We start from the raw sequence: 72,089 nt of genomic DNA on the forward strand, positions 1-72,089 counted from the left end.
ACCTCACATTCATGTCTTGATCTGCTTACATAGATAGATTGAGCATAAAAGGGATCACTCAGGTGTAAGGCCGAATGGCCAATCTCATTGCCATCAATATCCCTCTGGTGATATTGTCCTTCAGGAATGGATGGGGATTGGACAAAAATGCGGGGAATTTCCAGATAGATTGGCAGATGAAGGTTTCCAGGGGTACTAGCGTCACCTTTAGCAGCTGCTGATAATTCTACGCTGGTTGAGTTATCGCAGGAATGGACATTGTCGCTGTTTGTGGATTGGTCAACGGTGCATGGAATTTCCTGATAGATTGACAATTGAAGATTGCTATCACCTTTAGCAGCTCCTAGGTCTTCGAGGGTTGGGATATTGCAGGATGGGACATCGTCGCTGTCAAAAGCTTTCATCGTAGCTTGTCTTGCTTGAGGTTGACATCTCGTAACTTCGGGCAGATTGACATTGGGAAGCATGTAGCCATGTTCATCTGTGTCCTCTTCATCTGTACTGGTATCCCTGGACTGAACAAATGTAACGCTCATCCGCTTCTTCACGGCACCTGACATGTCCATATAAGGTTCTTTCTTGTTAGCTGCTTTTTCACAAATGCCTTTATCATCTTGGTTTATGATGTCATTGAAAGATCGTGATCTAGTGTTCGCTGAACTTGCAGCATCTCTCTCGCCGCTCGCCACCGTTTCATAACCATGGCTCTTTAAAGATAAAATTAAGAATTAAAGAAAGATTTGTAAAAGTCCAGAGTTGATAAACTTCATAAAGACACGAGTATCTCTGGAAACGTACAGCGACAAAGAATAAGGAATAACCATCTATAATAGGTTTGGCGATTTTTCACCTGGTATTACCTAGTATGTCTTGATCATATAGCCATGTTTCATCTTGTATTATACATGTTTCTTGTAACAGTGCAATGATATTTTTTTTTGTTCTTTTTATTTGGATTTTTCTGCTGTATGTTCAAATGCATTGGAGCAATATATGTGTATATATATATATATATATATATATATATATATATATTATGAAGAGTTTGTTCGTAAAAACCGATAAGTCCATTTTTGAAGTTATGTTCAAAAGAAGCAAAAATTTCCTTATCATTCTCTTTATTTTTCTTGACCTTTAATCGCAAATATCTCCATTGGTAAATATGGACTTTAAGGGTTTTTGCGAACAAACTCTTCATATATATATATGTATATATGAAGAGTTTGTTTGCAAAAACCGATAAGTCCATATTTGTCAAATGGAGATATTTGCGATTAAAGGTCAAGAAAAATAAAGGGAATAATAAGAAAACTTTTGCTTCTTTCGACCATAACTTTAGAAATATACCTTTATATGTAGTGACCAATATATCATTTAAAAGGTATTATTTTGTACTTCATGACAGAGACCGTACTTCAAAATCTTCAAAAATGGACTTATCGGTTTTTGCAAACAAACTCTTCATATATATATATACGTATATGTATATATAATATATGGCAATATTAGATGGCTTAGACAGTTTCTGGTATGTGATTGGTCGAGAGCTCGTCACATGATACTGTTTGCGAGGATCGCAAATGTTATATTTTCCCAGCTCGTTATATTTCACCAACTGGTCAAATGAATATATTTTTCCATGTGTGTCGCTCTCTTACGGTTGAAATAGAGCAATTACACCAATATAAGGGTGTGGGACCACGTCGGTAACTGGGCCGAGCAAACGATTACTATCGACAACTGCAGTCTGGATCGATATAATCTGTTCCCACCACCATCAACCCCCCCCCCCCCCCCCCATACGTGTGACAGAGTAGACGGCACGGCGCGGCGCGGCGAGTAGCGTCACGCGCTAGGCCTGCCTGGCTGGAAATCGGAAAGCTAAAGTTACACAGTGTAATACTAAGTAACGTATGTACCGTACCCAATGGAATGTACCGTTTACGTATGCACGTATCATTCGGCCCGCGAAGTTTGGATTCACAGTTCAAAATGGAACCCCATTTCGTCTATAATAAACGACGACGAGCTCGATAAGATTTTGGAGGATAAGGATTCTAACTCCCCTAAACATGTCCTAAAACAAGCGAGTTAATAGTCTAGAGATATTTTGTTCAGTTCATCTTCATTGTACGCGCCTACATTGACGTAGGCTAACTTAGACTAACGTTAGATCTAACGTTACATCGAACAAGTGGAGGACTACGAAACCGAGCAGACTAGTTTGTAAATCACTGTGTTTGTGAATAGTGTCTACAATTTTCATCTCTGCAACAGAGGAAAAACAAGACTGATTTTGAAATTGCTGCAGATTCCTGATGACAGAACTCAAGGTACAATACGTCTAACGTTAAGCCTATACCTGTCCTGGCACAAGACAAATGACTAAAAATCACAGGGTAGAAAAAGTATGATGCACTAGGGAGCCAATTTGGACGCATGCGATGTAGACACTAACACCAGACCTACACGCTAGACTTACGTAACGTTAGACCGTGTAGATTCTAGAAACTAGATCTAGACACTCTAGTTTAGGCCTAACATTAAAATCTGGATCTAGTCCTAACAATTAGGCCTACTGTACTTTACGAAACAAATGTCAAATGATGAAAATTGCCCAGTAGGCCATAACGTTAGGCCTAAGTAAGTGTAAAGTTAGAATTGTTTTGTGAGCAGACCCTAGAACGTCTGCTGATCTTTTGGACCTGAGCCTAATTTAACTATAAAGCGTCGTTACTGGACTTGAGCCTAACGTTAGTAGGGCCAAAGGCCTACGTAACTGTCGTTAGAGCTATGGAGGACATGAGCCTTACTACACAGCCCAGTCGCTGTGTGTACAAAATCGCGACAGCGCGCACACACAGCGTCTGGTCGGGCTAACATGAGCGTGAAAACGGTTATGCGCCGTTAGTAGTGTGTAGCGTAGGCTCTTCTGTAAACCGTAATCAAGTTCAAGGCCATCTAATATAACAGATATCGACTGGTAGGGGGTGGAATGTAACATTCTTTGGAACGCCAGGGAGTTGTATTTTCCCTCGTGATCATATTTTCCCTCAGCGCTGCGCGCTTCGGGAAAATATAATCCCTTGGGAAAATATAACTCCCTGGCGGTCCAAAGAATGTTATATTCCACCCCGTACCAGTCAATATCTGTATAATATATATATAAATATCATATATACATATATAGCAATATATATAAATGTCATATATACATATATACCAATATATATGGGCCGTGACGCGAGAAAAGGGCCCTTAGGGCAATAAATACTGAAATTGAGTTTTCACCTCCGCATTGTAGAAGGAACTCTGACGTATTTCGATATGCAAACCTTTTTCTTAAATTCCACTCCTAAATGCCCCAATTACGGCATTCAAAAAAAAAAACATGTTTTGTCCAAATCCTGTCACTTTTTGATGCGTCTATATGCATGTGCGCGCAATTAGCTGGCTGATCTTTTTTGCGCGTATTGCTTTGTCAAACTTCCGCGCCGTTTTGTGGCGTTTGCGCGCAGCGGCGCTAAGGGCCCTTTTCTCGCGTCACGGCCCATATAAATATCATATATATATATATATATATATATATACATACATACATATACATATTTCTTGATGGGGAATAAGTTATTGATGGATACTGAACTGTATATAACTCTGCATGTTTGATATAACTCAGTTCGGGGGGAAGAGAAATCTGTAATAAGCCTTTATTAATATTTATGAGTACGTTTTTAGTGTTGACTGGGGGTTGGGAGGTGTCCCGGGGGTCACAGCTCGTTATTCCGAAGGTTCGTTATTCCGAAGGCTCTTTAGTCCGAAGATTCGTTATTCCGAAGGTTTGTTGTTCCGAATTTCATGTTCGGATTAACGAATTTCTGGAATAACGAACCTTCGCAATAACGCCACAAATGTTCGGATTAACGAACCCTTTTTCATTTTCGGATTAACGAACCTCTAGGTATAGGAAATTTGTGTGTTTCGGATTAAGGAACCTTCGGAATAATGAACCTTCGGAATAGCCAACCTTCGGAATAACGAACAGCACCTGTCCCGGGGAGGGTATCTGTAGACACTATTAGTTTACTTTGAATACTTTACAACTCTTCTACACTCGAAGACTCTTTGATTAGAAATCCTTTCTCAGTTTAAAACTTACTATATAAACACTATTCAAAGTTCGAAAAAAAAGGTCATCAATCAACAGCTTTCATGTTAAATTTCTTGATGATGTGATATGCTTCGAATATTCCTTTATAATTGTATAAAGTCCTTTCACTCTTTACATTTTAGGATTCCAAGCGCAATTAGCAGCTTGCAGAGGAAACTAACTCAACTGTATCTTAATTATGTGAAAAGCAATAGCGAAATATTGGCATTATTTATACATTTACGAAACTTGAGAAGAATTGAGTTGTATGTTTTAAACTTGGCAAGTGTTGAAACTCTGGAATCTTAAAGGCATTTCACCACTACCTGTGATGTGCTCTGAAAGATGTGACTCGCGTATTCTGGTGAGGTTATGACGTCGCCAGATTCGTTGCCCGGAGCTTGAGGCAAAGAACGACCCACTGTATTGGGATCAGTACCGGTGTCTTGTGACGTCACAGGGTCTCTTGTGTCAGGTATGAAGCTGGTTAAATTTTTTGCAGGACACTGTTGCAACTGCCCTCTATCGGATTCAACATTCGACCGACTTGAAGTTTTCACATACCAAAATCTATTACAGCAGAAATGGGGAAAAGGACAGAAAATTAAAACATGTCCAGTTTATTTTGAAATATATATTATTGTACATCAACCTACACAGTAATGATAGGTAGAACAGCGTCTAAAGAGTAAACATTGAATGAAAACGTGTCCTTCTGCATATCATAACGTCGAAATAAAGCAACGAAATAACAGCTGGTGTGTATTAAAAGTGTCACTTATAAAAATTCAACATTTTGTGAGTTTCACTTTCCAATTTCTGATATAAGATATGAGTATTTCAAATACTTATAACATATGTTTTAATACAGTTGGAGAAAACCTCCCTCAAGAAATTCCCAATATACTGATAAACATTTTTCTGACTTATTTAATCAGTATAATTATTTTGTTTTTCTAAATCTTTTACTCTTACCACTTATGATGTCATTGATATTGAATTTTGGTTTGAAAAATAAAAGAAACTGCGGGATATGGTGATATAAAAGTAATTTCATTTAAATAGGTGTCGTATTTTCTATTGCGGATTGTTTGATGCATGTTTTCAATTCGTCAATGTTAAATGGTCTGCATCCGGAACAAATGACAATACATCAAGTTATACACTGCTATTTCTAAGAGTGAAGATATGTTAGATATTTAATAGCAATTACAGGTTTATGTTTCTTGTATCAGGTCTTGGAGGAAATCATATATATAAGAAAGGGGGATATTGAAAGAATGTGTTCTTAAAGACTCCCAGTTTTGGTTTTCTAGAAAAGCATAGCACCTGGTAACACGTCTATTGAATTTGATGATAAAGTTGCACCCGTTTAGATCACACCCGGATTTGATTGGTATCTTCCTGGACTTCTCAGAGGTCTTCGACACTAAAAATCATAATAATGCCCCGTTACGGTATATGTGAGAAGGCCTTGGAGTGGTTCAGTAGTTACCTAACTGATCGTTAACAATAACTATTTTTTTTCTTTTTGTTTTTTTTTTTCTTCTAACTGGAGTCTCGTAATTATGAGAGACAGAGCCACATAGTAGCTCATTGGACACGCTGTTGTTTACTGCCTATATATATTATAGATTTTGTGCTTCCTCTAATGTGTTATGATTCATACTTTTTGCCAACGATTCAATGCACTTTCCCCTTTTTTAATACAAATAAGCAACTACACAGTTAACGCTTTTCAGTAACACCCTAGATAATTTAGATAAAGATATTTGTTTGGGTGCCAATGTCCTCAAAGTGTTTCACGTCTTACTTTTTTTATTGCAGAAAATAAAAATGTCTTATTAATTATGCTTGTAAAATTATCTGTATTTCACATCGTAGAGGTGTTGTTAATAGACTTTTCTTATTTATAGAATTATCCATTCCTCAATATTCGTTATGTATACTCTATTCGTCCTTGATGTTATTACCTTTAATTATTAGTATGAGGAAAAACGCATGAAACATAATTTGATACCGTTTTACTGTTACAAGAAATCTCTTCGAATCGTAATGCCTCTTCACGTTCGCCTACAGCTTCTTTGTTTCTTTTTTTATATGATAAGATTTTGAAAATAAGAGATTGACTTTATTTCAGTTACAGCAATTTACGTACAGTTATGCTAAAAACTACATACCGTCTATTTTAAACTCTATGTTTTTTTTACATGTAATTTTGACGTATCCTAAAAATCTAACTAAAAAGTCAAATTAATTTTATTTACCCTTGCTAAGCAGGCATTTATTCAAACAGATCCAAGATTCTGGATCTCCCTTATTATGGAAATGGAAATGCACCTTCAATGACTCCGTTAAAAAAAGATTGATACTGTTTCTTTTGAAGTCTTATACACGGTGATGTAACAGAAAGAAATCGATTTTGTTCTCATGTTTCCTCTAAGCAAGCCCTGCTGGAAAGAACACAATGTCCCATAGTGTGAGAATTACAGTGTGAAATCATCTCCACACTGTTAAATTCGAACGTCTTCACATAGTCGACTGAGTGACCACACTGTGACACACTGTGACACACTGTGTTCTTTCCAGTAGGGCGGCATTGTTTCTTCCTAGGCTTTGTCCAGTTCCAAGTCCCATCTTCATTTTATTGCCTACACTATACATGCCTTCACTGAGTAGAAGGTCAGCTCCGCTGCTAGCAGTTCCCTATCCACTTTCGTCGTCGCTTTTTTACGTCACACTGTCCTGAAATGACTCATCGTCTCTGTGGGCTTTGACCATCGATATATAATATGCATCGGTGTAGCCTTTTTTGTTTTAACTGTCTCATCTGTTTCCTCCTTATTTTTCGTTCCAGCATTTCCCCATTTCTTTGTGTTCCTTTTTTTTTTTTGTTCACTCTTTCCTCATTTTCCCGCAATCTTTGTATTATATAGCTGTAGGCTCTTTTACCCTTCCCTCTGAGGTATACCCACATAAAATAAGTATACAGTCTTTTGCGTAGTAACCTCCAATTTTTCGCAGATTTATGTTTGTATATGTCTCTTCTCGTAATGGTATATATATATATATATATATATATATATATATACATCATGTTGTTATCCTTCGGTTTATGTGTACCAGTCGATAAAATACAAGTCAAATTTGACACAGAACTTTGTATATTCCGTTAAAAAAAAAATATTAAAAAAAAATGAATTTTAATTATCTTGTGCATGTATATTTGTCAGCTGCGTAGGAGTGTCTAAACTTAACACTGTTTAAAGGGGAAGGCTAGTAACTGATCAGTGGGAATCAGTGGAAATGCTGGGAGATGATTGTTCCAATCCTCATGGGATTCATTCAAGAGTTCATTGTATATCTATTGTTGTGTGAAAATGATTTGCTTCAGAACGGTCTCATATTCAAGTAATGTGCAGATTAATGCTCCGTCACTGACCAGGGACGCTAACCTCGAAACATTAAACTGCACATTACTTGAATATGAGACCATTCTGAAGCAAATCATTTTCACACAACAATAGATATACAATGAACTCTTGAATGAATCCCATAAGGATTGGAACAATCATCTCCAAGCATTTCCACTGATTCCCACTGATCAGTTACTAGCTTTCTCCTTTAAGATAGTGTGTATGTTATAGAGAGATTCTCCTTATAAAGACGCACTGTTTCTTGCTAATACATATAAAGATATTGATTAAAAAACAGATAAAAGACAAATATGGTATTTTTTTAAAGGCTCACCTTTTCCAGGCAATGAGCAAAACGACAGGGAGTATGATGACAAAACCAACTACGATCCACATTGTTACGTCATTCAGGTTTATCAAGGGATCTTTTTGACGAAGAAAGATAAAATATTTATAATGAAATTGAGTTAAGACAGCAGAAATTCAAGAAGACTATTTTTCTTTCGAAATGCCGTGGCAGCAAGCATAACTTCACCCTCCCCACCCAATGATACCCCAGTATAGACGCAAACCAGGCATGAGCTCTGGCTGTGTATGGACAATGAAAATGATGTCAGTGAGAAAGAAATGCACGTAACATGCTGAAAGTCATTCATCTGCTTCATCTACCTGAAAGAGCGCCCTTTCCATCTCCTACAAAGAAAATGATTAAACAGAAAGAATTATGAAAATTTAAGGATTTTAGACGAAAGATGTGTTGAGTTAACCTCTGCACAAGAATGTAGGGGAAAGAAATAAACAACAACAACAACAACAAAACAGTGCACTCCCGTTATACCGAAGTCCTTGGGACCGACAATTTTCTTTCGATATAACGAAATTACGCTACATCTGAACAAATGTGACATGCTACAACAAAAGGATCCTAAAGTCGCTGTTGGGTGAGCCGAGAAAATCGAGTTTGAAGTGAGATCATCAAAATCTGTCAAAACATTCGGATTTCTGTTTTATACATAATTTCATAGTCTAATGTATCTTCTATCATCTGCCGAAAGTTCGAAGCTAAATGATCAATGTAAAGGGAAGAAAATAGCATTTTTCTGGGACACGATTTTCCGACTTTCAACGGAACAGAAACGAGGAAGTGATCTAATTGGTCAATACTTGGCATTTTGGTTACTGATTGGTCGTGCGTAGATCGCTGGCGCTAGTGTGGGATTTCACGGAGCACGCGAACGATTTGCGAAGGACGCGAATGGCAAAATCCAGCATTCGTATTTTAGTCTGCAAAAGATCGCCAAACGAACGTGAGGGTTCGGAAGCGTCGTCAATTGTTCGCGAATGTCGTTTTTACTTCGGCGAGGATTTCAAAAAAGTTTGAATTTTTTTTCGAACCTTTTCCGCACGCTTGGTCGTGATTTGCTCGTGAATTGTTCTCGAAAGTGTCTTTAAAGCCTCGTCATATGCGCAAGACCTTCGCAAGACACGCGCGATGTTCGCAAAATGTTCGTGAAACCCCAAACAGACTCCAAAACTTTGGAGAATGTCTCGCGTATGTTACGCGAAATCTACGAAGTTTTTCCGATCATTTTACGACGTAATCGCAAACTGTTCGCGTACCTTTTGAGACATTCTCGCGAACGATTAGCGCACATTTGGGGGATTTATTTATTTATTTATTTATTTATTTATTTATTTATTTATTTATAATCTTTTGTCAGGGTAGTCCATTCACCAATAGATAGTGGTCTTCCATGGAGCCCTGAATAATATTGATGAACATATGTACATTAAATAGCAAAACGTACATACAGAAGATGACATAATACAGTGTAGATACATACCAGCATACTGTACATTGCAAAGTAACATAAAAAGTACATGCCACAGCAAGAGTTCACCAGAATGCCGAAATAGCAATTAAAAACGCTATTATACAGGAATGATAAAGCCCAGAATGAATTTCGTGTGTTACTTACAAATAGCAATTTTGCTTAAACAATCTCTTAAATGAATATATGGAAGAAGCTGATCTAATTGAATGATCTAGCCTGTTCCATTCAAGTACAGAGGATACGATTGGGCTGCACTTGTGACAATCAGAGCGAAATCTTGGCACACATAGATTTCCACTGTCTATTAGCCTTGTATGATGTTCATGTACATCACTAGGCTTAACTAAGTGCACCTGAAGGTACGAAGGTGCTAAGTTATGGACGCATTTATTATCATCATAACGCGGCTGAAATCAAAACGTTTGTCTAGTGTCATCCATTTAAGACTTTTGAATAAATCAGCCGACGGTGTGTCATATGTTTTGTCCAAAATTATTCTTGCTGCCCTCTTTTGAATTTTTTCTAGCTTAGTTGTATGGTATTGAAATCTGTTTGACCAAACAACAGAACAGTAATCAAATTGTGGTAACACTAGACTATTATAAAGTAATTTTAGGGATTGTTGGGGCAAAAAGGCCTTCGCTGTCTTTATCATGCAGACACTTTTTTGGGTACGTTTACATACATTTTCGATTTGTTTAGACCATTTCAGTTCTTCATCTATCAAAACACCTAAACATTTAGTGAACTGAACTCTTTTAATCCGACTACCATCTAATGAAATACTGAAATTTTCAATTTTCCCGAGATTAGCACCGGAGCCGATAATCATGACAGAAGTTTTGTCAGTGTTAAGGACGAGCCGATTTTTCTTAATCCACCCCATTACTTTATTTAGTGCAACAGTTATCTTTTCTTCTAAAACTGTTGCGTCATTAGCACTGACAGTGAGGGTCGTATCGTCAGCGTACATATCTATAACACCTTCTGAAGTACACTCGGGTAGACTGTTGACATATATCGAAAATAAAAGGGGACCAAGAATTGACCCTTGAGGTACACCCAATTTAATAGTTGAAGGGTGGGACTTGGCTCCTTTGAATTTCGTTACTTGCTGTCTGTCACTCAAATAGGATCTACAGTCGTCTTGCTACACCCTATACACTTTAATTTATGTAAAAGTAGGTCATGATCTACAGTGTCAAATGCCTTCCGAAGATCTATGAAGGCAACTCCAAAAAATTGATTATTATCTATATTCAAAGACCACTGATTCACAAGTTTTGCAAGAGCAGTTGATGTGGAATGAAATGGTCTAAAACCAGATTGATTAGGGTGTAGTAAATCATTCGCATTCATGAATTCGCTCAGTTGTTGATGTACGGCCCTTTCGATAATTTTACTCACTGTTGGTAAGATTGAGATGGGGCGGTAATTATTCAACGAAGAAATATCTCCTGCTTTAAATATCGGTACTACCCGACCCTTTTTCCATTCACGTGGAACAACTCCCGTAGACAGGGATTTGTTGATAATATCGCAAAGAGATTCTGCAATAACATTCTTTGTCATCTTTAAAAGTTTGCAGCCGATGTGATCTTCTCCTGTTGCTTTATCTATGCCAAGAAGCTCGATCTGTCTCAATACAAAATCTCTCGTTATCATACTTAAATTAAATTGAGGATGAGATGGAACAAAGCCTTTGTCAAATATCATTTGCGAAGTATTCCTCTGCAGGTCTTTTGTAATTTTAGTAGCATTAGATATGAAAAAATTGTTGAATGCTTCAACAATACTTGCGTTGTCCGATACTTCTGCATCATCAACCTTTATGGTATTGGGAGAAATGGGTGATGATTTAGGCGTAAGTTCCCTCAAGTTCTTCCACATGTTCTTACTGTTGTTACGATTTTGTAAAATTTGGTCAGTGTTATACTGTTTTTTTCTTATTCTCATGAGATGAGTAACTTTGTTTTTTAGATATTTATAGGTATTCCAAAGATCATCACTATTGTTAGATTTAGCAGCTTTGAGAACTTTATCACGTTCCATCATGAGCTTACAATCTCATCAGATATCCATGGACATGCATGTTTTCTTATCCGCTTTTTGCGCAAAGGTATGTGCTTGTTGATAAAATCATTGAAAAGAGTCAACTTCATATCCCACGCATCATCAACGTCGTCTATATCTTTTATGACCTGCCACGGAGCACTTCCCAAATCACTATAAAATTCCTCCTCATTAAGATTTTTGAATGAGCGAAATACCGCACATTCAGATTTTTGATGGATCTTTGCACTGAAGTCCCGAATAGCATACCAAATAATGATCGCTAATGCTAGTATCAAATATTCCCCATTCACTGTAAAGTTCTTTGTCTGATACAAATATCAAATCAATTAAAGTAGAAGCAGTATTTGTAACTCTTGTGGCAGTATCAATTAACTGACTTAGTCCGTACATATTTGTATAAATCATAACTTTTTCGGCATTCACATCATATTGGTGTGGCATATAATTACAATTGAAATCACCTAATATAATACAACTCATATGTTCCGAGAGAGCAGAGTCCAAAGTCCTGTCTAATTCGTCAAAGAAATCGACGTGAGAATTCGGAGGTCTGTAAAATTCCCCTACAAGGATGGAAGACTTATTTGGATAATGCAATTCAAACCAAAGGCATTCTAAAGTAGATGAATTCAAATCGTCTCTTATTTTATAGTTGAATCTTTTGGAAATATATACAGCCACACTTGTCTTGTACGGTCTCTACGTAATAGGACATAATCATCGATATGCAATTATTCAGAATCATCAATCATGGAATCACAAAATGTCTCATTCAAACCAATGACATGAAGTGATGTATGTCTCAGAAGTAATCTAAGTTCATCAATTTTAGAAATTAAACTACGAATATTCAAATGGGCAAATTTTAGACCCCTCTTTCTGAGCGGAGGAATTGAACCATTCATCAAATTATTAATTTTACTTTTGATTAGTTCATGTGGTCGCTCCTGGAGAGCATTTTGTGCTTCGCCAGTGTTAACATTATCATTGCAATTCAAATTTTCGGTACAAACTTTCAAAGCACTGTTAGAAATTGGTTGTGATTTTGACTTCAATAAACGAGAACCCGCACAGTGTTCACCAAAGTTAGAGCGGGAGGTTAACAGCATGTTGCCGTCACGAGACGTAGATGCTCGTGCCACCCCTGTTGAGCTTTTGTCAGTGGAAGCCACGGGTGGGTGGGGGTCGATTTCAGCCGCCCTCGAGGTGGAATCATCCTGAAATTCGGTGTTGAGGATCCCACCACTTCAGCATACGATCTCTGTTGAGAAGATGCAGTGGGTTGCTCTCTGGGTCGCCTGATGAAATTTCGCATATTCGAAGCAAGAACAGCTTGCCCAGCCTTGTTGATGTGAACCCCATCTCGCCCAAGATGCCTATCACCGATGCTGCTGTTGTCAATGAAACCCCAGCTCCGTTCACGGGCAGCGGTATGCAGACGCTCATTCACCCCATCGACGAGGCGCCTCTGATGAGCTGATTCCCATCTACGATGCACGATACTAGATAAGGCAACTTCACATCCTCTATTTGAAATCCCGTCTGCTAAGGCTATGATGTCATCTGCGGTGGATGTACTTCCATTGCCATGCGAGGGGTGCGAAACGTTGTTTGACCCGATATGTAGAATGACGTCTCCTTTCGCCTTTACACCCTCGGTAACCTTCTTAGCGGAGATATCTGCCACCTTCGCACCCGGGTGTGGATGGCAGAACACTTTGCGTCTTCGGCTCAGAAGACGGCTGTCGATGTGCTTTATCATAGAGTCCCCTACGATGACAACATCTGGTAACTCAGTGACATGGCGTTGTCTATTGTCTTCCGGGCACTCACTTACCTGGCCGCTATTTGGTATTGACGCCGAGGTAGCAGCCTCAGGAAGCACAGAGACATCCAAGCGTCTTTGGCGATGACTTTCTCGGTACTGCTTTAGTTGTTCGCTTGTCGACAATTCGTTAGAAGACTTACTAGCATTCGTGCTTCCAAGGATGACTTCAGGTCGCTTAGATAGATAGCGGAGATGGTGCCTTTCACGATACTCTTTGATTTGGTCGCTTGTTGACATCACAGGAGAAGGCCCAGGTAGATCGCCGTGCTCATCCGCGAGGACATCGAATGGATTCTGTGTCGGGATGGTGTAGGTAGTTTTGTCCGTTTTTTGTCCCTCATCATGGCCAGGGAGACGCACTTTGGAAACGGTTTCCACTATTCCGTGGAGATTTAATTTCTCCTCTACCAGCTCCTCATTATTAACTCTTGCGATTAACTCTTGTATGACCTATACGTTTTCTACAAATAAAAATCGTAGCATACATCTAAACATCAAACAATTATTAACAACTATAGTAAGAAAAGAAATTAAAGACTAGCAAAGAGAAACAAATGTTAGATATACCAAAAAAAAAATCGCAGAATACACTTAAAATCAATCTAAAGTATGTAAAATTTCATTTGAACTATAGAGATTATGTGTTGGAGGAACTGCAAAAAACAAACAAACAAACAAATGCTTTACTAGTCACTAGTGGAGATAGGTCCTAGGGGAAAAAAAAAAGGTAGGCAAGCACACGATAGAAAAATGAGAGAAAAAGAAAGGAGAAATAGAGGAAAGAAAAAATTCAACTCAAGACAGCTTCCACCTCTCCTTGGGTACTATTCTCTCATGATTATTCGAAATTTTTCGTTGTTCGCATTTCTGTCGCGTGTTCTTCGTGTACGTAACATGCTGTACTTTAGCAATGATACACACGACATTCGCACATACGTCGTGGAAACTTCGCACAAATTGCGCAAGAATAGTTTTCGGCTTCATTGTCGGAACACATTCGAAGAAAAACTTTTCCGAATGTTGGATTTTGTCATTCGCGTCCTTCGCAAATCGTTCGCGTGCTCCGTGAAGTCCCACCCTAAGCGTTAAGAATGAACATCGCGGAGGTTGCTAGGAGCGTACCTTCTATTGTCAAACGGTGAAAACTGTCTTGCTTCCCCTTGATCAGGATAGCGTCGGAAGGAAAACTTTGAAGGCGGTTTTCTCGAAACGCTGATTTCTCAAACCACTCGACATGCGCTAATAAAATATCTCTGATATCTCTGATATCTCTGCAACCGAGTACTTTTATGGGTCATGTTATATATACTAAAGTGGAAGAGTAAGGGAATAATGTCATGTAATTTCAGAAAATTATCCTCCCCAGACTTTCGGATCCTTTTGTTGCAGCGGGTCACAAATGCATTATGTTGAAAACACGCAAACCATCAATATATTGCATATTGTTTAATAAATAATTTCACCTTTAGGGCCGTAGAAGCAAAGCAGGCCTAAGCTCTGGATGTGAATAGACAATGAAAAGGAAGTCAGAGAGAGAAAAATATGAATTAGCATGCAGAAAGTCATTTATCTACTTCACTCACCTGATGTAGGAGAAACGGTCATTACTGTTAAGAAACAAACAAAAAAGCAAGAATTACGAAAGTTGAAGATTATACTGGAAAGACTTGTCGAGTTAAGCTCTGCCCATGAATTTAGGAGAAAGATTTAAACAACTAAAGGGCAGTGCGATCGCGTTAAGGCGAAGTCCTTGGGGCCCACAATTATCTGTTGCTATATCGAAATTTCGTTTCAACCAAACAAATGCATTATGTTGAAAACACACAAACCATCCATGTATTGCATGTTGTTTATTAAACTCTACAAAGCAGTCTCAACACTATCTAATTGATTTTTATTTCTTTATCACATTTGAGATACAGCTTAAAGTTGTCTAGGCTTTTATGCCTAGTTTGTACACACATGTTTCTATTGTGAGGTTTGAGATCGGTCGCAGTTCATTCTTACAAAAATGCGTAATTCCGAAGGTTCCTTTATTCCCGATTCTCGTTATTCTGAAGGTTCGCTATTCTCAAGATTTGTCCTTTCTTCGCTTCGTTAATCCGAAAAAGAAATAAGATTCGTTATTTCAAAGTTTCGCCAATCCAAAATTTAAAAAGCTTAATTATTCCGAAGACATGTCCATTTTAGAATGAAATCATGACCCCTTACTCGTAACGAATATCACCGAAATAATCATTTCAAATTCATGGCAGTGTAGAAGCAAAATTAGGCATAAGCACCGGCTGTGGAAGGACAGTGAAAAGGATTTCAGACAGAACTAGAGAAGCACTCTGAGAGTGCAGACCTCCGCCAAGCATGCAGCTCATTTCCACCACTGATCTTGTTCTTCCATAGAGATATCAGTGATTTCCACCCATACGTACTTAAAATAGCATTGTGTGCCGAAAGTCACCCGATTTCCCAATATAGAAGTTTTTGTTACGTCATAAACCCTCAGCTGCACGGCGCGCCTCGCCCTAGCAGAAACTAGAGCACGCACTTTAGTGCGCGCATGCAAACCTCAATACGCGCAGCCCGAACTCCCAAGTTCATTGACCCTACCTGCCGAAATGTCAAAAATCCTTCATAAATTCCCCAAAAATTATCGGATCACTACCAAAATTTAATCATCTGTTACTTGTATCATTCTAAACCTTTCCTGCAAGTTTCATCTAAATTTCTTAACTGCTTTTTAAGTTATTTTGCACACGGACAAACTAACTAACTAACAAACGAACACACAAACCAACGGTAACGAAAACAAAGCCTCCTCCCTTGGCGGAGGTAAAAATAGGACTGAATATGCTAAAAGTCACCTGCTTTACTCACCTGAAAGATAATAATCCACTGATTCCTCTCCTTCAAAGAAAATAAATATACAAAAAGTAAGAATTACGAAAATTAGAGATTTTAGTCGAAAAACTTGTTAAGTTAACCTCTGCACAAGAATATAAGAGACAGAAAAAACAGAAAAAACAAAAGAACAGTGCACTCCCTTTATACCGAAGTCCCTTGAACGATAATTTCTTCCGTTATATCGAAATGTCGTTACAACCGAACAAGTGCATTATGTTCAAAAACACAAACCATGCCTATATTGCAAGTTGTTTATTGTATACTCATCAATCATTAAGAATCGTATATATAAAATTTGGTACTATGTTAATGACATTGGACAAAATTGATGTAGGCCTATTTGAAATAAAAGGCATACAGGGTATAAATCACAAAATCAAATTACATCGAATCATACTAATTCTCCAAGGAAAAATGTGTGTGACACAGTGAATGAAGCGCAGATTGATTTATATTTAAACACCTTGAAGTATGAAGCGTTTGCCGTTGGACTTGCATATCAAGCTTTGACATAAAATTTGAATCTTACATAGAGTAAAAACCTTTGTTCGACTTTTTTTTTTTGTGCATAAATACAATTTTATCCACAGTCGTATAGACGGCATTGTACTTACCCTTGTAACACGTAACGTTTATTATGAATGCCACTGGGTTGTTAATGAACGCATGCTTTATCTGTAGCTTCATCTCGTGGGACAGTGATAAAAAGGGGGATGGTTTGGTGTGCTCTGTGATCGGAGTCACATACGATCTATCTGAGAGCTCATCCAGAAATTGAATCCAAATTACTGAGTGATTAGCAGACTTAATTTCAGAGAGAAGTCGAAGTCCATGAGGTGCTTGGAAAACCCAACTATCGCCGTTGGCAAGACAGGTTTCATTGCACAATATCTCCTGCAAAAGTGGCATCCCCAAACAGTTTACAGCGAAGTCTTGATGAGATTTGAGAAGAGAAAAATGCAAGTCAACTGGTTTATGCTTGAAAAAGAGAGAAGAGTATAAAGGAAATGACAGATACAGTTGATGCATGCATGAAAATATTGCCGGCTGCTCAACAACAACAAACCTTTCTTTTACAAGAAGAAAAAAAAATGAAATATTTCCCTTTTTTTTCGATATTTTCTCCCTATCTTTCTTCTTCTAACGTCTAATAATCTTGTTTTACAATCCTCTAATAAAAATGGAATTTAGACTCTTTTTTTCTTGTACGTTACCAAAGACAGGAATGTTTAGTCTATTTCAATCAAACAGAGTTGTAACGTTTCCTTTATTCCAAAAGCTTATATCATATGAATATCAGAAGAGGAGTTTGAATTTGGAAGGTTTTTGTCATTTTTCAATTCATGTAGAATATTGATAGCGTGAATGAAACCCCACGGAGCATTCAAAAACAGACGGTGAGTCAGTGCTGTAACCTTTGATATTGGGCATTATAATGAATACATTTGTATCAAACGTGGCCCTACCTAGTTTGGGGTTACAATGATAGTACCTTATCCTATACAGTGGCTACAGTAATGCTTAAAATACCCAGTTTGCGTCACATGCACACAGGCAAATCGGCTGTACTTGTTAAGATCCACAACTTCAATTTCTCAGGACGTACTTTTCTTGGAAACGAATTATTTTTTTCTATATTATAAGTATAAAAAAGTCAATAGGGTTGAAACATCCATATTTGAAGGATTATCGCACATCGTAATTTGGGCATTTATTTTTTGTGTGAATGTCCTCTTCTGGATTTTGCAATTGAAATAAGAATATTATTTGCTAAACCCTTCTTGTTTGTGCAATGAAATGCTTATGTGATCTTTTAAGATAGAAATAAGAGAGTATACGTACAAGTCTCGCTGGCTTCGACAGAAGAAAAAGCGATGAACAGATTGTAATTGATGACACCAGCAAACAACCAGACTAAAAAAGTTACTTTTCTCTCCATCCTGTAAATCCAATATGAATCTCTCATCAGCAGAAAAACTGAGATGCAGATTATCACTGGCTATAAAGGTCTGAGAGTAATTTCACTCCAGACTTTGTCAAAGGAAATGGAAGTATGCAGTTTTAAATCCCGTAAAGAGAACTACTTGTGCGTTGTACCGAAATTAAACACTTGCAATAGCCGTTACGACTCTATACGCGAAAAGAGAGCCTACGTACGTACAGGGAAAATGCGCAAAGTCACGTGATGGCCACTCCCTGCATGGATATGAGTGAAGCTATGAAATATAGGGTCTACAATAATCAACTGAGAATACCACTCGGTTGTCAAGATGTGCGTGTACATCAGACCATTGAAAATGTTGAATATATTCTGAACAACAATTTGCTTTCTTTTTCCTCCGATATTATTGTGTGTTTTTAAATACTTTCATTTACTTTGCTCTGGTGCGTAAACGCTTATGAGGCCTGTTCTAGACTGAAATGATAGGGACAGTATCTCATCACATTAATTTTGCCAAGAATGCCGTAAGGCTTCTGCAACTTTTGACAAATGTAAGGTCATATTGTTATGTAATCAAGTAATGTGATATAAATAATGCTTGAAAATATACATGAATATTATTTCATGTACATTTATTATTATCCAATAAATGACAGGGCTGGTTAATGTTTCGCGTGTTATGTGACCCTACACCACAAAACCAACGAAATGTCGCCACATATAGATTTTTAGTTTAGGACAGATTCTGAAATAGCAGACTTTAAGCTTTACAGTGTTGCAATCCAGTCAAATGGACTCTCCTATCAATAATCTATGTAGATACTGGAAAGAAAGCGCACCCTCTGGAACAGTGTATACTGAGAAAAGAGGCTCTATAGTAAAGTGTCCATCATAGCCTTTTATCTCTACGAAGCCATACTCGGTGCAATGAATGTGACAAAAGGGGGTGTAAACTCCATTTGACGGCAATAATTAAGGTATTATTAGATCAGAACAAGAGTTTATCTTTCAGAAAATATCGAAAACTTAACATTGACTAGGTTGACCAGTTTCACCTATTTAGGATCCTCGCATAAAATCAAATACAGTCACATTTATAAACTTTGTAGATTATATTGCTGTATATCGTATTGATTTTCTGAGATTGCAAGTCTAGAATGGAGGATTTTTAGATTAAACAGAAAACTAATAATTACGGATGCACATAGAAAATTACGTTGCATTTGGAGGGCAATTTTACAGAACGCTAGCAAAATGGTTTGTTTGAATTGTGATACCAACCGCGTTGTTTCGCACATTTTGTAACAATTTGTAAAATGAACTTCTTTAAGTCACTGTAACCCCCCCCCCCAAAAAAAAAAAAAATGCACAAACACACACACACACACACACACACACACACACAAATCCGGACAGTTTATTGTTGCTTGTGATACCCTTGTTTTTGTACTTGGAAGCAGTAAAAGAGGCCCATACTGCACGCAGTGAAATAATTGCAAACTATACCCGGCCATTGTCTGGATGTGTTGCGCGAAACTAAAACTTCGTCAGAGGACTGTATTATATCTAAGTACGTGACCTCAGCGAATTCCAAAGGATTTCTATTGCAGCCGCTCAGCAATACAAATAATATAGGGCTCTCATCAAACCACTTGACTATTTTTAACATATGATTCACTCTGAATGCATTTTGTCTGAACATTATAGGTAATGCAGTGTTTGTACAGTGTATAGGTCTACATAACTATGTATCTATGCATGCGTGCATATCAAACAAAGAAACTAACAAATTAACAAACGCAATCCAAGGCGTGTTCATAAACAATGAAAGTTAGGGAACAAACAATGAATGAATTAGTGATCTCACTTTCTTTTTTTTATTTTCACCTTTTAATATAGTAGTACCTACTCGTAAATAGAGGAATTGAGAATATTTTTTTTTTTATAATGATAACGATTTGGTTTTGTTGTGTTGTGTTCGTTGATTTTACACTCTACGAAAACAAAAATAGGTTCAACTTTTTGCACCTTTACGTGTGACACAATTGTAGCACCTTCACTGGTGCAACTTTGCACCTTTCAGACTAGTTAGCACCTTTAAAGGGATAGTGCAGTATTGGTTGAGGTGAGGATTCAGCTTTTAACTTTTTTAGAGATACTTAGAAACCATTTTGGGAAATAATAGAGAGCACACAAATCTTAGAGAAATTTAGAGCTTACTTGATGAGAATCTGTTTTGGAATGAATGAAATATCCAAAAACAAAGTAAATCAAAGCAATCCTAATAAAAGGTGGGCTTTATTTTGGATATCTCAGCAATTTCAAAACCAATTTCAATGAAGTAAACTGTGAATTCCTCTTACGATTATACTTTTTGATATGTCATAAGAGTGTTCTTATTATCTTAAGATAAAAGTTATCATCAAAACAATTGGAAACCTGAAGCCCTATCTGTCAGCCGAAAATGTGCCATCCCTTCAAAGGTCCATCTGTGCAGCTTTACACCTTTCTGGTCTGGATGGTTCAAAAATAGCACCAGTTAAGGTGCTGTATGTAAAGGAACTCAATTTAAAGTCAGTCCATATTCATTATACGTTCTGGTGATGAACATTGAACAAATGAGTGATAATAATTGTTCCGATATACGTGCAATACGTCATAGCATTTTGAAAGTTTACGGTATCATGAAAGTTATATTTTCGTATATAAACATTTTTTGTTTCCTCGCTTCAAAGTAAAGAAGCAGCTTTTTTCACTCGAATCTTTCATTTTCATATTTATTTCTTTGATTTTTCATTTCTATGTCCTATCATTGTACATTTATAGTGCATTAACTGTAACATGATATCATAGAGAAATAAATTTGCTTATACAGGAGGCTTGAAATAAAAATGGAAGGGCTGCTGAATACTGGGTAGTGAATTTGTATGATAAGTCCCTTTATTCTGTAAGTCTTCAAGCGGCAGGCCTACATTACTGCGATACATCTCATAAAACTTTCAGCATGAGACAAAGTAAACATGAAGCATATAAGCAGCCCTAAATACACTTATCAAAATATCACTGGTAACATGACGAACGCGCTCACCCCCCCCCCCCACACACACACGCACGTTTACATATACCCAGTAACACTAGCGCAGAACAATAAGAAATAAAAGAAAGACACAAATGTGCGGTCACTGAATAAAGAACAGTGAAAAGCGTGAGAGAATCGAATCGAGAGAGAGAGAGAGAAATTAATGTCGGATTGGAGGGGGTAGAAGGAATAAAGTATTGAGACTCCTCACGTCCTCGATCTTGTTAACACGTCCTTCAGTACACTTTCAAAAGTACAAGTAGGGTGTTTAAAAAAATCACGAAGAAGAAAATACAGGTACACACAATAGAGATCATGTGTGTGTAAATTTTGTTTGCGTGCAGCATTGCCAATATCATTCTCTTGGCGCGGTTTCCGTCCTCTTCTGTGCACAGCACATCGTATCAAACATACTGTACACGGCAATGCTAAATTACGTAGAGGAGGAAACTGGAACGAAGTAGGATATTCAGGTACGTTGCAGTAAATGGTTCAATCTACATTTTCTTTTTCGGTCTCCATTAGCAAACAAATCTCTTTACTATCCCATTGTGTTTGAAGAGGAAGAACAAAGAGCGAATAAACATCACTCAGCTCTGTTGGTATCCATTCTAGGGTCATCCTACGAGATACACACTCACGAGTCATAGTCAATTACGGCCCATGAGATAGACATTGAAAAAGAAGGCCATTGAGGCATAAACCTACGACCATAAAACCTACGAGTCATATGGCCCACGAGGAAGAAACCGAGTAAAATAGACAAACGAGAACGACACGTATACAATATTGCATACATTAAAAAAAAACATTAACAATTCCACAATCTGCCAAAATTGAATTAAAATAGACGGATTCCAATGATCTACATCATGTTCATTTGCTGACATGTTAAACATTATCAAAGGGGGCTAATTGATTACTTATCTCTATATAAGTACACACACAACATAAAATTCTCGACTGGAGTCGAACGTTACGAAATAAAAGCATGCTTTTGCGAACATAATATTTGCTAACGGGCAATTCTATTTTAAGAGGCCAACATCATCATTGCCATCAATATCCTTCTGGTGAAATTGTTCTTCAGGAATGAATGGGGATCGTTCAACAGTGCAGGGAATTTCCTGATAGATTGACGATTGAAAATTGCCATCACCTTTAGCAGCTCCTAGTTCTACGCGGGTTGTGTTATCGCATCATGGGACGTTATCGCAGGATGGGTCGTTGTCGCTGTCAAAAGCTTTCATCGTAGCTCCACTTGTCTGAGGTTGGCATCTCGTAACTTCGGGAAGATTGACATTTGGAACCATGTAACCATGTTCATCCGTGTCTTCTGCATCTGTACTGGTATCCATGGATTGAACAAACGAAAGGTTCCTCCTTCTCATCTTTACAGCACCTGACACGTCCATATAGAGTTCTTTCTTGTCAATAGCTGCTTTCTTAGTAACGTCTTTACAACTTCGGTGTATGACGTCATTGGAGGGTCGTGACCTGGTGTCAGCTGATGTTGTAGTATCTGTCTCGCTGCTCGCCTCCATTTTGTAATCATGGCTCTTTAAAGACAAAATGAAGAGTTAAAGAAGTCTTCAAAAGTCCAAAGTTGATAACCCTAATTAAGACACGAGTACAATAATAATTCTCTTCAGACATACGGTGATAGAGAATGATGAATAGGGGAAGGGCTCTGTAGACACTATTAGTTTTGTTATACTTGGAATATTCTTAAATTCTCAGAAACTCGAAAACCTTGCTGATTAGAAATCTTTTCTCTGTTTAAACGTCAGCATATAGGCATTTTCAAAGTAATTACAAAATTAACAAATTCCATAATTTCCTGGCGATGTGAAAGACCTACAACATGTTTTATTGTATCAAGCACTTTCTCTCTATATAATCTTTGTACGCCAAGCGCAATCAACAGCTTGTAGAGGGAACTAACTTAGTCTTATGTGAAAAGTAATAGCGAAATATCGGCATAATTCATGTGATATGAAGCGATCGGAAGGTTCTGAATCTCTGGAAACTAAAAGGCATAATCTTTGTTTTACTACCTGTGATGTGTTCTGGAAGATGTCTCACGCGTTGTCTTTTGGAGTTGGGGCATCGCTGAATTCGTTGCCCGAGAACTGAAGCAAAGGGCAACTCATTGTTTCAGGATCAATACTGGTAGAATCAGATGGAGTGACATGATCTCTTGTGCCAGATATAACGCTGGTTGAAGTGTCTTCAGGATGCATTTGCAATCGACTGTCATAGGAGTCAACATTTGACTGACTTGAAGCATCCAGTCTTCCAAGTCTATTTTTTTGCACAAATAATGAGAAAAAATAGCACAAATCCAAAGAGAATGTCCAATTCATTAGGCAGGGCTCGACACTAACTTTTTTGTTTGGTGGCCCTATTGGCCCTATTGGGCCACCAAAATCGTCAATTTCAAATTTTTGGTGGCCCGAGAGAAAAACCCCCAATAAAACACATTAAAAGTCCTGCTTTTTTAATGATTCAAATATTTTAGTTTTATCATAGTAAGAATTAGAAGTTGGATATATCTTCTCATTAAAAAAAGACCTCAACAAACTCGCAACACTCACTCTCAGGCACTCATTCAGTCTTTTCCATCCATCCTTTAAAGAAATTCAACTGCTAATTTCCGGCTCAAAAAGTTACGAATTTATTGGCATTCTTTTCAAAAAAATTTGGTGGCCCGGGACGGCCACCAAATTTGCCCTTTTTTGAAATTTGGTGGCCCGCCTCTCATTTTTGGTGACCCCGGGCCACCGTTAGTGTCGAGTCCTGCATTAGGAATTATTCATTGTTACATCAGCCTACGTCGTGTGAAAGGTAATGAAATATATCTTACGTAAATTTGCACTTCTGTATCTTAATATTGCCAATAAGGAACAAAATAACAACTTATTTGTTTTAAAAGTGCCACGTACAAAGATCCAGTATTTCGTAGCTTTTACTTTCAAATTGCTTTTATCAGCTACTGCATTTGTATATATAATCGTTGATTGGAGATATTAAGTTTGTATAATGCATTTAATTTCAGTCTGTATATCTCAGTTCATGTCCGTGTTAATACTAGATACTATATACCTATAGTAGAAGGAATCTATAAAAGGATGTTAGGGAGAGGTAGTACCTCTTACGGGGGACAATCGCACCTTCAGGTAGTTCGTCCGCTGTGGTTCTAACCGGCACTCCAACATTATGTGGCTCCCACTAGTAAATCTACGTCTCTGGTGGCCCAACCCTGACCAGGAAGCTCTCTGAGCTATTCCAGTCCATGTGGAATCAAGGGAAAATCCCGCAGGAACCAAAGGATGTTTCTATCGTCCACCTGTTCTGGCGCAAAGGAGATCGACAGACGTACAACCTCCGCAATATCTTTTCATTTCCTATAGAAGGTCTTATCCAGCGTCCTGCTGAACCGCCCGACTAACTATATTGTAGGAAGGCTTACTATACTGGAAAGTCGATGCGGGTTGAGGCAGGATCGCAGCACTCTGGAAATCATTTTCGCAGCACATTAACTCCAGGAAAAGTATCAGGAACAGAATGTCGGTCTCTACAACACTTTGGTACTGACCTAACTAAGCCTTTTGACACCATCAAAAAGGGCTCTGGGAGATCATGGACAAGTAGTTCGGCTGCCCTGCAAAGTTCATCTCACTGGTCAGATAGCTCCGTAACGGTATTGCAAGCTAGCGTGCAGGATGACGAGAACACTCAGAGCCCTTCACTCTAACACAAACGGCATGATTGGATGTATCCTTGGGGTATCCTGAAACCTTCAATAGTATGATGTTTACAGCCATGTTGTCAAAATCTCTTCGTGCGGTTGACATCGGAGTCAACTTTAGATTCAGAACAAATTGAAAGTTAGTCAATTTAAGGGCAGTCTATGGGCAATCTATGGACAATCTGCAGGCAAAATCAAAGTCCAGGAAGGTGTACATCCCCGTGACTCTCTCCTTGCTGTTGACTGCGCACTGAATAGTGATACCCAGTCCAACATGCAGGATTAAGTATGGACCAATTCGCCATGGATTGTGACGATTTTGATCTGACGATAAGCACAAAGAAGACCCATCAGGAGTGATGCATCAGCCGGCTACAGAAATTCACCACTAGAAAGAGTCATCCATGACAGTCAACAATGAGAAGCTGAAAGCGGCTTAGTTAGTTTGCTTACTTTTGTAAAACGCTGCCACGAAATTTAAGCATCGACGAGGGGATCTCTTTCAGAATTGCAATGGCCTGCTTCGCCTTTGACAGACTCAGAGATATCAAATTGTTTAGGGGAGACGAGGAACCGCCTTTAGACCAAATCAAAGGTGTAGGCCTGCCGCGCAGTCTGTCTGCCCTCATTTTGTACGCCTGCGAATTAAACGTGGACGGTGTACAGCCGGCATGCCAGGCAGCTGAACTGGTGAACCCTTTCCACACGAGACGTCTCCGAACTTTACTGCACATCAAACGGCAGGACAAAGTCTCAGACATGGCGGTACTCTTTACAGAGAGTCCAGATGGAGAGCGTCCACGTGAAACTCCAAGTTCAGATGGATAGGGCATGTACATGATGTACTGCGAATGCCCGATTAGCGTTTGCCAAAGAGACTGATCAATACGGTGAACTGAATTGGAAGGTAATAACTCTCATAGAGGTCTGAGGAAGGGTACAAAGACACACTGAAAGCTCCAGCTGAAATGCTGCAGCTTCAACTAACTCTGACAACTGGCAAGTAGCCTACACACACAGAGAGAAATGATCACTTACGCATTACAAGTACACTGTACATGCAAATCCATTTGCACATTGGTGTAAAAGGACGTAAATGACTTTTTTTTCTTCTTAAAATACGTACAATGACTAGCAACAGTGTTGTAACGACACTCAGGAGAACTTCCATTATGAATATCGCTGCACGGTATTTCCTGTTAAGACCTGTAGAGACAGTTTAGTAGAGAACTTAAAATGCATTATTGTGTTATGGCATCAGAAATTCACGATTTTTTTTTTCATTGAAACATTTGGTGGCATCAAGCATAACGTCATATTAATTTCTTTACCGGGACTTTTTTGTTTCTTTTTCCTCTTTACAATATTACAAAGCACGGAACAATGTATGAAATGAATTGTCTCAAATTGGGACATTGCCTTTGCCATTTTAATTGAATACTACAAATGCGACCGTGCACCACAAAACGAACAAAAAGTCGCACCTCTAATTTTATGTGAGGACTCAAAAAAGATTAAACGGGTCAGCCAAGTCAATCTTGAGTTTTTCATATTATCTTAAAGAGCTATTCTTCTTCTACATTATCCTTAAGTTTGGGATCATAGAATGAATGGGAAAGTGTGTTTTTAGCAGTTTTTCTATAACCCTTTTTAGTAGGGTAGTGAGATCAGGTGTGATTTTCAGAGGTCCCTTTTCATATCGTTTGCACACTCTTCATTTTCAACTCTAATAACTTTTGAAGAGATACTGCTACTGCTTTGAAACTTAACATTAATTATGGGCAGAATATATTAATACAGCATGCCTAATTTCAGCTTAATCTGATAATTCCTTCATTGCTGTTGCTCCTGTGATTTACATCCTGTCTTTTGTCCCATTCACACCACAGCTAGCACGGTTTGGTAAAGATAAAGATCTTGAATAGACCCTGTACTTCAGAGACTCTTTTCTCAGTTCAGACTTTGAAGAGAGTGTGATTTCTTCCCATTATTTAGATAGGTTAGGAGAGTCATTTGAATTGAGTTATACATCATTTTTAAGCTTACAGTCTGCTCTTTCACAATCTGCCGTTAACTAAAAAATTATGTCTGTCGACTTTATGTTGGTTTTGTGGTGCATGGTCACATATTGTAATTTGTTTCAACGATCATTCCGTGCCAGTGTTTCTGTTTGCGTGTGCGCGTGTGTATAACTGTCCAGATGAAATAAAGGTTCAACACTTGTACAGTACACAATCAGGCACATACATTACACACACAACCACACATAACGTCGCACGCCCACACACAAAACATCATTCCTTGAACTAACCACCAGCGCAAGTGACAACCCCCCCCCCACACACACACACACGCACACACGCACTCCACTAAAAATCTAAAAATTAGGGCAGTAGTAGCATACCCTGTATTAGATAAACACTGGCGGTGCAAAGACATCACAATACATTAGAAAGGAAAGTCATACATCAAACTCACATGGAGAAGACGCAAAAGTTATCTCTGGTAATGTCATCAGTTCCTGAGTTGCATGCGTTTCTCCTGTTTTCAAAGGAAAGCGAGAAAAAACAAATGCAGCAACAAGTGACGTATTGTGTAGTGGAAGATGTTTACAATGATTCCTGGCTTCTTCAAAGCGTTCTCATGACATACCCATAACATTACATTGATTTTGGAAACAAACATATAACAATCAAACAACAACAACAAAAAAACAACATATCGGCACCTATCCACTTCGCGTTTTGATGTGGGGTGCCGTTGCCAGTTCTAATGAATATAGCTATATAGTGCTGAGATGTAGCCTACATGATGTACCATAAAGTGTTGGCTACATACTTTGATATGAAAAAGTTAAGATATACTTGTGTGACGTAACTCGAATAATAGAGATTTTAGCGACATTCACTCTACAAGTACAATTATGCAGAGTTATTAAGACGATCTTAATACCAGCTCTGACAGCTCTTTTCTCAATCCCTTAAAAGCATAGTTCATTTGGACGTTTTTTTTGTAAAAGTAACAAATCATGACATTTGTGACAAATTATCTGTATTTTCTGCTTCCTGCCCAATACATAGTCTTTTTTCTGTGGTTTGTCCGATTTCTTATATTTTAGTGTATCATGCCATTGCTTATAAAGTTTCACCGACCGTGCAGTACATCTTCAACTGCTCGGCAAGACGGCACTGGAGCATTCCAAACGGGGAAGTAGGTCGATTTTCCAGGTAGTGCAACACACTGCAATATCTTGCTTCCATTATTGACGAAGCCGTCGTCACATTTCAGAGTTTTTTCGGATCCAAATTTGGTGTTATTGGAGTCCCACTGGCCATTGGGCACATGGCCTGGATGATCACAAAACCCGAGCGACACTATAGGAAAGAGGAAGAAAAGCAGAAATTTCTCATAAACTGCACGAAATATGAATATTAAGTAGATATCATGTCGAGTAATAGATAACCACTTGCGTTATCTTTCGGAGGATCCCTGGTGTGACTTTTTTATGTTTTTTAGTGACGTCTTTTGATTTCAGGTTTGACAGACTCTCTCTCTTTTCTTTTTCTTTTCTTTTTCAAACATTTAACTTCTTCAATATTGTGCATGTTACCATTATAATCCCTAGCCATTTGCCACTTTACTGAGCAATCATAGCTACTGCATTCATAATCAGCACTAAACACCTAAATTAAAAATTGTTAAGATCCTACAGGACAATTCATAAACAATGACTGCTTTCACGTTCACTCTCTTATTTGTATCTCTTTAATTTGTCTATTTCTTGTATCTTTTTCTTTTCATGACACTCATATGTTTTGTGCTTCGCACACTCACGGTTAAAAGCAGAAAAGAAAAGATGACTGGAATCAAGTTGAGCCTGGCTTGGACAAGTCCAGTTGTAGGAAAAATTTCCGCCAGAAATGATGTTTGAAAATGATTCTGACTGAAGACATACATGTACGCACGACCTTTTATATACAACAGCAACATCTTCGTTTCCGGATTTTCTTTTACACATAGACACGCATTCGCCATCTGATTGAACGTCAACTTCATTGTCGATGAAAGCCGAGAAAGATTGAGGTGTCTGGTTTGAGCCTTGGTAGCACCCAAGAAAACCAGGTTCTACAAGGAATAACAAACCGGAAGGGCCATTTACAATCAGGAAAGGTTCATAGAGGTGACCTTCATAACACATGGTCATTGCATAATTCAGCTCACTATTTCAAAATGTGCTATCTCACGCAAACTACACCAGACTTTACACAATTACATTTGATTTCTTCGGCGTGAAAACTGCTGAAATTGTTGCCCCCAAAATCGCATAAATAGACAGTTTAAGTGAAAGAATTGGAATGTTCTATGTCAACCGTCTATATTCCTCTATGCCTTCAAGACACATTAATATCAGTCGTTGTATAGTTGTTCAAATTCATGAAATTCTTCCATCGAGATGTTTTCATTGCAAGTGATTGCTTTAGTATGTACTCCCGTGATTTTTTTTTTTTTAATTTGACTACTTCTAAAACACTGATCAATTACCAGTGCTTATTTACGTCGACGTAGGGCAATTTGTCTATCAGTTGCAATGAAAACACCTCAACGGAAGAATTGCACTAATTTGAACTTCATTTTGGGTGGAACAACAGGGTGATCCATAACTCAAAGTTTAATAACGATTGTGATCGTGTCATCAGATTAAGCTCAAAATTGATTAAAGAATTCATACTGTAATACAAACATTCTATTCATGGTAATGTTAAAGTAAAAAAGTTACAGCTGGCTGTTTTTATAGTTAAGTTTGTGTTACAGGGTTATCATAAGTACTTAAAAAAAAACTTGCTGACGGAATGCGAGAGAAAACAATATAAGACAAAGCAGTCTTTAAATAATTGGAAAGAATATGCTCAATTCTGTGCCTCTAAATGCGGATTTAGACAGGCTTTTTCGCCAAACACCAAATCCTCCAGTATAGAAAATGCCATTGTGTACATGCAAAGTCTTACCTCGGCATTTCAGTTTCACAACGTAGTTCGAAGGGCACTCAGTGGTGTTCATAAAACACTCTGTAATCCGTAAGTCACCTGTTCATTGGTAGTAGAAAATATATACATTTAATGATTAGAAGGAGGGTATAGATTTGGATGAGAAGAAGCTTCATATTTTTAACTTTTTTGTAAGATAATGAGAAATCACTTAAAAAGTATGAAAGATCATTTTAAAAGGAAATCGAAGTTCATTTAGGTAAATCGAATGTGAAATGGCTGAGATATTCAAAAGCAAAGTTGTCCTCAAAAGATAAGATATGGGTCCCAACTGACAAGTTAAGCGTTGTTTGTTTTGTTTTGTTTCATTCACTCACTGTGAGCACATGATAGCTGCCTAAGCCCGTTCCCTGTAACAACGCTAGACAGAGTCTAATTCCAGTAGTGCTGCACCGCTGGAAAGCCGAGCTGTCCGCAGATCCAGTCAGCAGCTCTGTCGTTAAATCCTTCAAAGCACGTATATGTGTCTGATTCGAAGACTATTAACCCCTTCAGTGGCGAAGATCCATTTATCAGCTTCACCGATGAATTTCCTCAAAGATAAAATAATATATGAAGATGCATATACACATTATGTGAGTGTGTGTGTGTATGTATACACACAAAATGTATAGTGTCTTTTGAATAAATTCAATAACAATCAATAGATTTTGTACATCCTGCTTCTAAAATGTAATGTATGATAATATATTTTGTATTGAATTAATTTTGTGTGATTATTGTATTTCAATCTCCCCCCCCAAAAAAAAAAAAAATGTAATAATTTCAAAATAGAATTTGAATGGCATAAGACTGAATTGAAAAAAAAAAAGATCACTCTATTCGTGATGGTGTCGTAAATACCCTAATGGCCTCCTGATTTACAGCTGTGTATGTTTATTGGGGGGGGGGGCAGGAGGGGGATGTAGAGTACATTACAGGAACAAAAGGTAAGGGGAAACCAAGAACGCTTACTAAAACTTTCCACGGGATGACTCGACGAAACTAAAAGTTATCGGAATGCATTTTCACATGCGAACGCGGCAGATTTTAACTATCAACTGGGAAAGAAATATCCCCATATTACTTTCTACGTTCTCATTGTAAGAAATTATTTTCTAGTTTACAGTGTGCAGTTTGATAAATCTTACCAACAAAAGAGATTTAATTCAAACGGTGGTAAATCACTTGTTTCTATATTCTTATCGCATATTATTGTATATGAAAATTTGTTTTATTAACGCAGCACATTGAAGCAAAAATCAAATTCAAATTCAATGCGAATTTTAAAACTCGAGGATAGCAAAGTAGAATTGTGTGACTTTATATACTTTCAACTGCATGATAACATCCCAAGACAGTAGATGTAGCATGTGTGACCCCTTTTGCCTTTACAGTTTGCTCTTTCAACTAAAAATTGAATTTTTGATCCATGTGAATAAGTATTCCGGAATGACTTAGCAGTCCTGGCAAACTCATTTCTGCCTTTGGATTGTTTGGGGGATGTAGGGTTTTTTTTTTCCTAATTTTTCATCCTGAGGTCTATGAAAAAATAATGTTCGTGAAAATTTATTCAAACTTTTCAAAACAGTCATCTCAGGTGTACCTACGCATAAAATGCTGTTTTTTGTGTATGAAGTTGTTCATGTAATCATTTTTTTTAACAGTGGTCTGGATGGAATTCCAAATCTGCTATTATGTGCAACATGTAATGACGAGTAAAAGAAAACATTTGCTTATCAAAAGTCACTAGAACTGCAAATACTTTTTTTTATGTATCTTTATGTAAAGAGCTGCAATCCTCCATGTTAACTTTCAACCTATCGACATTCTACTAAAGAAAATTGATTATACGAAATTAGATCGAAATAAACATATTCCGTATTAAACATGACATATATAAGCTGCAACAATGATTGAAACCACCGGAACTTTAGAACTGCATTGATTGAAACATTATGAAATTAACGCACGATTATATTCATAAAGTAAGATTACTTCTGCCTATCTCAATCTTGATGTTCAAGACACATGTTTAAGTATCTCTCCTTCCATACATTAAATGACGATCCGAGGGAAGAAAACGTACACCAATCTCATTTCTTGGATCATGCGTTACTTTCATGCGTTAACATGTTCTTTGTACGACTGAATGGCGCACTGCCTAAGTTGCCGATGCATTTTAACATCCAGTTTTACCCCAATTAAAACTTATTAGTCTGAATCTTACACCAATAGAGTGAAAATATTCATTTAACCTCTTTTTTTTTTGCGTAAATAAGGGCGGTGAGTTGGCTCAGTCGGTAGCGCGTCTGCCTCACGATCACGCGGCCCGGGTTCGAACCCGAGTCTGGACTGAGCAATGTTGTGTGTAAACATACCGTCCCCTCTAGCAAGAGGCAAAACACTCTGTCCCTCAGATAGGACATAAAATGGAGGTCCGTGTGTCCCGTGTAAATGGAGAGAGTAACAACTCATGCACGTAAAAGATCCCACTTCATTCATTCATCGCAAAGAGCAGGGTGTTTAACCCGGTGAAGTGGTTCCACCTCGCATCCAACTGGACCCTACACTCTTAGAAAAAAAGGTTCTTTTGAGCACCATTAAATGGTTCTCAGCACTGTCACAATAGCGACACCCTTTTTGGTGCTCGTGAGAACCTTTTTTAAATGGTGCTTGTCGGCACCTTTTGCAAAAGGTGCCCATTAGAACCATTTCCCCGATGAAATGGTGCTCGTGAGTACCATTTAAAAGGTGCCCATGGGCACCTTTTTGACTAAAGATGGGCACCATTTTGACTCTTTTCAAAAGGTGCTCATGAGAACCATTTCATTGGAAAAGGTTCTAATGGGCACCAATGTTAAAAGGTGCTGACAGGCACCATTTAAAAAGGTTCTCACAGGCTCCAAAAAAGGTGTCGCTATTGTGACAGTGCTGAGAACCATTTAATGGTGCTCAAAAGAACCATTTTTTTTCTTAGAATGTAGTATGTGAATTGATGTCTGTGTATTTTTGGTGTGTTTCACACGCAGTGCTGGTAAGGTGCTTCACTGGAACCATTCCTAAAGGTACATTTGTACCTATCTGCATTGAAAATGTGCATCACAAACTCATTTGAAATGAAATGAATTGAACTGAATTTCATCTCATCACTGATCAGTCAAACATCGTACAAAACATACATATTAGCAATACATTAGCATGCCATACATTATCGTTGACACTGGAAAAAAAAGCAAGGATAACGCACCCATGCACACACAGTTTCACAAGTATGAATACATGTACAGTGTACATGAAATTCACCAATATTTTTTCATGAAACATTACTCAACAACTGAAAACTACAGAAATTTGCTCTTTCACAAATTCGCAGAATTATGTATTTATTAACCTTAACTTTTACAATCTGAAGGTGAGGTTTGTATTTGTCATGTTATAATCTGTCAAATATTCTTAACAAAATGTTTTCATTTGTTCACTATTTTCCCCCCACAATATTGTCATCTCTGTACCGAGCAGTTCCTGAAACACCATCACACATCTCCGTACAGATATGAAATAGCAAGAGGTGCATCAGGCTTTTGAAATACACAACAAAATTTCTAATTCTCTGTGAAATAATTCCTGCATGCATGAGATACAGTAATTGTGTCAGTCTTAAGATAGGTAGAAGTCAAGTACATTACTTAAGTAGTATGAGGAACTTTTTCCACATATTTGCTAGTTTGTTTGGTGTTGGTTTTTTTTTTCTTTTACAAACTGTAGCTGATTTGGAACTTTTTCAGTATTTATCTGTATATATTGTAAATGATTCTATATGACATTTATATCTCAGGACCTTGATGAAAATTAGTACATTTGGTGATCATGTAATCCTGAATAAAGATGTTTTAATAAATAAATAATAAATAAATAAATCATAAATAAATAGAGCATATTTGTCATAAAAGCAACTACAAAGGACAGGAAAACAATTCCATTAAACAGGACCTTTGGTATTGTCACAGAAAATCTACACTATATTGCTGGTATGATACTTGGGAGAGGATACGCTTTACACTTCTTCACTTCACTTCACTTCACTTCACATCTAACGTCAGTACTTGAATTAACTTATCTTTGTTTGTATACGAGTGACCTTTTTTTTTTTTTTTTTTTGTTCTGCAATTTGAAAGCACCATAGACACAAAACTGCAAAAACAAGAAGAGTATCAATTCAGGTTAATCATGACCTCTGACAATTTACAGCATGTCCTACAAAAAAACAAAACAAAACAAAACACACGCACACACACACACAAAAGAACACATTGTTTTATAATAAAGGATGATAAAAATCCCAAGGGGGAAAGAGCTAGGATACCACACCCACAGTTTCACAAGCATGAATGAACAAAATTCCTCAACCATGATCTAAAATACAATGTATGATATAACATTGGGAATCAATACAAATTTACACTTTTTTAAAAGCAGAGCCATAAATTCATTAAACTATAAACAATGCAGGCCTAAAGCTGAGGTTTGAATTTGCTGTCCTATAACCTGCCTATGACAATAATATGTTGTTAGCATTTGTCATTTTGTTCACCAAATTTGGCAACAGTCTTAAAACACCACCACCATGTACATGTACGGTACATTTTGTATTTCTGCAAAAACAATATAAACTGGTGACAAGAGGTGCATCAGTGCTTTGAAATAAATTACATAATCTTCAATTCTCTACACAATACGTAATTCCTGCTTGGGTATAAATGCAATAAGTTTTACCAGTCTAGGTGCAAACTTTAAAAGTGTGCAGAAATCGACCACACAATGACAGGAGAAGTATAAAGAGCATTTTCCGTTTGTGCTTTTAAATTTTAAAACTATGAATGACTCCACTTGTCAGATTGGCATCTGGTCTGATCTCATTACGTCTACCCCCCCCCCCCCCCCCCAATACATCACTGGTACATTGTATTTTGTAAGTTGCAAATACTGTACACTGTATTGGGATCACAGGAAAACAGGTGACCCTCCATCACACAAACCAACAAAAAGTTGCCAGACCTGAATTTTTGGTTGACAGCAGATTCAGAAAGAGCAGCTATAAAATACACTATCAAGTCAATGCAAACGGACTTACCTACCCTATCTACATATTTCTCAAAGGTTTTCTCTTTGACTCAGCTCATTATTGGCGAGCGTAGGTTTCTGGTCGATGCTGTGAACGGGCTATCCAGGCTAAAATTGTCATTCTGATCGATGTATTCTCTTGGTCACCCAGCTCATTCTTGACTAGCCCAGGGTTCTGTCTGATGCTGTCAACGGGCAATCACAGGCTGTCATTCTGATCAATGTATTGTCTTAGCCACACAGCTCATTCTCGACTAGCCCAGGGTTCTAGCTGATGCTGTAAATAGGCTATCCCGGGCTCTTATTCTGATCGATGAATTCTTGTGGCTGCCCAGCTCATTCTTGGCTAGTGTTAAGCCTACGGTTCTGGCCGATGCTGTCAACGGTCTGTCACGGGCTGTCTCTCTGATCAATGTGGAGTCTACCTTGCTCCCTAACCGCTCCAGCGACCCAAACACGTACGTTCTGGTTATCATCCTGGCCGGAGTTACTTGTTCCTTGGTTTCTGTGCATGTTGGTGTGTCCACTTCCCTGACATATGAATTGAAAGATACAATAGACCTACACCGCGTTAATAAAACAAAGTCATTGCTATAATTCCATAAACAGAACATGGCATTACATGACGTGACTCCTTACTTAGAACAAGCCTGAAAACATACTGAAGAGATTTTGACCTGACACCTTGTCTAGGCCCACTGGGCTGTAGACAGATTTCGTAGTTGGCTCATAAACGTTAACGTTAAAACTAAGGACTTCTAACAGTTAACAGCTAGAACAAATTTCCTTATTGCATGTACCGGTATAGACAGTCTAGGCCTTACCCCGGGCGCTCCTTGTACACAGTTATATTTTTGCATTCGGCGTTTGGGCTGTGTTTCGGAGTTAGTAGACATGAGTTAGTAGGCATTTCAAACGTTACATGCAGGCCTAGCTAGTACAGTAGCCCGGCCCAGTCGCTGTCAAAACATGACAGCCATGGCCCATGCTCCGCACGGCGTCTGTGCAGGCTAGCCCATTGCTATGCCAAATTTCTAATTGTAAAGTGTTAGGCCTAACATGTTATTGTTAGATCTGGATCTATGTACTGTACCTGGTAAACATTACACAAGATAGCAGCTTCGATCAAATTAGATCTAACATTAGGATCTTAACCGTTAAAGGTTAATCACTGACTGAGAACGAAAACTGAGTGATGAATCCAACTTGATTTTGTGCACCAACGAATGTCATCTAAAAATGACATAAAACCACATTAAAACTAAAAATCTTACCTATTCTCCTGAATTGTGATGACTGCCATGGCGAAAATGGAATTGACAGTGACACGTTTCCAGTCCTTTTTGACAAAAATTCATGCCTATAGCAAACGTTGCCGGGTGCCGTTCGTTATGGGTGTGATGCATATAGACCTAGCAGCGTAGTATAACACTGTGTATGTTTATGTGTACGTGTGTCTAGCCGTCTGCAAGCTGCTGCTGCGCTGTATTTGTATGCATGGTATTGCATTGACACTGTGCCCGCTATGCTACGCTGTACGTGGTGGTAGGTTTGCATAGGCAGGCAACACAGGGCTACATAGCCGCGGCGCGTGCCGCGGCGGTTACATACACAAGTTTCCCATGCGGTGGTGCAACAGTGCAGTACTGGTATGTGTACGTTTACGCGTACGCATATCTGATCAAGCGCGGTTGCAACTGTCAGTTGGCACGCAGCCAAGAGAAGTCATTAGTCTACGAAAAGAAACAATATGTACATTTTATTATCACAGCAGTAGAAACATGTTATAATATCTTTGTACCAATACCACATTTTTGGTGATTCTTACATCTGGCATTCGAATATACAGCAAGGGAAAAAATGAAAGTGGACCTAAAGATATTGTTTGACCTGCAGGAGTACCACAACTAACACTCGGGGACTGGGTCGCATACTAGCAAATGGTGACGAACGGAACCATTTCGATTGAGAACCATTTATAGGTGCTCATCGGAACCATTTTGCGAGAACCATCTGATGAGAACCATTTTGGAGCCTACGAGAACCATTTGAGAACCTTTTTTTCTTAGAGTGTATGGAAGACCAGCTTAACGTAGCTGAATATGGGCTATCCAGCCATCTTCTCAGATGGAAAATGAACAAACAAACAAACATTGTCGTATAGACGGCATTCTACTTACCTCCGTAGCACTTCACATTCGTTGTAAACTTCACTGGGATGTTATTTAACGTATACTTTATCCGTAGCTTCATCTGATGGGTCAGTGATAAAGCGGGGGATATTTTGGCGCCCTCTATCATCACAGTCAAGAACGATTTTTCTGATAATTCATCCAGATATTCAAATTCAATGAGTGAGTGATTAACAGACTTAATTTCAGAAAGAATTCGGCGTCCAAGAGGTGCCTGGAAAAATCAACTATTGTCATTGGCAAGACAACTTTCATCACACAATATCTCCTGCTGTATTGGCTTTCCCGAACAGTTTACAGTGAAGTCTGCACGAGATTTGAGAAGCGAAAAATACAAGTGGTTATGTTTGAGTGAGAAAGAATAGTGTGAAGAAAAAGAGTGTTACAATCTTCCTTCTCGCTCAATACCGACAACAGATGCTTTTGGATGCAAGAATATTTTTTTTCTTTCTATCTTTCCCCTTTGTTCTCACTATCTTTATTTCTTTTAAACGATTTTCTTCCGCAATTCGCTAGCTAAAATGGAATTTGGACTCTAACTTTGTTAAAAGTACGCGATCGAAGACCGCGTTGTTTAGACTATTTTAATCTAACAGAGGTCCAACATTAATCCCAATCCCAATGTCAACTTGAAAATCATAGGATGAGTTTGAAGTCTGAAAGTTTTGTAGCAAGGAAAATACCTTTAAAGAGACATCTTCAAGTTGCTTTCCTTCTTTTTTGATCCATGAAGTATATTGATAGGGTGAATGAAAGCAGAATGGAGCCTTCAAAAACACACTGGAGTCACGGCTGTTGTAACTTTGATGTTTAACATTATCACGTACGCCTTCCTAGTTTGGGGCTATTATGATAGGACTAAGTCCGTCCATATGTAGCTGCAGTAATACTTGGAATACCCAATTTGTGTCACGCGCAAGTGACACGGGTCCACTTTTGAAGACCTATAATATCACTTCAGTTTTCTCAGAACTCACATTAAGCGAAGGATTATTCATCATGTATACTCTCATATCATATATAATAAATAATCCGTCGCTTTATTGTATGCTCGGAACATCCAAAGGTGTATAAACAATTACGGCCTCCACTGTATTTTCTTTTCTGCGAATATCCCCTTCTGAATTTTGATAAATTTAAATAAAAAATATTGTCTACTAACCTATGTCACACGTGTAATGAAATGTGAATATAATCGTAAGAGAGAAGGAAGTGATTACACGTACTAGTCTCATGGGCGTCTAGAGTAGAAAAAGCGATGAACAGATTGTGATTGATGACACCAGCAAACCAGACTAGAAATTTAATTTTTCTCTCCATCCTGTAAATCCAATATCAATCGAGCATCAGTAGAAAAGCTGAGATGGAGATTATCACTGGCTAAGGTCTGACAGTAGTTTCACTCTAGTACGAAGTTTTAAACATGGTTAAGGGAACAAATTTGTGCGTTTTACCCAAAAGAAGCACTTTCTACGCCGGTGACGACTCTGCGCGAAAATAGAGCCTTCGTGCGCACAGTGAAACTGCGCAACTGCGTGATGGCCACTCCCTGCACGGATTTGAGTGAAACTGACCGTGCTACGTTAAAGTAATTATCTCGCTACATTGCCAGTGGTTTAAAGAAAGCAATAAAATAAAAAGGTCTTCAATAGAACTTGAGAATACCACTCATATTTCGTTATGTTGTTGTTGTTTTTTTTCGTCTATACTTTCATTTCCGTGAAGGTACTGGTAATTGAATGCTTTTTCAAAAGGAGTAGGCCCTTCCTATAAACTGGAGAGATGAGGAAAGAATCTCACCACATTATTTTCGCCAAGAATGCAGTAAGCATTCTAACTTCCAAGATCATGTAGTTATGTAATCAAATACACAAGAATGCATGATGAATAAACATACGCAATGTGTATGTACACATTTAGAGTCAAATAAGTGGAAGGGCTGGTCGATGTTTTGTATGTTGCCGTTGGTTTTTGTAGCAATATATGAGTCACGTCAGTGAGAGGACAAGTCAACAATGAAAGCGATATCATTATGGAGTTTTAGGTTAAACAATAATGAGGAAGAAAGGAATATCGACGCACATCCCATTTAACATCGACCAACAAGGTCGTTCCTTGAGGGCAATTTTGCTGAAGGCAAATGTGTTTTATTATTTCTATTATTGTTAATATTACTATTATTATTATTATTATTATCATTATTAGTATTATTATTATCATTATTATTATTATAGCCATCCCCTTGAATCGCATATTTTGGTACAATATGTAGAGTGAGCTCCTTTAAATCACCCTTAGGGAAAAAAAAAAACGATTCTTTGTTGCTGGTAAATCTTTGTTCTTGGAATAAAAAGAACGAGTTTGACTGCGCGTAATGAAATTGGCAAACTACCTTGCCTTTATTTGAATGTGTTGTGTGAAACTAAAAGTTCTTCAAAGTAGAATTTTCATTCAATGACGTCTCTGTGAATTTTCAGACATTTGCATGACTCTGTCTTTTTAGTGGGTCCCTGCGTTTTTTTTTTTCACACAATGCATATATTGAAAACTATTTCACTTTCGTTATCTTAGCAACTATTGCAATGTATCGCTACTGTTCTCTGTACAATTGTATGCATTGTTTTTTTCACTTAAGAAAGTGAGATTTATGTTTATATATTGTGGAAAAAACGAATAAATATGAGCTTGAACTTGAACTAGGGCTCTTATCAACCACTTTAAGATATAATTCTCTCTGGATGCCTTTTTATTCTGACATAACAGAAATGTAATGTGTACACAATGTATCTATGTATAAACATAATGTGTGCATCACTGTGTATGCATTTCATCAAGATCACAAGCCCTATCATAGTGTTACTCATTACAGTAATATATACGGTTAATAGCAGTGGACGAGATTCTTGAAATGTGGAGACGCTCATAACCCTGAAAAAAAAAACCACCCACACACTACAAAACATATCAATAAACAATGAAAGTTAGGGGGGAAATACGTGATATTAATCAAATCTTTTTCATTTCTAATGTAGAAATTGTAAAATGAACTGAAAGTTTTTTTTTTTTATATGTGTAAAAGTTATGTAAAGGATGTACTTCCTCGGAAAGGATGGGGTCCACGCTTTCTTAACTTTTTCGTTTTGTTGATCGGTAAATAATTTATAATGAATTATGATAAATCATTAACTTGCAAGAAGGTATGTGCTTACAGTATTGTGAGTATAAATGACTATGCTTGTAAAATTGTGTATAGTAAAAAGTTGCATTTATTTGTGTATAGGTACGTGAATAAATGTATTTATGAAGTATTTATGTATGTAGATATTTCTATGTGTACGTCCATATGCCAACAGAAAGAATTTCCTAAATGGACAATAAATGAATCTCAATCTGAATCTTTCAACTGATTATGATTGTGTCTTGTACGTTCTCTATGTACTCTACAATCTGAGAAAAATGGGTTCAACTTTGCAACTTTCTGATCTGAAAGGTGCAAAATTGCACCTGTAAAGATACAAAGTTGACCCTATTAATAGAGTGTAACGTTAACTCCGCGGAAGCTTATCCCTTGCCCGTTGCTTATAATAAATGATACACGTATTCATACATAAAGAGACACAATACATGTATTGCAGGATGAGTGCTCCAAGATTAATCTTACAAGTATACAGGTACTGTAAATGGTTTCATATTAAAGGCCAGTTTAAATTCCATCCATGTACCACATCGGGCTTGCTACAAATATGCGTGGACATCTCTGACCATCAGTAACAGGGAGTATAGAGACGTGGAAATTTGTGCGAGTGACTCTTTTAGTTGTGATGATAAACTATCATTGAAGACAAGAAGCTGTATGTAAAGAAACATTTTATGCAAATCTTTCATGAATGAGCTTAAGGTAAACGTTTCCAGTTTAGACACGTAATTCCTTTAACGGCGCTAGTCGTTAAAAGGGGGTTTACACTCGCTCACTGGCTTGTTTTCTGCCTTTGGGGGCGCCGCCCAGTCGGGTCTGATGGCAGGCGGTATACGGCAAAGGGCGCGGCCGGAAACATGAACAAGTGATCTCCTTTGATGGTTCCCGACGGCGGAACCGCCTTAGTGTACGCATAACATTGCGCGTGGGAAAATTTAATATTTAGTGTGGGAAAGCGTATAGCTAACATGAGAAGGGATCATTCTATACGTGGATTTCATGGAGACAACATCAATTTTGAGCTCTCGCTTAAATTATTGGTAAACTACTAGCTAAGATCATGCAGGAACACTGTCTACTGTTTCATTTATCATCGTTTATTAGTATAGGAGTACTATGTCTTACATTATCGCTACGGAACATTGGGTACCATTCTAGTATGGAACTATTCTTTTGGATACAAAACTGTCAACTCTTGTTAGTGGATTTGGCAAGATGCCACAACATGGGCCAAAATGTTCACACCGGAAGTCCTCATGGGCTGTAGCATCGGCCAGCGCTCCTCCGGCACCAACAAGAGCAAGGAGGGTTGCTCGGTATGCTCCCAAACCCAATACACGCCGGTAAGGAACGACTACTTCCCCTCCACCGTCCACGGTTCCAGTGACCTCGCGATTGGCGGTGTCGGCGGCCCGAAGCCCAGCAGACGAACATTATTAGGAGTAGGCCTACCAGCCGGGGCCCAATTGCAAGTACCGCTGTTAGGCAGCTGTACTACAGGGAGCAGACCGAGGACCGTGCTGTAGGGCAGGCGGCTGGGAGAGCTCATGTGACAGCCTAACTACACGCAGCCGCTGTCGCTTCGCGACAGCGGCTGCACGTCTATTCCTTCGCAGACGTTGTTATTTTTCAGCGGTGGGTGTACGTTTCCTTCATGAATATCTTTATTAATCGTGGAAACCTAAAATAAAATGAATCCCCGTAATCTATGATAATCATTCAATAATCAGTATGCGTATCTTTTTTAATTACGTCAAAAACCCATTAAAATCAGGTCTGTAAGCGTCCGTATTGCTTCACCCCTCATCTTCAGCGTGTTATTGAATGGCAATCACTCTCCTATACTACAACGTAGCTAGTCGGAGCGGAAGTGACGTCAAATCATGAGAGCAGCACGCGCGGAAATACATGTACGTAGAAGACGACAAGCTTTACGTAACACACGAAACGCACTGGCGTACGTAAAATGCTACCACGGTACCTCGGGTTGAGCGTTCGTGGTAGTTCGTTGATTTTGTGAATCATCGCACAATCTGCTCCGAAAAATTCAATAAGGTTTGGATACCAACAAAACACCAAATTCATCTCAGCCACCAGCAAAATACGATAGGGCCTATAGAAGGGTGATATTACTGTTAAAATCAAACAAAATAAAAGACATTTTTTGTGGTCTTGCCGTCAAAAGCGACGGTCGTTTACAACGTTTAAACACTAGTACATATGTCAGACAGCTGTGCTTTGCACAGCGGTCTGGTCAGGCTAGTGACAGCCCAATCCGAGCAGGACATGACTGACGCGGCCAGTGATAACGGTGAGGATCGAAATGAAGGGCTACCATATAGTTCCTTGGCCTGTACGTATACAGCAGCCGTGCATAATACTAATGAAATGCCTGTGGTTGAGGGCGAGGTACAGGGTCAGTTGTTAGACACTGGATTCCCGAAGCCTTCCCTGATGGCGCACCTAGGGATGAGCTAGGTTCAACGGTCCTCATAGATCAATCAAAGGAAAGATATGGAAGGGCGAGTTTGTAATTTTTGGTTGTCTATTCAGGAATGCCTCGATTCAAAGTGATCAATCCCCTAAGGGTTCGATTTCGGGCTCTACACTACAAATTTAGACAAATTTAGACAAATTTACAAAATATAGGCTTAAATCGTCGCTGAATCCACGAACCGGCACAACCGGCCAAAATCGGGTAAATTTTCGATTTTGAGATTTTTGCATATTATGATAGTATATACCGAGTTCTACAACCTGACAAATTTTTGAACTTCAATCTCGAGTAATTACGTAATAATAACGACTGTGCCACTTCGTGAAAACTCCGACCGGTCCGTCTAGATTTTCACGAAGTGGCACTATCGCGTGCGTACACGCCGGACTTCATCAAAAATCACTGATCTGTCAAACGTCCTCGTACGCGCTCGTCCAAAATGGCTGCGCCCTGAGCAACGGAAAAGAGACAGATGAAATTGGTAAAGTTACATATAGCTCTGTATTGACACTTAAATTATTCGAATTTTCACTTTATTGAATGTAGATTTGTGAATAAGGAATTAGAATATAAAAAGAGTGTAAATGTGTACGCTAACAGGTCACAATGACTTAGTTTGGCTCTGTCCTAGCTTCGTACTGTACGTTTGCAGTCCCACAGCTATTGTTCGGTGTAAGTAAAGAATAGGGAAAGCGGTTCGAACTAGTAGAGTCAAATGAACTCGTCTCACATTTGCATCGAGTCTGTAACGCACTAAAATGGTGATATATTGAACAATTCTATTGTTGCCTGTAATACGAGCTCAAGTTTGTAATGCTACGGCCTACATCTTCCCAGCTAATTTAGCTCTCTTATAGATCCTCTGAACCTTCCAGGAAGTATCTAACGTTGCAGTTCTTCTAGATCTAATTGAGATACTAGTAGTTAGACTCTAACTGTGTTACAGTGTACAATTATTAATAGTGCTCGTGAATACCGCATGTGCAGGTAATACTGTGATGTTATTTCGCTGACTACCCTTGAAGTCTCAATGGAAAAGAAATGATTTCAAGCTACTTATACTAAAATGTAATTGAGGAAGGTCCTCCTCCCACCTCATTGTCTAAATTGAGGTGTTAAGAGCAAAAATAAGGTTCGTTAATGCTCAGTACCTGAATTCACAAATTGTTCTATCATGCTATAGGCCTAAAAGTAAACATTAAAAGCATGTGCCTGGCAAGTAATTTTGCCTTAGTTTGTGGTTTTGCTTGCTTTGATTTTCTACAATCTGTAGTTCTTTGAAACACAGTTGTTGTTGTTGTTGTTGTTTTTTGTGTTCTTTTTTTTTGGGGGGGGGGGCTATGAAGATTCAGAACTGTGCAAATTATAATATTAGACCAGAGTGATGTTCTCAAACTTCAGATTCTAATAAGCCATTATAATGTAGACCTGAAAAGGAGGTGGGGAAGGGGGCAGGGTGATGTTTTGCAAATTTGTGGCTCATATTAATGATCTTACAGAATTGTTAGTAGTGATGGAGTTTCATGTGACTGACCTCTTGCATTCATCTTCCATTCCAAACAGATATTGAGGCATTTGTGTGGACAACGCAACAACTTGCAGACTGGACTGAAATGAGTGATGTTCTTCGATGATGGGGTACTTTACAAAATTGTACTCCGAACCACATTCCTGTAGATTTCTACCATCATCACAAGCTTGAACAACAACCGTAAGTTACATTACTATCTGACAAGGATTTAGACAAACCAGTGTTTGCTAGTACAGGATGCAGGAATGCGACTAATAATTTGACTTTTCACATAATGAAATGATTGTGTATCTTACTCTTTTTTTTTAAATTACATCTGTATTTTGTAGTTTAGATGGACGTGAAGCACTGACATAACATGGAATCCGACATTTTGACATCTAATTACCTGCAGTCATGCTGCATTTTGGTATAAAGGCAATGCTGTCTCTCAATCTGATCTTGATATGGTACCAATATGCATTTCTTCAGTGTCATTTATCTTTCATTACTGTTATAACTGTAGTTGTTTTTTTTTTTGTTTTTTTTGTTTTTTTGTTTTTGCTATGTGTGTGTGTTTTTTTTTTTTTTTTTTTTTTTTTGGGGGGGGGGACAATGGAGATGGGGAATGAGCAGCTCTCTGTGCTGATATGAGATGCCATCAACTTTGCAAAAGTCAATGGTACATACTGTATGACAAATACTTGGCAAAGACGATGAAAATGAAAGGTCTCAATATGCATTTAAAGCTTCATTCATATTAATGTTGGGTGTTTTTTTTTTTTTTTTTTTTTTTTGCTTTCTACACTCAGAAGTCAAATGTTGTAAGAATCTGAGACTTTGCTTAATACATGGGGTTGACTGTGTCACTGATTTTCACTTGTGATGTTCTGCTTTCTTTATTCTTTGTCTTATTCTTTACTTCAGTTCCGCTCCTGATTCTAGTCAACAATGTGTTCATTCACCATTTCGTCTGGCTTAGCATCCTCTTCTTACTGCACTCAAAGGTTACATTGTGCACTGAGCTAAAGGTGAGCAAGATATAAACGGCAATCAGTGCAACACCTATTCATGTAGTATTCGGTTTTATTTTGTCATAGATATAACTCAGAATATCCAGTGTCATTGGACAATTAGAAGTTATCCTAGTATAGTCTTGTTATGTACATTATCACATTGATTCAAACTTATAATTCAACAGAATTGCATTAGCACTTTTGAGCAAAACACTACCAAAGTGTTGATATGAAAGGAACACTATTGTATAATACTTTTCTCAGGCAAATCAAATATATTTTTACAGATGTGGAAAATTGTTTAAGTAGTATGTTATGACTGTCTTCTCAAATAATTATCATCATTCCCCTCTGCAATATAGAAGTAACATTGTCTTTGAAAAAACAATTGTTCATCTTTGCATAGGAAGAGAAGCTGATGACAACTGTCTACTGGATATGGAGAAAGCCAAGAGAAACCAGGAATAGCTTCAAATGACTAGGGTGGCTGAGCTGAACATCTGCACCAAAGTCCAAGCCAGGGATCATTATGGAAGGAGATCATAGCAATATTTCACTACAATCACAGAGTTGCTCCAGACAGCGAACTTTTCACAATGTGTGTGCCTGATGAATGGGCAGTCAGGTTCTGGCAGAACATTATCTTGATATTCTGCGTAATGTCGTATTTAATGACTTTGGGTTGTGTGTGTGCAGAAAGGGGGGGGGAGGGGGTGGGTAGTGTGATTATAAAATATGGCATCATTTTAATAATAGCAATAATAATAATAATAATGATACTGCTACTACTAATTATAATAATAATAGTGATGGTTATAATGATAATATCAATAATAATAATAATATAAATGATAATAAAAGTAATAATAACAATAATCAACAGTGCTTATGTATAGCACATAGAACATTCTGTGTTATGTCCGTATGTGCTCAAGGATTAAAATGATTACACAAAAACATACAATTGCAAATAACAATAATACCTTGTTTCATGTTTAGACTGTAATGAAGGCATTGCCAAGGCAGACTTAGGTTTGTTAACATTTGTAAATTATTTCAAATTCTGGGGTAGATTATTCCATATGGTAGAGACATGACAAGCAAGTATGTATGTTGTTGCTTTTTTATTCAGCATAACAAATAAGTCCCTGCCTTTCGAACAAAGGTTTCTCTCTGGTGTGTCTCCTATTTAAAGTAGTTCTCTCAAATAGTGTGTATTCAAAAGTTAATATCAACATTTTGTACTGAATATGAATTTTGACTTGAAGCCAGTGGAAGCTTCGTAGAACCACTTAAATTTGTGTTAATATGTTGTTGTTTTTTTTTTTTTTAATTTGAACACTAGTCTTGCAGCAGGGTTTGGGATAGCTTGTTATCTCTGTATCTGTTTGACTGACAATCCACAAACTAATTAATGATGAAATCAACATGTCAAATGAAGAAACAATGAACTGAACGTACTGCTATGTGTTTATCGATGGAGTCGCACATTTTCCAAATATTGTATGTGAAAGAATCAAGGGGACATTAAGGGACATTAATCCTAAGTACTGTATCTTACACTGTCACTTTATTCACTGGCATTAATCGTGATAACAATCAATCCATGGGTCTCTCCACACAGCTTTGTCACAATGATGCCTTCCTCAATTTCCACTGTAATATGCTTCCATTCTCTTTGGCTTAACAGTGCTTTTCCCAACAAAAACTTTATAAGTATCAAAAGCCATATAAAATGTATTTTCTTTTACATTGTTTTTGAACCAGCTCACCTATCATACTATTCATTTTGCCTCCTTTAGCCAGGCCGCCATTAGGCCAACCCCATTAACGATTCTCAGTATTTTTTTTTTTTTTTTTTATCATGCCTACCCCAGCACCTCGGATACCCACAGCAGATGTAAATTAAATCAGGACTAAGCTTCAAGTCAAATTGTGCGAGCTAGAAAGGTATTAGGAGACTGCAAGAGGGTTATAAGCAATTGGATGCCTACATTTTCTCTGTTTGCTCTCATTTCGCTTCGAGAATGATTAATAAACTTTGACAGATAATGTTTAATTGGATGATACTTGTACTGCAGTACACAGCCATATTCTTGCAGTCTGTGTCCACATCAGGACTTATAGCATGGCCATCATTACCTTTTTATATTGAATATTGTTGTGGATTTCATTTTTTAAAGGAAAAATGAGAAAATGTAGGTCTGATATGTTAGCAGTGTAATTGTAAACAGGTAGAGTAACAGAAAAAAAAAAACACAGTCACCTAGTTTCATGGTGTCAATATTATTCACAGAAACATGTGCAGAAATTATATACAGAAATATTTGTGACGTAAAGAACCACAGAAATGTAAAAACATGTAAAATTTGATTGCGTTAACGATTCTGAATGTGGAAAGTGTGATACTCGAAAAGATATCAAAACTGATTAGTTCCGAATAAATCTATAGTGAAAATATCAGGTAGATATTCATCTGTATGAAATCTTTTTTAAAGAACATTACTTGTGTAGATAACTTTGTAAAGTGTTTAACGATATCTTTGTAGTGTTTAAAGAAATGTTTACTTTGAAGAGGTTAGACTTTATTCCTGCAATCAAAATAAATCATACTAAAACAACAGCAAAGTTTAAGAAGTAAAACTTATCATTAATTCGTGTATATGGAATATCCAGTAACTGATTTTGGAGTAAGAAACGAGATTGATATTATGCCGATTTGGAATGAACAAACATGACATTTCTTTCGGCCAGAGAGCTGAAAGCGAACAATGAGTTTTATAATCGGTTCCGAAAAAGTAGAGATGACTAGTATTTAATTTGATGATAAGAAAAAAATTCCTTCATTTTTTGGTCAGAAATGGATATAAGAAATACTAAGCAATATTTTATTTTATAAAGGTAAAGGAATATTATGTAAAGGTACAATGTAATATATTTCTATTTCATTGTGATATGGGTTCCTCGAAATTGTCTTGTTCATTAAAACATATATGTTAATAACGTTAAGATTTCTTTCATTACGGGAAATATAGTTATTTAAATTATGATTGAATGAACTACTGTCCATCCTCGAGATAATACACAAATCTCATTTTAACAGCTTCTTATTTTGCAGCAGTTTTGCTTATATATTTGTCGTTACGGAATACCATAGTAATGAACTTTTAATTGGCTGAAAATGAAATGTGGAAATCCGTTTAATGAAATGTACAACTTATGATACTTGAAAACAATACAATATAATTATAGTAATGAATGTAAATATTCAAACGATTATTTTTCCTACATTTCGTTTTTCTTTGCAGTTGTGCACGAATTAAATGTTGAATATGATCTAATAAAAATAAATGTCATTTGTTGAAAAAGGAATGTGTATTTCTTCCTTTAATGAATGATTGAATATAATACAGGACTTGAGAGAGTTTGAAAATGTCATTATTTCTCGAAGAAGACAAGTGTAGAGGAGGATGATGATGATGATGATGATTGAAAGAGAAGGAGTGATGGAGAGAAGAGGGGAGTACGAGGAATTTGTGTGAATTCTAATTGGATGTTAATGTACGTCTGCATACCTACTAAAATGAGTCGGGAATTTGTTCATTTTCGTAAGCAAGCAAGTGCATGAAGATCATAAAATATAAAAGGCTGCCTTTCTGTTTAAATGAATATTGAGAATACGTAATGAAAAAGAAGAAAAAAGAAGTAAAGATCTAAACATGAAGCTCCATGATCTAAAAAAGAACAACATAATTACTATTCTACAATACTTTTATCCACGGATATTAGATTAACAATCCCAAGAGCACAGTGCTAGTATTATACTAGAAGAGCTAATTGAAATATCAATTTTCTTAGTGAAATAACCTTAACCAGAAATAAATTTGAAGGCCATGTGCCGTTTCGTGATTTTATTGGGTTCTGTTCGTTATTCCGAAGGTTTGCCATTCCGAAGGTTCGTTATTCCGAAGGTCCGTAATTCCGAAGGTTCGTTATCCAGAAGGTTCGTTATTTCGAAGGTTCGTTAATCCGAAACACACAAATTCCCTATAACTAGACAATCATTAATCCAAAAATGAAGTAGGGTTCAATAATCCGAGCATTTGCGGCGTTATTCCGAAGGTTCGTTAATCCGAAAATGAAATAGGGTTCTCTATTCCGAAGGCTCGTTCATCCGAAAATGAAATAGGGTTCGTCATTTCGAAGGTTTTAATCCGAAATGATAGGGCATAGGGTCCGTAACGAACCTTCGGAATATCTAGTTTTGTTTCATTTTCGGAATAACGAACCTTCGGAATAACGAACCTTATTTCATTTTCGAATTAATGAACCTTCGGACTAAAGAACCTTCGGAATAACGAGCGGTAATCAATTTATTTTGCCGAGAATCCTGAACGCTATGTGCGGCACAAGCGCAGTGTGCCGGTTCGTGGATTTATTTTGCGGAGAATCCTGAACGCCATGTGCGACACTAAGCGCTGTGTGCCGGTTCGTGGATTTATTTTGCGGAGAATCCTGAACGCTCTGCGCGACACTAAGCGCTGTGTGCCGGTTCGTGGATTTTTTTGGACCTAGTCTGGAGTTTTCACAAAACGACACACAACTTTATAGCCTTACTGTGTGCAAATTTTACAACACTGGGAGTATTTTTATGTATAGCAAGAAAGAGCAGATTCTTCTCATACGTCACAGTGAAATTTATTGAATAGCAATTCCATTAACATATCTTACTGATAGTTTGAAAAAACAGAAATCTTTAAATGCGATTTACTCGAAATGTACTTCGCGCACCGGCGGTGCGCGTGTGCCGGTTCGTGGATTCAGCGACGAAATAATAGAGCAGTAGACTAGTGGTGCTTTTCTTATCTACGGTTTCGTGTATACCGAGAGACACGTTACCCGGGCAAGGGAGTTATTCAAGTACATGGACGTCGTCGGTAAAGTAGCGGGTTTCGATTCACAGGCAATCCAGCGAATGTGGGGCACTGGGTCACAGATATACATAAACGTTACATTTGCATAAATTTGGTAGGGGCAGAATAGATTTACGTTGGGGTAATTATTAGTAAGATAATAATAGTGGATATGTGCATTGTTGAAATCGTATTTATAGTTTTATGTTTCTTAACAAAGGGCTTGCTCTAGCCTGACCAGACCGCTGTGCGAATCACAGCAGTCTGACATTTACTAGTGTTTTACATTGTATACGACCATCGCTTTTGACGGCAAAATCATATTAAAATGTCTTTGATTTTGTTTGATTTTACCAGCAAGATGATTTTTACCACTCACCTACATCGTACTTTGCTGATGGTTAAGTTGAATTTGGTGTTTTGTTGGTATCCAGACCTTATATTGTCGAATTTTTCGGAGTAGACCATGTACCATGATAGTACCATGATAGCATTTTACGTACGCCCGTGCGTTTTGTGTGTTACGTAAAGCTTGTCGTCTGCTACGTACATATATTTCAGCGCGTGCTGCTCTCATGATTTGACCTTTGCATGGGTCACTTCCGCTCCGACAAGGTCATGAACTTTTCCGACTCGCTACGTTGTAGATGAAGAGTTTATTCGCAAAAACCGATAAGTCCATTTTTGAAGATTTTGAAGTACGGTCTCTGTCATAAAGTACAAAATAATACCTTTTTAATGATAATCGGTCACTACATATAAAGGTAAATTTTTTAAGTTATGGTCAAAAGAAGCAAAATTTTTCTTATTATTCTCTTTATTTTTTTTTTTACCATTAATCGCAAATATCTCCATTTGGCAAATATGGACTTATCGGTTTTTGCAAACAAACTCTTCAGTTATACGAGAGTGATTGCCATTCAAATAACACGCAAAAGATGAGGAGTGAAACAATGCGGACGCTATACAGACCTGATTTTAATCACGGATTTCGGTGTGTTTTTGACGTAATTAAAAAAAGAAAATCGCATACCGATTATTGAATGAATATCATAGACTATGGGGATTCCTTATTTTTTTTTCCTTTTTTTTTTTACAATTAATAAAGATATTCATGAAGGAAACGTACACCCACCGCTGAAAATGACAACGTTTACGAATAGGGTAGACGTGCAGCCGCTGTCGCGAAGCGACACGCGCTGCGTGTAGTTAGGCTTGCTCAATAAAGTTCATTTTATATAAACTTTTTGTGAATTAATATGTTGTTAGATTATAAAGCAGTTCATATGTGATTACCTCAGCTTAGTAATGGTTAATCATGTTGAAAAGTAAGGAGTATTTCATTCTATACAAATGCTGGTGTGCCTGGTGTAAAAATTTGGTTGAGCTAGACGCTGCCAGGGTGATATTTTTCTTTGTTTTACAGGCAGGCGAGTCCGGCGTACGATCTTGGTAGTTGGGGACTCAACAGCGTACGGGGTCGGAAGATTCGCCAGTCAAGAGGGAATCCAAGGAAGGAGGCAACGAGCTCTAGTCCAATGCAGTGGAGAGGATATAGGGGGCTTCGCCTCGGCCAGGTTCACAGCTGGCTGGAATCGATTCTTTCGTCTCAGCACTTTTGCAACTTTGTCACACGTCATCATTCACGCGGGTACAAACGACATCGGGCTTTTCCGAAGAAGGCACTGATGGAGCTGGTCTCAGAGACAATGAGCAAAGTGTAGCAACTTCTTCCAGAAGAAATGATTGTTTGGTCGGAAATCTTGCCAAGGAGGGCATATGCCCATTTTGCGGATTCCGACCAGAGTCGGGCTGAGAGGGTTCGCCTGGCTATGAACAAGCGAGCACGCGCATGGTGTCGACAAACAGGGGCTCCTGTTATTACGCATCAAACCATCTGGGCATCATGGCGCCACTCTTTACCGTCAGGATGGCATATACACTTATCCGATGTGGCATTGAGTTATGGTTAAAAGACCTCAGAAGCGGGATAGGCAACATGATATGAGCTAGGTGTGATTTGTTTCTGTTTTTCTATGTGCCAGTTGTCTCTTCCACTCGCAATAACGTGGGCACACCGGTATGTACCACAAATTTTATTGATACAGGTATGTATTTTGATTTACGTAAAACCTGTAACATTGGTTATATAAGCTAGGAGTGATCCGTTTTTGTTTCCTTTTGCCCACTCACAACGTGGGCACATCGATATGTACCGCGAGGTTTGATTGATACATGTATGACTGGACTCCAGGGTTCATACGGGTCATGGAAAACCTGGAAAGTCATGGAATTTGACCTAGTCTTTTTCCAGGCCTTGAAAGTCATGTAAAACTGATATTTCCATCAAAAGGTCATGGAAAGTAATGGAATTGTAAAATTATAGAAGCTTATCTGTTGTCTGTGTAAGATGTGTTTGTATTCTCTTTGCTTCGTTTTGATTTGAAGTCAAATTTTCAGTCTAATGTGCAAAAAGAAAATGTATAGAAGTCATGGAAAGATCATGGCATTCTGGCTAGAAAGGTCATGGAATTAAATTTATGAGAAAGAGTATGACCCCTGTGTAACTCAGATTTTGTAAAACCAATAACAGCTTTGTTTACTTATGTAATGTATAATATATTATATATATATACATATATATATAACACAAAATAATAAACCGGACTTGGAATTTGTCAACACTGTCAAATTAGGTGCTCCGATCTATTTGGAAATCAATGACTTGAGTCCTGATTCCAATAGGCATGACCATACAGGTTTCATCTGTGTTTAGGGACATTGGCCGTGTGATGTTTGGATTCTCATTAAGAAAAGGGAGTCGGACCTGCCATATCTTTGGTACCAAATTCCGTATACCCTAACGAAGATACAGAATGAAGAATATTTTTTTGACCTTTGACCCCACTTTGCACACCCAAGATGGCATCTAAGCAAAAAGTGGTTATTTTGTGAAATGATCCTTGGAACATCGATTTTGCGTGTGCAAAATATGGGAAAGATAGGACATGCATTCACCAAGATACGGATGAACCATTTGCGACCTTTGACCCTAATTTACCTACACAAGATGGTGTCCGATCAAGTAGTTGTTATGTTATGAAATAATGTACGTGACATGAACTAAGCATGAACTAGCGTTTGTTTTTCTTGAGTTATTGCAAACAAGGTTGCATAAAGAAAGAAATATCCCAATACATCGAAGCTAAGCTTCAACCAAGTTTTTCGATATGATCCCGACATTAAATAAAAAAGTAGAAGCAAATTTATGATAGCCCAAGTCTCAGCTACAACATATTGAAATTTGGGAGAAATTTACTGAAGGGTAAGTGAGCCAGTGCTCGATAAAGACAGCCGTGTCAATTTTCATTTCCAGAAAAACTCCACTCCCATAGAGATAACACGTAAACTGGTCAAATTTGACAAGGTTACTTTTAATCCCTTTTTACGAGGTGATTCCGTCATCCAATCAAAATTTTGATGACATATTCATGAAAGAGCATTTCATAAGCTACAACATATTGAAATCTGGGTGAAAATCGGCAAAGGATAAGTGAGATACGCTCGAGTGAACTTGAAATTTATGATGTCATTTTGAAAATTTACTTTTTTATTTTATTAAGAAATTTGACATCTTTCAATCATTTTTTCAGCATGTAAATATTTCAACGCGCACGTACGCGCCCGTTTTAAGGGTGGAGATGAATTTCGAGAATATGAGTAGAAAGAGCTTGACTTGAACTATATGTGACGTAAATTTCATTGAGAAATTCCATTCCATTAATGAGATATGAATAAAAATGTGTTTTCACATAATGTCATAGTGACGTCACGGTCGACTGATCACTCTCATTTTATCAGATCTGTCGTCTTTGGGACATGATACATATATGGTATAATTTTGAAATTGATAGGCAGAGGACTTTCTGAGTTAACCGCTGCACAACTTTTGAGGAGATAGAAGAACAAAGAATCGGTACAGATACAGAAGGTGATCCGAGAGGATACTCGGATCACCTAGGATCACCTAATAAAAATTGTGGGTTGATTTCAATTGTGTACCCCCTTTTACCGCTGAACGACTCTCCTGCGCAGTGGCAGCGGGCTGTGCCCGTATGGCGGAAATTGTTCATTCCTGGGCCTCTGCGCAGATGTAGTTTATACAGTACATGTGATGTTTTCCACTTGTTATGTCAAACTCGTAGGGAAGGTTGTGTTTCGGAATGTTTGCTTCAGTAACAATTGTTATTGTGGCCATTTTTGCATCAAGAGGCACCGTGAGGAAAGCCGGTTCGGGGCCCCGGACGCGCCCGCCTGTAACTAGTGCCGAGCACTTTTCTGACGCAGGGGGATTTTAATGGGTCTGTACGCGCTTGTGGGTTCCGAGTTGAGTGGGCTCGCCTGTCAATCAGAGAAGTCCATTGTAGTTATACTCGATGGGGATACTTCTCGGATTACCATGCAGGGAGTCCTCCAACAAGGGCCTAAGAGGCAAGGCGGGAACCGGGGTGCTTCTCTGTTGGTGGCCCGTATGCAGAGAGCACTGCCATATTGTTGTTGTCTCCCATGGTGCAGATGCTTGCCATGAAATGAATACAAAGTTGCGGAGAGAAAACCCGGGTCCTTCCAGAGTAAGACATAGCAGTGGCGTGTTTGAAAGCATTTACTACTTGGATAATATTTCGGTTTGTCGATGTAAATGTACCGAATCCTGAAATCGGAAAGTATAATTATGTATAACAAGCAGTGGTATGATCATGCTATCATTTTCTCGTCTATAAAGTGTACAACCCTGTCATGTAATCAGGGGTAACTATCTTATGTAATGTGGTGAGCATTTTCTTTGGTGAACTTGTACTCTCCAATAAATCCACGAACACGCATACACCATTCTCAGTTTGTATTTATGTCGGAAGTGAAGTGAGTGTAATTCCTTTAACGGCGCTAGTCGTTAAAAGAGGATTACACTTGCTCACTGGCTTGTTTTCTGCCTTTGGGGGCGCCGCCCAGTCGGGTCTGATGGCAGGCGGTATACGGCAAAGGGCGCGGCCGGAAACATGAACAAGTGATCTCCTTTGATGGTTCCCGACGGCAGAACCGCCTTAGTGTACGCATAACATTGCGCGTGGGAAAATTTAATATCAGTGTGAAAAAGCTTAGCTAACATGAGAAGGGATCATTCTATACGTGGATTTCATGGAGATAACATCAATTTTGGGCTCTCGCTTAAATTACCCACCCCATACCCACCCCCTATACTTCTTTCTAATAACAATGCATTGTGTATTTGTGAAAGACGTCGCTATACAAGTAAATTTGGAATTAGTATAATTAAATACCTATTGACCTATCGATGTGGTAGGGATAGTAGAGTTGGGCCGTACAATTAGAATTAATTACTGATGTAATATGATTTAAATTTTTTGGTGTGTTATTGTTGGAGGCCGTTTTCCTCCTTTAGCAGGTGTGTACGGATATCGCGTTAAAAGCGGATTATAGGTCTGAGAAATAATACAGGTCTAAGTGATTATGGATTCGCAATGCATGATCGTATAAGGGATCCCAGACAGGTCTATCTTGTTGTCGAAGTCTATAGCTTTGCAGGTTGGGGCTTTTCTGCCATTTTTTTTTTCAACAAAAGTTTTTTTCTTTTTTTTTTTAGGCAGTTTTTCACCCAACCCTGGGGTCTCATTCCCGCCGGGGATGCGCGCGGCGGCGCTGGGGCTGTGTTCCTCACGGTACGGTGGGGTGACACAAATTTGGGTGGCGTCGCTTCGTGATCGGGTGTGGTGCTGCACGTCGTTTCTGGTGGGGATTTGTAGAGGTGGAAATTGTTCATTTCTGGGCCACTGCACAGATGTAGTTTATACAGTACATGAGATGTTTTCCACTTGTTATGTCAAACTCGTAGGGAAGGTTGTGTTTCGGAATGTTTGCTTCATTAACAATTGTTATTGTGGCCATTTTTGCATCAAGAGGCACCGAGAGAAAAGCCGGTTCGGGCCCCGGACGCGCCCGCCTATGACTAGTGCCGAGCACTTTTCTGACGCAGGGGAATTTTGTATTATGATGGGTCTGTACGCGCTTGTGGGTTCCGAGTTGAGTGGGCTAGCCTGTCAATCAGAGAAGTCCAACAATGAAACAATAAAACAATAGGCCTTCTTATCTTGTTATAAAGTATGGATGGCAATGGGACATGGTAAAACAAAAGGTCTACCAATCTTATTCTGAACTGATATGAATGCGCGCATGTTGGGCGCAACACAACACAACACAGTGTCATGAAATATGTAGGGCCTACCAGCTCTCTTTGAATTACAGCAAAAACCAATATCTTGTGTCTGACTGTTCGTCATGATCTCAAACACAATGAATGCAATTAAGAAGAGTTGTGTAAAGTTGTAAACCTACAATGAACATTCCCCATGATAAACAGGACCTTTTTGTCATTGATGTCTACCTGCAAAAGTGTTGTATTGTTAGACGCGCCCGATACAAGCTCTACTTTTTGGTGATACGCCTTCTTTAATATACATAAATTCCCATTGTATACAAATGTTCATTGTAATGATTTTGGTACTGAAGGAAAGAACTGTTACTTTGCTATTGAATTGACTTTGATCAAGCAGTGTCATGTGTCGAGGAATTAGGACAGCTTTATTATAGTGACAGGCTGTTTCAGTATGGTAAATCATTCATTGTTATTATTCTTTTTTAGATCTCCCAGAAAGAACACGAAAACATGGTGTACCGTGAAACACCTACCACCTTCCCCCCCCCCCCCCCAAAAAAAAGAAAGAAAAACTCCAAAGGACAGCTTTATCTATGTTAAAGAGTATACTGCTTTAAATTTTATACAGATATCTTCAATCGTTAACGTTTAAAGGTAAAATTTGTCCATGTTCATTGTAAATTCTGACGCTAATGATAACATTAAACAAGTGGTTCTTTTTTTATGAACATAATATAATACGTCATTGCAGTTTCAAATTGATTGTGTTCAACACTAAATTCTTCATTTCCTAATTTAATGAAGCCTCAATACATTCTTGGTTTCCTTTCTTCAAAAGTAAGAAGCAGCCTTTCACTGTCATTGTTTATGCTCATTTTATTTTTTTCCATTTTTATTTACATGTCCAAACAATGTTCATGTACTCTATATTGCATCCCATGCAACATATTAACATAGAGAAATACATTTGTTTTCATAGAAGGCTGGTACTAAAAATGGACGGAATGCAGAATAGCGAACTTGTATGATTCCCTCACCCCTTTAACCCATAAACTCTCTGTATCACCTATGGTGCTATGTGCATGCCTTTTACACCTTTGCCAGCTCAGGAGGTAGTCATTACCTCTTTGCCTTTGACGATCTCACCTCTGCATTCCTACATCGGACTGAATACTGACATTGCCCCCAAAATATGCCACAATTTTGTGCTGTTCGACTTGTCAGCTGGACAACTTTCTGTATCTCAAGTGTTGTAACAAATTTAAATGCATTTATTTAATATACATACATAATGATATGTGTATGCACACTCACTTGTATGTCTCCTTAACTCGACAAAGAAAGAAAGCGGATGGACAAACACATGCTGAATTATTCAAAATCTAGTATGTATTTTACACTACATATTTTATTGTATCCAAACAGGAGATACAACATAAAAAACAGAGAAACTGTCGGAATGCTGTTAGCCCAACATTAAAGTTGCATTGCAAAGTGAATGTACACATTATGATGATGTACCAGACAGACTTGAGGATAGAAATTATAGCCAAAACCAAAATAAAGTGGATGCATAATGCCTATAAAGAGTATTTACAATGTAATATACACGTTTGCACAGCATGCATTGCTTATGGAATTTCTACGCTTGCTCAAGGAAGCTCTCCAATCTTTCTTCCACTTGATTGATTGATTGATTGATTGATTGATTGATTGATTGATTGATTGATTGATTTCATTGGTTCCTGTACTATATCATTGCTCATGCAGATACATACACATATATTATATACATTGCTTGTGCCATACATATATATATAAACATTAATTGTTAACAAGATATATTTCTTCATTGCCTTTACAATGTACAACAAAACATATCAGTGATGCAATGAATAACACAGAAGGTGAATGAAGAAAGTAATCAGTTGTTTCACGATGTGCAAACGTTGAGAGGCTGCGACGTTCCGACTGCTAGCTGCTAGTCTTCGTCAGGCAATGAACATAGACGAAGACTAGAAGTTAGCAGTCGAAACGTCGCAACCTCTCAACGTTTGCACATCGTGAGACAACTGACTACTTTCTTCATTCATTCTTCACCACGATGAACCTCTTCCAATCCATCAACACAGAAGGTCTACAGCTTAAGCATTGCTTGATTTGCATGCAGCAAATAGAAGAAAGGAAGGAGGAGAGGTCTGTCTGCTTTCGCTAATACACAAAGTTGGATCACCTGGATCACTGAATAGTAAAACATGGCATAGTATTTTCTCACCAAGGTACAGGTGAACAGTTACAGGTCATGGTCGGTTACATACCTATACGCAATAAATTCAGAACGGCGATATTTTCACGAGGCAATTTCATATACAATACAATTACAATGACATTACAAGCTCACTGATATCCAGAGAGCAATATTGTCTTACAGTTTTCTTAAAAGAGTGCATAGATTTTAACGTTCGAATTTCAGAAAGTAGAGAGTTCCAAATATCGGGTCCAGTGTGTCTTATAGATTTCAGAGCCATCACCGTTTAAGAATTTTATTAATGAAATTTATCAGATTGCCTAGTGGGATAAGAATATGTATCCTTGATTAACTGAAATAATGCGAAAAAAAAGAAGATGGCAACAGACCGTTATATAAACGAAACATAAAAAGTGAATTTTGGAGAACAAAAAAAAAATAATGTCTTTCACCTTTAGTGTTTTTAGTTCTACAAAGGATCTGAATGGTCCCGATAACCTGAATTGGTGCATATACGCATAGCTTTCTTTTGTAGGAGCAATATACTGTCAATATGACCTATTGCCTCTTCGCCACTTCGCCTCAACTGTTACCATGCCAACCAGCGGATACTGTTAGACTGTGCATACATAAAGTTTTCAGAATAGGGTTGGCACATAGATTGCAAGTACAGACCCAAAGACGTGAAATTTCCCAAATAAGATGTGAAACATTACAATCATGGTACGTACCACTAACGTTCCTTCCGACACTGCTCAAAAGATCTGATGCTTCAAGGTGTTCACTGTTTTGATACTTGGCATATACCTAGTGTTTTATTCGTAGCCAAGCTCGGTGGTCTCGTGGAGACGTCGCGCAGCCTTTCCGGAGATCAGGAGGTCGCAGGCTCGAATCCTGCTCGAGTATGTACGTCTATGTGTGTGTTTTTTTTTTTTTTTGTTATCATGGTTGCTACTAAAAAAAAAATGATCAATTCAGTGATTATTTAGGTCAATATAGGGCAATTTGTCAATCAGTTGCAATGAACATTTTGTTCATTCGTTGGCGTGTAATTGAATGTTATCGGTGAGCATATGATTTGGCGAACATAATTACCTTATTTTACTACCTGGCAACTCTATTCTAACAGGCAAACGCTTGTTCGGGTTTCGAATAAACCCAGGTGGGCATCAATATGAGATCCATTCAATCGAGTCAACATTTTTACCCTCCTCTACTGGGTCTCTATCATTGATGTTTTCACCAGTATTTGTTTCAACATCAAGAACGAGATACCCAGTTTCATCCACCTCACATTTTTGTCTTGACCTGCTTACGTAGATAGGTGGAGAATAAAACGGATCATTCAGGTCTAAGGCCGAAAGGCCAATTTTTTCATTACCATCAATATCCCAATGGTGATATTGCGCTTCAGGAATGGATGGGGATTGGTCAAAAATGATAGATTGACAATTGAAGGTTTCCAGGGGTACTAGCGTCACCTTTAGCAGCTCCTGATAATTCTACGCTGGTTGAGTTATCGCAGGATGGGACATTGTCGCTGTTTGTGGATTGGTCAACGGTGCAGGGAATTTCCTGATAGACTGACGTCTGAAGATTGTTATCACCTTTAGCAGCTCTTAGGTATTCGCGGGTTGGGTTATCGCAGGATGGGACATCGTCGCTATCAAAAGCTTTCATCGTAGCTCGACTTGTTTGAGGTTGGCATCTCGTAACTTCGGGCAGATTGACATTGGGAAATATGTAGCCATGTTCATCCGTGTCCTCTTCATCAGTACAGGTATTCCTGGATTGAACAAATGTAACGCTCATCCGCTTCTTCACAGCACCTGACATGTCCATGTAAGGTTCTTTCTCGTTAGCTGCTTTCTCAGAAACGCCTTTATCATCTTGGTGTATGGCGTCATTGAAGGATCGTGATCTGGTTTCCGCTGAACTTGTGGCATCTCTCTCGCTGCTCGCCTCCGTTTCATAACCTGCATGGCTCTTTAAAGATAAAATTAAGAATTAAAGAAAGACTTATAAAAGTCCAGAGTTGATAACCCACATACAGTGTACTGACACAAGTATCTCTGGGGGCATACAGTGACAGAGAATGAGGAATAACTATCTATAATAGGATTGGTGATTTTTTACATGGTATTATGTTTTGATCAAATAGCCATGTTTCATCGTGTATTGTACATGTTTACTGTAACAGTGTAATGAAACAACAGTAATACGTGATATTAATTTTGTTGTTTTTTATTTGGATTTCTCTCATGTAGGGCCTATGTTCGAATGCATTGGAACAATATGAATACATATCTCTTGATGATGAATACGTTATTGATGAATAGGAATCACTGCATCACGATGCCGATGTCTGAACTGTATATAATTCTGCATGTTTGATATAACTCAGTTCGGGGGGGGGGGAGAACTGTAGTAAGCCTTTATGAATATTGATGAGTACTTTTTTAGTGTGGAGTGGGGGTTGGGAGGTGTCCCGTGGAGGGTATCTGTAGACACTATTAGTTTACTTTGAATACTTTACAACTCTTCTACACTCGAAGCCCCTTTGATTAGAAATTCTTTCTCAGTTTAAAACTTATTATATAAACACTACTCAAAGTTAGAAAAAAGGCCAAAAATTAACAGCTTTCCTTCATTTCTTGATGATCTGATGTACTTCGAATATTCCATTTTAATTGTATAAAGTCCTTTCTCTCTTTACATTTTAGGATTCCAAGCGCAATTAGCAGCTTGTAGACGAAACCAACTTAATCTATCTTAATTATGTGAAAAGCAATAGCGAAATATTGGCATTATTTATACATTTACGACACTAAGGTCTTGAGAAGGGTTGAGTTGTATGTTTTCAACTTGGCAAGTGTGGAAACTCTGAAATCTTAAAAGCATTTTACCACTACCTGTGATGTGTTCTGGAAGATGTGAAGCGCGTATTCTGGTGAGGTTATGACGTCGCCAGATTCGTTGCCCGGAACTTGAGGCAAAGAACGACCCACTGTATTGGGATCAATACTGGTGTCTTGTGACGTCACAGGATCTCTTGTGTCAGGTATGAAGCTGGTTAAAGTGTCTACAAGATACAGTTGCAACTGTCCTCTATCGGAGTTTACATTCGACTGACTTGAAGTTTTCACACACCAAAATCTATTATTGCAGGAATGGGGAAAAAGGACAGAAAATTTAAACATGTCCAATTTATTTTGAAATATATTATTGTACATCAACCTACACAATGATGATAGGTAGAACAGCGTTCAAAGAGTAAACATTGAATGAAAACATGTGTTGCGACAAAGATTGTTGCCCCGTCACAAATTGTCGTCTGGCGACAATTTTTTTGATGCTTGTGCAGTTCCCAATTTTTGACCTCTATGGCGACAATTTATGATGGCAAAAAAAAAAAAAAAAATTGTTGCGACATAAATTGTCGCCCCATCAAAAATTGTCGCCCCGGCTCGGAGCGACAATTTGTGACGAAGTTGGCGGCACAAATTGTCGCCCCGTCACAAATAAATTGTCGTCAATTTGTGATGCTTGTGCAGTTTCCAATTTTTGACCTCGATGGCGACATATTGTGATGGCAAGATGAAACGTAGCTACACAAATTGTCGCCGGCCATGCACTGTGAATTGTGTGGTTGGGGGTGGTTGCTCGGGTGTTATGCTTTGGTGGGGTGGGTATGATTGGTAAATTATGCGTATATGTGTGTTTGTGGGGGGGGGGCTGCATGGTATGAGCTGTGTATGATTTGTAGGTGCGTATTATGTGACTTGTGTATGCGTTTGCCTATAGCTGTGTGTCTGTGTGTGTGTGTTTGGAGTATGATAATACAGTGGAAACTGCATGTGTGGTGTTGTATAGTGGTAGTGGTTTGTTTGTCTGTGTGTATACGTGTGCCTGTATCAGTGTATGCGTACGTGTGTATGTGGGTACGTGACGTATGTATAGGGTGTGTGGTAATTCGTGTTTGTGGGCGCAGTTTTGTGCCTGCATGAGTGTATATCTGAGGGGTTTGGTGTACGTGGGCTACGTACGCATGTGTGTTGTGTGCGAGCGTTCGTGTGTCCACGTAAGCACGCAGGAGATAAAAGGAACGAAACTTCCAAGCGACACATTATAGACTTCACAGCGGCGTTGATTTCAAAATAGTATGGGTGTGTCAATTTCAGCGGTGAGGCGGGCTAAGAGAGAGAGAGACCGAGAGAAAAGGCATACGAGGGAGGTACCCTCCCTAAATGATATTTGTCTTTGTTCATTTTTTTCACTGCAGTCATATTCTTCCATCAGTCGTAACTTCAACTTCCATATCACTATTCTTTTCCCCAGAATAAGTTTGGCATGCTTTATGCATAAGCGAATAATTTCGACATGCCGTAAATAATTTCTGGATCGTTAGTTGATTTTAGTACAAACGAACTGTCATATGCACACCGCAAATACATAACCTATATCCCTTGAATATATTGGATCATGTAACTCCTTCTAACTTACAAGGGCATATACAGAAAAAAAAAAACAAATACACTATACAAATCTAGAATGAAATCATTCATAAAAAACCCGACCAACCCTCCCGCAACCGAAACACACACACACACACGCGCACACACACATACACACACACACACACGCACAAACGGGCACTAAGTTATCATGTGCGCCCACACATACACACTTCCTTGAAACCTCACCGTGACTTTTTACATGGCTTGTTTAAATGGATGTAGCCATGTAAGTTATGTTCTGGCATTTCAATGACTATGTCAAGAATGATATTACCCAGCAAAATGTACTTCGACGGCGGGCTACAATTTTTTTGACGTGGCGACAATTTAAGCCGCAACCTCCGTCAAAAATTGTCGCCTGTTTCAGGGGGCGACAGTCTTTGACGGGGCGACAGTTTATGTCGCAACAACCTTCCTTCCTGTTGACTTCCCAATGCTGATACGTAAGACATAATGGACCGTATGCATAAAAGCAGCATCCGCCCGCACGCAAGCACCACTCCGAATTCAAATACAAATCCGTCGAACAAACTCATTAAACTCAAAGCTGCCGATTGTCACAAATGTACACTCTAGTAGTTATGTACGTGTATGATATACTGTATGCATGGTTGTTTTAATGTGTATGTACACAGGTTGACCAGATTACTGGAGAACATTCTATCTGGTATAGATATGGTACATACAGGCTGACCAGATCAGTGGAGAATTTTCTAGGTGGTATACAATGTAACTACAGTACATGCATGTGACAGGAAATATATTATAGCTCACTCAAACTAGAATGATTTCTCACCCAACCTAGAATGTTCTAGGAAGTGCTTACATATTTGGCTGAGCGAGGCACTGTCCCTGTAGCCCAATGTGATTGGTAGCTATTTTTGGCAATGATGTTATGCACATAGTTAGGCAGTGAGTCATCCAGGAGTCCTGGAACTTGGACTTGCTAGTATGTTCAAGTGTGTGGCCCCAGGTTGGAGAAAATTACAGAATGTACTAGAAGGGGCTGAATGGATATAAAAGCCAGAGAAAGAGTACCTAACACCATTGCTCTGAGAGTTACGTCACTTCTGGCTCTGAAGTGACTTGTTATAGTATGTTCAAGTGTGTGGCCCCAGGTTGGAGAAAATTACAGAATGTACTAGAAGGGGCTGAATGGATATAAAAGCCAGAGAAAGAGTACCTTACACCATTGCTCTGAGAGTTACGTCACTTCTGGCTCTGAAGTGACTTGTTATAGTCAGTCCTGTGTTACCTGCTGACCTGTTATGTTTGTGGAGATAAGGCCAGTGAGACATTTTGCCTGCAGAAAATTAATTTGCCTTCATTGGAGATAGACTCAATAATATTTTATGTCAATGGACATTGCTACGGCAAAGCTGTGACGGGCTGGATTCCTTGCTGGACATTATTAAGTGAATCATCATTCAACGCATCGACTGGACGTGGTCGTCATAACGTTGGATTCTGCACATTTCGCTGTGAACATTATACCGTTGATCTATAACGTGGATATATACCCTGGATCTATACCGTGGAGTATTGTAACCTGCGCCTCTGGATTTACGTCGGAGGTATCATTCATCGGTGCATCGTGGATCATTCATTTGTGCATCGAGCATCGTATTTGGACATTTCCAGGGATATTGCATGTAATGCGTGTAAGTGGTTCTATTACTGATTTATAATTGTTTTTGTTGATCATTATTGTACTGATGTAAAAACCGAGTACGAGTCTGTACCCCCAATATCACTGTTAATATACCGCCTGAACATTAGTTGATTGTTTCTATTGTGCGATCATTCTCAGAGTGATTTTGGTCGTAACAAAATTGGGGGCTTGTGTCCGAGAAGTGAATCTAAAGCCAAAACTTAGAATTTGGAACGTTCCGGAATCCAGAATATTGGTACAGACAAAATACCAGTGAGTCGATTGTTCAATTGTATATTGTGTGTAATACATGTGACAATGTCAATCAGTACAGTGGATGTTCAGGCATTTGTTCAGAGGACAGATTTGTCCCCCTCAAAGATTTGCAAAGGTTACGCAAATGTGATTTGACTGCTGTTGCACAGCATTCAATGTTGATGTTCCACAAGGTGTAAGAAAGGCAGATATTCTTGACTAACTAGCTGGTCACATGGAGCTCAAAGAAGAAATTGACACTTCAGATCAAGCTCAAATATCAGATCAAACACGGCTTGAGCTTGCTAAATTGGAAATCAAGGAGAGAGAAAGAGCAAGGGAACTAGAACTGGAGAAAGAGAAGATGAGATTCGAAATGGAAAGAGAGAGGGAAAGAGAACAAAGAGAAATAGAAAGAGAGCAAAGGGCTAGAGAAATGGAAATGAAGGAAAGAATAGAAATGAAGAAAATTGAAAGGGAAATGGAGCAACAACTGAAATTGCGTGAGATGGAATTGACTCATGCACATACTGTTGAAAATCATGAAAGGGCCCCTCCTGAATTTGATTTGGCCAAGAATATTCGATTGGTGCCAAAGTTTGAAGAAAACAGAGTCGATGCATAGTTTGTGTCATTTGAGAAGGTGGCTGACAGTTTGAACTGGCCACAGGAATTTTGGCCCATGCTTCTTCAAAGTGTGTTTGTCGGCAAAGCAGCCGATGTGTACTCATCTCTCTCAAAAGAGCAATCACGTGACCATGCTACAGTCAAGAAGGCAGTGTTGAATGCTTATGAGTTGGTGCCAGAGGCGTACAGACATAAGTTCAGAAATTCGTACCGCAAACCAGGCTAGACACATGTTGAGTTTGCTCGTGAAAAAAGAAATGATGTTTGATAGGTGGTACAGATCCCTGAAAGTGGATCAGGATTTTGATAACCTATGTGAGGTTGTTCTCTTGGAAGAATTCAAGAAGAGTGTTGCTTTCAGTGTGAGATCGAATTTGGATGATCACAAAATGACAAGTTTGCATAAAGCAGCCTTGATGGCTGATGAGTATGAGCTGACCCACAGAAATGACAACAGACCACCTTTCAGGAATTTCTCTGGAAACAAGAGAGACAAAAATCAGTCGAGCAATCCAAAGAACGCTGGTTCTGAAAAAGGCACGAGTTCTGAAACTTCATCGGCACCAAAGCCTCAATCTGACAAAGGGTCCAGTACAAGTGCAAAATCATCAAATGTTTTCATTGTAACAAGGCAGGGCATGTAAAGTCACAGTGTTGGAAGTTGCAAAACAAAACAAAGAAGGACATGGGATTTGTCATGTCAAAAAGTGTCCTATCGGAAAGCAGTGTCCCGTTCAGTGAAACACAGGCCATTGAAAGTCGATCTCCCGAATTCAAAGATAGGACTAAGCAGGTGGATGAGAGCTATCGTAGCTTTTTGTTTGATGGTGAGGTGACCCCATGTACTTCTGGTGAGGCAGGTAAACCAGTAGTCATCCTGCGGGATACGGGGTCCTCTCAGTCGTTGATGGTGGATGGTGGCATGACTTTTCCACCAGATAGTGTAGTGAATGCAAAAGTCTTGATTCAGACTGTTGATGGCAGTTATATGTCAGTTCCACTGTATAGAGTGGATTTGAAGTGTGACCTAGTTTCTGGTCCTGTTACTGTTGGAGTTGTTCCTGAGTTGCCCATGGCAGGCATTGACTTCTTGTTGGGGAATGACTTAGCTGGGGACAAGGTGGTTGCGTCTCCAGTTGTTTCGGATAAACCAGTGGTGGTTGCTAAAACTGAGCAGTTGCAGGAGGAGTTTCCTGGGATTTTCCCAGATTGTGTTGTGACTAGGTCTCAGGCTCGTAGAGCTGTTCAAGATGAAGCGGATTCTGTTGATGTGGAGAATTCCGGTGTTTGGTTGGCAGAAACCTTTTTTCAAGGATTTGAATGATGGGGTTGCTGTATTAGGCTCCGAGGCTAAAAGTGATGGGCTGTTTATCAAGTCTTCCTTGGTTGAAGCGCAGCAGGCAGACTCTGAGTTGAAAGGCTTGTCTCAGACGTCGTGTTCTGAGGCTGAGGCTTAAAAGGTCCCTGAGTGCTATTATGTCAAAGATGGCATTTTGATGAGGAAGTGGAGACCTCCCCATAGGCCAGCTGATGAGGATTGGACGGTGGTCCGTCAAGTTGTTGTCCCTCCCAGTTACCGCGGTGAGATCTTGAGGATTGCTCACGAGTTACCTGTTGGCGGCCATTTAGGCGTCAGAAAGACAAAGGATCGGATCATGAGGCATTTTTATTGGCCAGGGTTGAATGTGGATATGGCTGAGTTTTGCAAGACTTGTCACACATGTCAGGTGGCTGGTAAACCACAGCATTCAGTGAAGCCAGCGCCATTGATTCCGATACCTGCGTTTGAAGAACCATTCAGTTGGGTTCTAGTTGATTGTGTTGGACCTTTGCCTAGGACTAGTTCGGGTCATAAGTACCTCTTGACAAACATGGATATGTCTACACGGTTTCCAGAGGCTATCCCATTGAGAAATATCACTACCAAGACTTTGGTAGATGCCCTAGTGCAGTTTTCCACTAGGTATGGGTTTTCCCAAGGAAGTGCAGTCTGACCAAGGGTCAAATTTCATGTCAGGCATATTTCAAGAGGTGATGTATCGTTTGGGTGTAAAGCAGCTGAAGTCGTCAGCTTATCATCCCCAATCCCAAGGTGCGTTGGAGCGCTACCATCAGACCCTAAAGACAATGATTAGGGCATTTTGTGAGGAGTATCCCGAGGATTGGGATAAGGGCATCCCTTTCCTGCTGTTCGCAACGAGGGACTCCCCAAATGAGTCGACGGGTTTCAGTCCATTTGAGTTGGTGTACGGTCATGAAGTTAGGGGCCCACTGAAGCTCTTCAAAGAGAAATTCATGACTGAGGATGATGAGTACCACCTACTTGACTATAGGCTTTCAAAGGCTTTGAGGTAGCTAGGGAACACTTGAAAGTGTCACAAGACTCTATGAAGAGAAAGGCAGACAAAAATGCCAAAGCCCGAACCTTCAAACCAGGTGATAAAGTTCTTGTACTGCTGCCCATACAAGGTGAACCACTGAAAGCCAAGTTCAGTGGCCCATACTGTGTCAAAAAGAAACGCAATGATGTGAACTATGTGATCAGTACGCCAGACAGACGAAAAGATCAGAGGGTGTGTCATGTAAACATGCTGAAAGAGTACTATGAGAGAAAGGCTAGTCAGCCTGTAGGCGTAGCTCAGGTGGTAGAAGAGGAAGTAGAGAAAGAGGGAGAATCTCAAGATGAGAATGGAAGTGAGCCCTCTAGTGCCAGGTTGTCTAATTCAGAGATATTAGGGAAAGTAGATGACGCACTGAACTACCTACCTGAAAATCAGAGGAAAGATGTGACTAGTCTGTTACATGAGTACAAAGAATTATGTAAAGACAAACCAGGCTGCACCCCTCTGGCTGTACATGATGTTGATGTAGGAGATGCTGACCCTATCAAGCAAAACCATTACAGATTAAACCCGAGCAAACTGCAAAAAGTAAGGGAAGAGGTTCAGTACATGCTAGACAATGACATAATAGAACCGAGTAAAAGCAGTTGGAGCTCCCCAATCGTCATGGTGCCCAAACCGGATGGGTCTCAAAGATTCTGTATAGATTGCCGAAAGGTGAATGCCATGACGAAAACAGATTCTTTCCCCATTCCCAGAGTAGAAGACTGCATTGACAGGGTCGGAAATTCTGCATATGTCAGTAAAATAGACCTTCTAAAGGGATACTGGCAAGTGCCCTTGACCGACAAAGCCAGGGAGATTTCTGCCTTTGCCACACCAGATGGCTTGTTCCAATGCAAAGTAATGCCATTTGGCATGAAAAATGCTCCGGCCACCTTCCAACGGCTGACAAACCAAATCATTGCCAGACTTGACAACTGTGTAGTATACATTGATGACATCCTAGTGTATAGTGACACGTGGGATGAGCACATTACACACTTGCGGCAACTCTTTGATCGACTCAAGGAGGCCGGATTGGTGATTAAGAGTGAATTCGCAAAGGCCAGAGTGGTGTATCTCGGGCACGTAGTCGGACAGGGACAGGTTTTGCCAAGAGAAGCCAAAGTGGAAGCTATATTAGGCTTTCCCATCCCCTAATCCAAGAAGGAGTTGCTCAGATTTCTGGGCATGGCTGGTTTCTACAGGAAAGTTGTACCGAATTTCAGCACTGTAGTCACCCCCCTAACAAACCTGCTGAAGGGCAAGGCAAAGTACACCTGGACTGATGAGTGTCAAAGAGCCTTCGAGAAACTAAAAGCAGTCCTTGCTAATGAGCCTGTTTTGGCAGCTCCTGACTTCCAAAAGACATTCAAGGTGGCAATAGATGCTAGCGATGTAGGAGTAGGAGCAGTTTTGCTCCAAGAAGATGACGAAGCCACTGAACGACCGGTTAGCTACTTTTCCAAAAAGTTGAACGCATACCAGAATAAGTACTCCACTATCGAGAAGGAGGCTCTCAGTCTCATCTTTGCCCTCCAGCAATATGAAGTGTATTTGACAAATAGCAAAGGGGAGATCACGGTCTTTAATGACCACAACCCCTTGGTCTTTTTAGACCGGTTCAAAATGAAGAACAACAGGTTGTTCAGATGGAGCATGATGACGCAGCCATATGCACTCAAAATCAAACATGTGGCAGGCAAAAATAATGTAATTGCTGACGCTTTGTCAAGAGTGTAACATGAAGAGAGTATCAAGGGTGAAAAGTTTTCACCGCATATCACTTACAGTGTATGTGTTTAGCATATCCATTAATGTATGCAAAACAGTTTGACATGATTGTATTAGCTCAGAAAATCCAAGCAATATCAATGTAAATGGTATCCATGAAAAGAGAACATGGAATTAATGAAGCTATTCAAAAGGCATGTGATAGTATGTGATTATTGTTGCTTGACTTGGATTTTACCTCAAATTCGTTGTAAATAATAATGAGAAATAATGAGGTAATAATAAGGTAATAATGAGGTAAAAGAAACCATTGCTATGGCAAGGCTTTCTTTTTCCCATGGGGGATGGTGTCACAAATGTACACACCAGTAGTTATGTACATGTATGATGTACTGTATGCATGGTTGTTTTAATGTGTATGTACACAGGTTGACCAGATTAATGGAGAACATTCTATCTGGTATAGATATAGTACATAGAGGCTGACCAGACCAGTGGAGAATTTTCTAGGTGGTATACAATGTAACTACAGTACATGCATGTGACAGGAAATACATTATAGCTCACTCAAACTACAATGATTTCTCACCCAACCTCGAATGTTCTAGGAAGCGTTTACGTATTTGGCTGAGCGAGGCACTGTCCCTGTAGCCCAATGTGATTGGTAGTTATTTTTGGCAATGATGTTATGCACATAGTTAGGCAGTGAGTCATCCAGGAGTCCTGGAACTTGGACTTGCTAGTATGTTCAAGTGTGTGGCCCCAGGTTGGATAAAATTACAGAATGTACTAGAAAGGGGTGAATGGATATAAAAGCCAGAGAAATTCGGCAGTAGGCAGAGTACCTAACACCACTGCTCTGAGAGTTACGTCACTTCTGGCTCTGAAGCGACTTGTTATAGTCAGTCCTGTGTTACCTGCTGACCTGTTATGTTTGTGGAGATAAGGCCTGGGAGACATTTTGCCTGCGGAGAATTAATTTGCCTTCATTGGAGATAGACTCCATACTTTATGTCAATGGACATTGCTACGGCAATGCTGTGACGGGCTGGATTCCTTGCTGGACATTATTAAGTGAATCATTATTCAACGCATCGACTGGACGTGGTCGTCATAACGTTGGATTCTGCACATTTCGCTGTGAACATTATACCGTGGATCTATAACGTGGATATATACCCTGGATCTATACCGTGGAGTATTGTAACCTGCGTCTCTGGATTTACGTCGGAGGTATCATTCATCGGTGCATCGCGGATCATTCATTTGTGCATCGAGCATCGTATTTGGACATTTCCAGGGGTATTGCATGTAATGCGCGTAAGTGATTCTATTACTGATTTATTATTGTTTTTATTGATCATTATTGTACTGATGTAGAAACCGAGTACGAGTCTGTACCCACAATATCACTGTTAATAAACCGCCTGAACATTAGTTGATTGTTTCTTTTGTGCGATCATTCTCAGAGTGATTTTAGTCGTAACACGATGAAATCATTATAACGTTTATGCCAGCAACAGCTAATCCCTCCCCTCGCGCAGCCAAAACACATACTGTAATAAACACATTCTTCCATAATATACAATAACATACACACACGCACGCACACACACACATACACACACGCGCGCACGAACCGACAATAAATTATCATGTGCGCGCGCACATACTCACTTCCCTGAAACCTCACCGTGACTTTTTACATGACATGTTTGCATGGATGTAGCCATGTAAGTTATGTATTGGTATTTCAATGACTATGTCAAGAGTGATATTACCCCCAAAAAAAATGTGCTTCGAGGGCGGGCGACAATTTTTGCCGCCAGCCCTCATAATAAACTGTCACCAGACGACAATTTAAGACGGGGCGACAATTTAAAACGCCAACTCCGTCAAAAAATTGTCGCCTGTTTCAGGGGGCGACAATCTTTGACGGGGCGACAATCTTTGTCGCAACAAACGTGCCATTCCGCACATGTTACCATCAATAT

This window comes from Diadema setosum, chromosome 6, assembly GCF_964275005.1.
Source record: "Diadema setosum chromosome 6, eeDiaSeto1, whole genome shotgun sequence".
NCBI classification, from domain to species: domain Eukaryota; kingdom Metazoa; phylum Echinodermata; class Echinoidea; order Diadematoida; family Diadematidae; genus Diadema; species Diadema setosum.